Below are 72,089 nucleotides of genomic sequence, written 5' to 3'. Positions count from 1 at the left end.
AGGTAAGCACTTTAGTACCTTGAAGGCATGGATTACAAGACAAATTCATTGAAGTGCACGGCGGTGTGAACTGACCCCAATCTTCAAATTAGTAGAAAAAGGCATACCCGCGAAGTTTAAATGGGAAAGTCAACTTTTTGCTTTCACTTTTTGCACTGTAATATTCACACAGCGAGTTGTTAGAAATATTATATCTATGTATACTATAAAAATATATTAGAAATTACTTGACCATAGATTTCAATAGAAAAAGCAAAAAACAAAAACAAAACTCACTAGTGCTCATCAATTTGGCTTGTCAACGGCTTAGTTCTATTTTTAGCTACGATGCTGTGCTACAAAACAGAGAACACACATCTGGCAGCACTCCGCATGTGATATTGGCATTTTTAATTCAATTTATTCGCTTGCCAATCGCTTGCAGCTGTGAGCCAACTCAACACTCAGTGCTCGGTGTTCGGCGCCTGGCGCAGCTTGACGCTAAGCACTCCTGTGAATGTTGGTATATTAGGCATTTTAGTTTACACCTGCTTATTTAAGCATGATTGTATGCACGTGTGTGTGTGTGTGTGAGTGAATATCAATCTATGTATGTACGTGCTAGTGAGCAATTACAGGCCATCCTTGCGCTTTGTGAACAGCCTCGAGGACATGTGAGTAGATTAACATTGGACGTTAGCAGTTGCTGACCCAATTCACAAAACGTATGGACATTAGGGTGCATCTCTTTATATAAAAAAACATTCGTACTGGTTTTCTATCAGAATTATAAAACTGATTAAATTTTAAAACTAGCGTTAAAATATTTCGGAGAAATATTAAGATTTGCGTGAGCTGAGCTGATTTGAAAAAGCAACTCCAAAATATTATACCGGTACCGTTGAGAACATTTTTATGCGCACCTTTTAAGTTTAAACTCTTTTGACATACGAGGCTATTTAAAAACAAACAAAAAATGAATTTAAACTAATTTTATTTATAAAAAACTAAATGTTTCATCAAAATTTCCATCTTTGTAAACGGAAATTGTATTTTGGTACAATAAAGTGAAAATCTTAAAAAGCTCAGAAACCACGTTAATTTTTACAATTTTTCTTTTGCTGGCGGTTTTGGTGTAATAAAGTGCCAGTTTGTAAGAGCTGGAAAGCCAGATTGATTTTTCAATTTTTTTTTTTGTTCATTTTCTTCATTTGGAAAAATGTCTGTAATCCTTTAAAGAGAAAAAAAAACATAACACAGTTAACAAACAAATTTATCCAAATTCTACGCGAATGAGATAAGCTCAAGACCTGCATAGTTGGAATTTTTCAAATAAATGTTTACTTAAAATTTTTGATCAAAATTAAATTAAAACTTTTCAACAAAATTTTTAGCATTTTTAAAAGTTAGCACTTTGAATTCTTTCTTTTGCTGACAGTTTTGCTATAAATAAAGTGCAAGTTTGAAAAGGCTGAAAAATCATTCTGATTTTTGAATTTTTGTTTTTGTTTTTGCTGGCTGTCTTGTGCATTTGGGCTTTGAGCACAAACCAAAAAATGCATGACGCCATTAAAAAAATATATAAAAAATCTACGCGAATTTTGAGAGACTCAGAACGCACACAATATTGGATCAAAATTGAATGAGCTCAAAAGCTGCATACTCGAAATTTTTCTTTTCAACAATATTCTTTGTTAAAAATTTTGAAATTTCGAGGAAAATTTTAGCATTTTATTAATTTTTTCTAAGTTTTAAGCCTTGAGTTATGTAATATTTGTGGTAGAGTGAATTAAGTTTAAAAAAATTAAATTAGCAAAAAAAATTTGCATGAAAAATATTGCGAAGAAGTGGCTAAATATGCGATCGCAAGTGGCGCAAAAATAATCGTCCAATTTGGTTTTTTGAAAAATTTCTGAAAATTCTTACTTAAAAATTTTGGAAAAAAATCTTCGCATTTTTTTAATTTTATTCAAAGTTTTAAGCTTTGCTTAATGTACAATAGTATTTGTTGTAGAGTGAATTATACATATTTTAATAAAAACAAATTGGAAAAATTTTTGCATGGAAAATATTGCGAAAAAGTGACTTAAATATGCGATCGGAAGTGGCACAAAATTAATCAGCCAATTTCGTTTTTGAATAATTTTTTTATTATTTTATTTATTTTTTAATTTTTAATTTATGTTTTTTTTTCTTTTTTGAAGTGTTAAAAATTTTTTTGTTTTACTTTTACGCGCTCCTTTTCCTGTCGTACGGTGCCATTTGCAAGAATTATAAATCTTCCCATAGGGTGATTAATTTTGCGCCACCTTGTACACAAGTATGGAGCCAGTTGTGAGGCCAAGCAGCGAGGTGCCGCGCTGGTTTGTGCAGAGCAGCTAATCAATTTTAGTTTCGCTTAATTAAATTTATTTACATTTTTTATTACATTTACTTTTATTCTATTTTTGTGTATTAGGCCAGTGGAGTTGCTGTGCCGCCTAATGCTGTTTGTATTCTGTGCCAACTATAAATTAAAATATTTCCATAGGTTTCCTCAGTTTGGGTGACAGGTCAAGCCAGGCAGTGATGTGAAATTTACACCCCAGAAACAAATGTAATAGGAGTAGGAAAAATAAAAACAATAACAAAAACAACAACCAAAATCAAAACCACTAACTAACACAGCACACAGCGCACCCATTGTTGGCCAAATTGAATTACAAATTCATGCTTCAGCTGAGCTGTCGAACGAATTTTATCTGCATTTGATGGCTGGAAATATTTCAATTTAGATACTTTCACCAACCGTTGTCGCTGTGTTCGACCTATTTGTACGCGCAAGCGACGGCATTGTTTGCTGTCACAAATGCGCACAATTTGCAACATAAACTGCCATTGATTTGCCCACACACACGTGAGATGCTGTAGTCACTGCATGACGACAGGCGCGTCCCGCTATGCGGCGCGATAACCGAACGCACACATTAAAAACGCATAAATCAAATGAGTATCAGAGAGAGAGAGAGAGGGGCAGGGAGAGAGAGAGAGAGAGAGAGAGAGAGGGGGGAAGGGAGAGGGCGACAACATCAGCGATGAGGCGCAGCGTCATTCGCCTATCGCCAGGATCTAGCCTCGGTTTGGTGTAGGAAATGTGGACGCACATGTGAGCCTCGTTCCGTTGCTGCGAATGACGCATTTCGCTTACTGCTAATTTTTTTTTGCACATTACTCGATTTGTGGCAAAAGTTGTGTGCCACGGATAACCACATGTGTCACGTACGCGCCTAAGTGGCGCGCCAAAGAAGTAAAAGGGACGCAACACGAAAAAGAAAAAACACAAAAAGGCGAAAGAAACGAAGAAAAAATCAAAGCAAACACAACACAAGGAATGCAAGGCGCTCTATTGAGAAGACCCCATTGCAAGGAGTTGACTACAAAAACCAAGACTTTCACGACGCATTGTTTGCCACAAATACAAACACACAGCTGTTAACAAACACCTACCCGTCTCGTCCTCGTCAACGCCCTACGTTAGTGGCAATCACTGCTCAGCCACAAAAGTAAACAACAGCGCGACAGCAAATAAGCATAAAAATGGAGAAAAATAACAAATCAAACACACACACCCGCACGCATGTAGGCACATATAGCAGTAGCAACAAAGTGTATGCACCTGAGGCAGCTGGCAAAGACGAAGCAGCTAAAAAAAAGCGAAAACTGAAGAAATAAAGAAAGTGGTAAGCGTCTCAGCAATCTTGGGCAAAGGGCGATACATTATTTGCCGCAGTGTTATCCCTTGCAACTTATCGGCGCGTATTTATCAATGTCAATGCGTGGCAGGCGCCAAGCAAAGCCATCAAGCAACAATGTGTAACTCACTCCACCACAATGCCGAGGCAACAGCCAACAGCAATAAGGCACCCACCAAAAGAGTTTACAGGCAAGCAAAGAAAGACTCACACTACCTATGGCCGATGCGCGCCGCCTCGCTCGACACAGTCTAAGCCGATAAGGCATGCAACCAAGCAGCGAAAGAGTCAAGTAAGTAACGAACGTGGCAAACGGATAGCCAGCCGCCCGCCATAAGACCAGATTGTCTTTGATGGATTGAAAATGAATGGCGCAAATGTCACAAAATCGACGCGTCTCACAATGGCATAAGCGACAGCCACAGCAACAACAGCTGCTGGCAGGCAGCAGGCAACACTGATTGACTTTTGGTGAAACAGACTTTGAAAGCTTTAAGAAAACCAAAGTTAACGACTAAAAATCAACGCAAGCGAGTGTGTGTAGCAACCAAAGCTTGAAGAAGACACAATAGCAGACACCACCCACTACTTTAAGACGCGCATACATACGCATATTGATGAATGGTTCGGCAGCGAAAAATACTATTTGGGAACTAGTACACTACCAGTTCACTTTTCAGCTCAAGAAGTTCGAGTTCTATCATCGAGTTCTATCTATCGAGCAAACGGTACTTTGTCTACCGTTTTGCGTTCCCACTCTCGACGCACCGCTTGCTTCAGGGACTCCAAAGTTTTGTGGCATTTTGCACAGGCCCTGGCTTCCAAAATCGACCATACACTGTAATCTAGCGGATTCAGATCCGGTGAGTAGGGTGGCCATTCTTGGGAAGTAATGAAAGAAATGAAGGAAATTGGCTTTGCAACACTCTTGGGTTGTTTTTACTCTGTGGGCTGGTGTCGAGTCCTGTTGAAACATCCACTCATCGTCACCAAAGTGCTGCTGGGACCAGGGAAGAACAGCTGCTTCTAATATGTCTTGATGGTTGATTTTGACTCCTTAGTCTCTGAAAATCAGAGGAGTCTTCCCACTGGCCCAAATTCCACCCCTTACCACGACAGATCGCGGATTTTACGATGTTCAATAATGGACAAAGGTCCAAGGGCTTCTGTAGACCAATTTCTGTCATTTTGATGATTGTGAGCTTGTTCAACGGTAAAGAGCTTCTCATCCGTAAAGACGGAGCGAATGACGTTGGAGCGAATGACATCTTTCGAGTCTTACTTTCTTGTTTTCATCCGTTAGCAGCTGGCATTTTTGTAGTTTATAAGGCTTAAGTCCAAGTTATTTTTTTGCTATAAGGCGAACTGATTCACGATTGATGCCTGTCTCACGAGCGATTTTCCTCATCGAGACACTAGGATTTCGTTGAACTCTTTTTTTGATGATTTTTCGGTTATTAGAAGTGTTAACAGTTCGTTTTTCTCCTCTTCCAGGACGGTCACCTTCATTACCAAGCTCCTTAAATCGTTTGATTGCACGAGAAACCAATGAACGTGCAATTCCAAGCATCCGTGCTATCTCGCAGTTGCGTGCTCCTAGCTGATGCAGGGGTATAATAATAGCTGAGCGACTACTTGACATCGTTACACAAAGTATTTAAAAATAGCTGGAACAGAAACGATTACTTTTTTTTGTACTTCAGAACACACACAACAATCACACAATAAGAATATTCGCTAAACATATTTTACATTCATCTAATTGCACCGAGAAGTTTGTATACAGTTATTTTTTGTCACCATGTAAGCTTTGTTGCTCGATACACTGCAGTTTTCTCTTTACGCCTCTGCGTTCTCGCTATTTGGGTAGCTTCCATTGCGAGTACACCAAAAGGGTGCATTCTAGTCATTATAAGAGCTGCTTCGTTGGGCATAAAAGGAACAGTAACATCCACAAAGGAAAAGAGGTCGTGCTCGCCCAAAGATGACGTGGGCGAGGACAGTACGCGAGCATTTCGGTTCCTGGAGTCAAATTAGAAAACATGGGTGTGATGGAAGACGTTGGAAGAGTCTAAGAAACAATTAAGAGCGGCGCATTCTCTAAATGTATGCATACATTTTTCAATTCCTACCGTTTGTATAATTTTAGATGTTCCAAGGATCAAACTATATACGAGGGGTGCCTTTTATATGTCGGGATTTGGCAACCCTGGTGTTGCAGTCTGGCAACTGACAGCTGTATCGCAAAGTTTGCCATTTTTTGACTTTTACGTACTCAGAACGTTTTGAAATACCAGCGCTATTTGTGTTGTTTACAGTAACTTAAAAGATTCATCTCGGTCCAAAAATGGAATTAAATCGTGAACATTTTCGTGCGACTATTTTTTACAACTTTCGACGTGGATTAACTCAGCAACATTGCATGGATGAACTAAATTCATTTTTTTGGCGATGAAGCTCCATTAAGGACCAGTGTTTATCGATGGTATAGTGCATTCAATCGTGGTCGTAGTTCACTCCTAGACGAATTTCCTGAAGGTCGTCCAGGTCGTTGTTGTTCCGAAAACCATTGATGCTGTGCGCGAACTGATATTGCAAGATCGTCATGTGACCTATCGTGAGATTGAGGCAATCTTAGGAATAAGTGGGACCAGCATACATTCAATATTGCATAAACATTTGACTGTCAAAAAAATTTGTTCGCGTTGAATCCCACACAATTTGTCAATCGCTCAAAAAAAGGCTCGTGTCGATTGGTCGAAGGAAATGCTCAAAAAATACGATCGCGGGGCTTCGAAACACGTCTATGACATCGAGGCAGGTGATGAATCATGGATTTACGCGTATGAGCCCGAAAGTAAACAGCAGTCGACTGTATGGGTGTTTCAAGATGAGCCAAATCCAACAAAAGTTGTTCGCGCACGAAGAACTTCCAAGCAAATGGTCGCCTGTTTCTTCGGAAAAACTGGACATGTCGCAACCGTACTACTAGAACAACGCAGAACAGTAAATTCTGAGTGGTACACAACCATTTGTTTGCCAGTTGTCTTCCAAGAAATTAGGAAAACCAATCGCCAAAGTCGGATCACTCTTCACCAGGACAATGCGAGCTCTCACACATCGGATCAAACAACTGCATTTTTGAGCACTCAAAACATCGAATTAATGGGTCATCCGCGTTTTGCTCGCTGAAATAAGGGCTCATAAACTAAATATGGCTTTTCACGACATTAACCAGGAGCTGACGGCGATTTCATTTTAGTCCTTGTATGTTTAGCATCAGCCTCGACAGCGCTGTCACAGTGATGAATGCCTTCTTCTTGGCGTGCTTGCGGTGTGCTTTGAAATACAGTTTTCTGTCTTCCTTCATTACTTCCATTTGATTGTTGGACCGATCGTGATATTTATTAGGTACCCAATTCCAAAAGTTCGGCTGAACGGCTTTTCCATTTTGCTTGCGTCAAGTATAAATAATGATTCGCTAGCCAATATTGCACGCCTACACTGCATTGGGCAGCGGCTACTACACTGATTTACACGGTTTCGGAAGTAAAATTAAATTTTGCCGTTTCCAAATTGCTGGAAAAGTGCCAGACAGGTATTATACAAGTTACTAAGAAACTTTGCGTCTGCTAAGCTGTTTGGATCCCTTAACACTCTAAAGATTGCATGAACATTTTGAGACTTATAACAGGATTTTTCATTATACCTGAAAAAATTGGGAAATCTACAGATTCCGTAGAGTAGAGGACGAAATTGTAAGGCACATACTTGAGCAATGCGCAAATGTAAAAAAAACCTAGGTGACTCTGTAATAACGGACAACACGATGAACTCCAAGGACTTGGACTCCGTACTACAGTTCCACTCAAAGATAGGATTAAAGAACATTCTCCAAATTTTTCAAGGGGCGCAATAGATCTTAAGGGTGTAATTCTTTATCCTAATCTACGTCACATAGCTGAAATCGAGTGATGTGCAAACTTTAAGATCCCTTCGTTCAATGATAGCGGCCGACTAAAACCGGTCGTTATTTTTAAATTTACATTCATTCATAGGTTAGTTAGGTGAGGTGCAGGTGGATGTTGGCAATACTTGTGACACTCTTTGTCCAACCTCATGGATCTAAGCCTCATCATCCTTACTCTCATCTGAATAGTCTGTGATATCAACGAACCTTGACGTATTTTAATTACAGTAGTTCCTCTATAGGTTATTTTCTGTCTATAAAATGACGATACATGCACCCGCTTTAATGATGGTCGAAAAGTTGCCCATCGGCAAATATATATTTGCTCTGGGACCAAAGATCCCGGAAGCTTTGCCTTTCGGTGTCGTCGACCCAGCTCTGTTCCAGTGGAGAGTAGTATTTTGGAATCCAGCAGGACAAAACTGCACTTTGCTCTTGGAATGCATGCATCTGTGTTTCAAGCGGAGGTGTATGCGGTTCAAGAAGAGATGAACTTTGTTGTGGAAAACCGATGGAGAGGCAGATCTATATGTGTCTGCAGCGACAGCCAAGCTGCGCTCATGGCCTTAGATAGCCCCCCAACCACATCAGGGATAGTCGAGTCCTGCAAATGTCGGTAGACATAACAGCCTGATGCTAACATGGGTCCCGGGACACGTGGGTATCGTGGGAAACGAAACCTCTGACTCCTTAGCTAAGATTGGCTCTGAGGCCAACTTCTTTGGCCCAGAGCCCGTTTTGGCAATCGCTTCTGCAGCCATCAAAGCCACGGTTAGCAAATGGGTTACTACAACCCACAAGCGAGCTTGGCAGGCTGAGAAAGGCTGCAGATGGACGAAACTGATGTTACCTGTCATGTCCGATCGACTGTCACAAACCCTCTAGTCATTAAACAGAAGGGAGTGTAGACAGCTGGTTGAACTGATGACGGGCCACTTTCTGTGGGCAAAGAACATGGAAAGGTTGGGACAGTGTACTCTGCCCAGCTTGTGAAGAGGAGGATGAGACGGCGGACCACTTCCTGTGTGTATGCCCCGCCTTCGCCCGAATCAGGTTTGAGGTCTTTGGCACTGATGTGTTAAGAAGCGACCATCTTGGCTCCTTGGCACCACAAGATCTACTCAGATTTCTTCGGAGATCGGGTAGGTTTAAAGAAAATTTAAAGGGAATAGTACAATGGACTTAATTAATGTCTGAGTGCTGCACTTGCTAGTTGTCGCGACAAAAAAAAACAAAAGTTGTTTGGAGATGCTAGTCGGCGTCTTCGAGCCGTTTGGTTACGAATGGACGACTTACTCGTCGATATGCTTCTTAGGGGCATAGCTGCACCAGTTACCTTGCTGTTCAGCTCGAGATTCCTTACTCCACACTGCTGCGGAAGCTGGACACTTATTTCCTAATTCGTGGTGATATTACCTTATCTTTTTTCAAAGCTTTTTGAATAGAGTTACCCAATGGGCCAGAACAATCTTCCTCCCCCATTCGACTCTATTAGTATCAATCTTCTTCAGCTCGTTCCAGCTTCTGCAGCTGTTTTAACTCCGTTTCTAAAATCATCCTCCAGGTTAGCAAGGGTCTACCTCTTCGTCGATTGCAGTGCGTGTGATGTCATTTGATTCTCTTTTAATATGTTCGAATGTTGATGTTCGAATAGAAAACTTTTATCTTGGTGTTTCGTGGGATTATAGACGAGCAACAGATGTTTTAATGGGTCCGAAAACCTGCGTGGCCTTTTTTATGTGATTCGTAATAACTTTTTTTGAGCCACCATTTGAGGATATAAAGATAACAAAGATAGCAAAAGGAATTAACTGCTTCAAGCTCAGTGCCGTCAATCTCTAATCTTTCAATTAGGCTCTAGATAATTCATCAAGTAGGCTGCTAAACCTGGATAGTGAGGAGAGAGAGCTCGTCTTTCTGGATACTATACAGGATACTGTGGACTTGGCCATCATTTCAGAAAACTTTCGAAAAACGGAGTAGAAGAAATAAGCGTCAGCCGGACTTGCGAGCGATTAAACGCCTTTGCGAATGTGCAGTCCTCGCAAGACGCAGACTTAATCCCCTATGTGAGATGACTATAAATCCATTGATGATATGGAACAAAAGCTTTGCCCAAATTCATTTGAAACCTCCAGTTATAGACTCGCACTAAGCCCAACAGACCACATGAGGGGACACAGTGCACTGTGTCCTAATAAAAGTTAAACTGAACTAGGCACTTCATCTCACTTAAAAATGATGAAGAAAGATTTAATTTGGTGCCTCAGACATTACTGATTTTGTGTGTGCGCAGAAAATTGTAAATATCTCTCGCATTCTTTAAAGCTTGGCAATTTCCTGGCTTCCAAGGACCACTTGCCACATATCTTGTCTACAATACAGAAATATTAATTTGCACCAAACTAAATTGCACTCACATATATGTACATATGTATGTGTGTGTATGTATGTATGTAGAAGGCAAACAGTGCAAGCACATGCACCAGAATACCCACGACTTGTTATGCTTCAGCTAAGAATTTGTCCTGACAGGCGCACATTCACTTGCTCACGTCGTTTCAATTACCAATGGCCGTCAGCAGAATGCGTCCAAGCGGCGAGTACCGCAAGAGTATAACAACCGGACGAACAATGGTGCAGCATACAGCAGTGGACATTAGATGACTATTTGTCGCACGAAGACACTTCTTGCTTGCTAACAGCCTGTATGTCAGTGCACTTGGACATGTGGAGGGTGGCCTATGTGTCACATATTCGCAAGCGTGTGCGCACATATGTACATATAATTACACACACACACATGTGCACCTACTCATACATTCAAGCACTCCTTGCAACTTACAATCGTGCTGGGAATCAACGTGCGCCCCAAAGTCAATGCTACTGGTCCAGCAGTCGTGCAACGCCTTGCATTACTAATTTCCCTGATGCCGCTCACACTCTTGAAGCGCCGCCAAATAACGCGATGAGTAAGCGCTACCAGACAGGAGCTCATGGACAGCAGTGGGCGCTGGGCGGCCGCGCCGTTTCATTGATGATGGTCATTAGCGCCAAAGTCAGTGGCAGAAAGAAGATTGCATGAGAGAAGAGCAAGCAAGCAAGAAAAAATAAAACGGGAGAAAAAGATTGTGCCAAGCAAGGAAGCAGCTTCACAGCATGCGGCAGTCGACGAAAAAAGGCTACGCTTGGCAAAAAGTAAAAAAAAGAGGGAAGCTGCTGCGGTCCAGCCGCGCTCATTAACAGCAATTGGTGGCGCTGCAATGCACTGGCACACAAATGAACGAGCGTGCACATGCTTGCAAACATTTTCGGCATATGAACACTGCCCGAGTGCGCTGCTTCTCATATCGTGGCAGCAGTCCAATTAGGTAGCGCCGCGCGCCAACAGCAACTTTTTGATTAACGTCATTAGGAGCAATTGTTCCCGATAAACGCACCATTTCCTTTTTTCGCGCAAGCTGCACAAATGCAAGTTGCAATTGCTGCTGCTGCTGCTGCTACAATTACTCTTGTGCTGCTAAACGCCGTGCGGCGCTATACGCTGGTTCACCTTTTCAATTGGAAAACTTTTGCACGTTCATTCCACAACGGTGTGCTGAGGTGTGCACGCGCGCCACACTTGGCAATGATGCGATTACAGATTCGTAATCGTAGGTACGCGGTAGATAGGTGCACGCTAACGGCCCGGTAACTTTTCGAGTGCAAAGCACTTAATTTGCACAATAAACTTCCACACTGCTAGTGAGGCGGTGGCGATGGCCAGCGACGTTTGCAAAATCAATTTGTGACCACAAGCGTGCGCCCACATGCGTACCCATACGCTGCAACGACACTTGATATTCAAATAAAAACTTTTTATTACATACACGCGCGGTGAGTAACTAAAGTGCGCGCAAGCAGGAAGGAAGTACCGCGGTACAGCAGGAAATGTGAAAATTGCTACAAACTGTCTTGCCGTGCGCCCGCGCTGTACTGTCATTCACTCAGCAAAAAGGCATCCGCCGCCACACAGCCACAATACTTTATAGTTATTTTGACAGTTGTTGTCCGCTCGCCGCCGGTCGCATGAATGTTGAAGTTGACATTGATGATGACGAAGGCAACAATGGCGACAATAGCCGCAACATTGGCGACTATGACGCCAAGCAATTGCAACAGCCGCAATGATGCGCTGCTGCTGCTGCTACTGATGCTCTGTTGCGCTAATGTCGCTGCCACATATGTCAAATGACAAATGAGCGTGGCGTGCGCGCACACATCTGTTCATACTTTATATGAGTGGAAGGCGTTGTCGACACACACACACACGCACATAAGCGGCCATCAGCATAGTTGACAGTAAAGCTACTGATGCTACTTTTGCCGCGCGCTCACTTGCCACTGCCATATCTTGTGCTGCCACTTATGGCTCTGAAATGCGCATTTTACTAGTTACCACTTAACACGCCAACAGCATATCAATGCGCCGCCACTTACTAGCTGGTCGCCGCGCACTCCGCGCCATCTTTCACTTGTGAGAGTTTGTCAGTAGAAGTCTTCGTAGTAGTAGTAGTGATAGTTGGCGCTCACGCTCACCCGCTACTTGAGTTATCAGCTAAAACGGCGCTACGTCCATCCGTCTATTAACTGAAAATGAAGAAAGTGCATACGTGTATCTTCTGAATGTGCGTGTGTGTGTGTGGTGTTCGCATGCCAGCTCTGCTGCTCTACACTGTTAAGTAGTTCCCTTGTGCACTCCTGACCGCGCCTAAGCTGTTTCTGATTTCTTCTCCCAGACGTGCAGACAATTTAGTCATTTGCGCTGACATTCCGCCCGTTTGCGTGTCAACAACCCCGTTGCCGCTTTCAAGTCACTGATTCTTTCTGATGTCTTTCGTTGATTTCTTTCTTGTTTTCGTTTTCTGTGTGTGTGTGTATTTCCTTACTATTTGCTATCTGTCTTTGGTATTCTACTTTTCATTTTTTTCTTCTCCTGTGCTGGCTTGCTGTCATTGCTGTGCAACACATTCCTGGCAATTGTTTGCCATTCCTTGCAACACTACAAATACTTGCGCCGCATACCCCGCATATCCAACTACTACTACCACTAGCACTACGTGTACAGTTATGTGCACACTCTCAGACCCACTGCGCTCATACCTTACAGATTCCTTTGTCCGTCCACACACACACACACACACACACACGCTTACAAAGCTAACAGAGATATTTGTTCACGTTGCCCTGTGCATACGAACATTACCCGACTTGCCCCACCCGCTGCCCGCCATCGGCATGTCACCGTCACACCATGGCCTCTACACCCTTCGTTTGCAATACTACAACCAACCAACCAACCAACCAACCTCTCCTCCCCCAAGTCATTTGCTTACCCCTCCCACTCTGCACTCGCCGCCATGACAGCAGTTCGCTGCAGTTCATCTCAGCTTTCTGTGCTGCCAAATGCGCTCTTAATAATGTAATTTCTCGAAAACGTGTTGAGTTATTTTTGGCCTTCTGTGCTTCATCTTCTTCTTATCTCTCTATAACACTCCCCCTTTCCCTCGCACCCTTTTGCCATACTCACTACTTGCACTGCATATACGAAAAATGTGAATGCATATGTTTCCGACAGCTCAAGAAAAAGACATTGAATATCTTTTCCGTTCTTATGCAAATTATATTTTCCATGAAATTTTCTTTATTCTCATATACCGTATTTTTATCGTGTGCACAAACACGAGCAGTCGAAGGGAAAGAGTGATGCTAGGGCAGCGAAAATATGCATCCATATATACTTTGTAGCCAGGCGTGACATGAAAAAATGCTTCGTAAAACTTTAGAGTATTTAAAGGAGGAACGCAGAGAACTAAAAACAATTGCCAGCATTCATTCTAAAATTATCCGAGTTCCCCAGAAAAAACTGAAAGCAATTTATCAAATCCGAAAAAATGTTTAAAGCTGAAAGAGAACAGAGACTATTTAAAAACCACTTTCCGGGAACTCAACACAAATTCACACATACGTACGTACGTGCGTGGCGTAAGGAGACAGTGTCATGGCGTCGAAAACATTAAAGACTTCACCGGGGTCAATAGTTACAGAGTAAGTAAAATAAATTGTTAGTGGAGGGACCTGTGGACATTTCAGGCAAAGCCGCGACAACACGTGTCGCCATCACACTGAGAGGCTCAGGCTATACGCTTGACCTCAATCACGGACACTCAAGTATCCTTAGCAACATTGGGTTCATCTCTTTGGCGACTGATCAATGCGCACCCCTGCTTAGTCCGAGTGGAACATTCTCGACTTACATTCTTTGAAGAGAAGAATGGGCGGGGTGCAACATTTGGAGGCAGGACCAGGTGAAGCTGTTCACGCATGGTTCACAATTAGATGGAAGGGTCACGTTACCGAACCACTGTCCGTCAAGGGAAGAGTGGACGGAGGGCTACACTTGGGGGCAGGGCCTGGTGAACTTGTTCACGGATGGATCGAAGTTGGAAGGAATGGTTGGCGGAGGAGTATTTTGCGAGGAGCTCCCCATCAGACTCAAATTCAGGTTACAGGACCACTGCAGTGTGTTCCAGGCAGAGGTAGCCGCAATCAAGGAGGCAGCTGATTGGCTGCTCAAATTCGTACTAACGGTCAAGAAAGTAAATATTTACTCCGACAGCCAAGCGGTAATAAGGGCCCTCGGGTCTATGACGGAATTGGTCAGGGAAAGCTTGACCTCGCTTTTGACTGCGTCCGAATTCTTTGACATCAGCCTCATCTGGGTTCCTGGTCACAGCGACATTGCTGGAAACTGTGTGGCGGATGAGCTGGCCAGACAAGGGGCATGTGAGGTGATTTCCCCACGAAGAGAGAGAATTGGGATCCCCCTGACTACCTGCGGTCTGCTCCTGGAAAGATGAGCATCGCACCAACTCAGCGAGCGCTGGGCAAGTACACAAACGTGTAAGGTCACGAAATCCTTTTGGCCAAATATCAGCTCTCTAATCTCGTGGGTTCTCTCACAGGACACAGTGCGCGAGGAATGCATGCTGTGAGACTTGGAATCACCTCGAGTCCTTTTTGCGCTGGATGTATGGAGGATAAAGTGGAATCATCTCAGCACCTTCTCTTTAGCTGCCCTGCTTTGGCGGGGCTAAGATCTAGGCATCTTGGCTCCTACTTCTTTGCCACGCCTGCTGATATAGCTGGCGCTGACATTAAAAATCTGATGTATTTCATCAGCAGCATAAAGCGGTCGACGCAAACATAGTCATCGTTCGTAATCCGCACGCTCCTAACCATCCCAGCACCACCTCTCCCCGCCCTCTCCCTGCATCCCATCGGTCTTTCTCTCCCACCTCACCCCTTCATAATGCTATCACAAAGGACGAATCTTTCTGCGTCCAAGTGTGCCCATTCCCTGGGCAACCATACCAACCTAACCTATCCTACCGAACCACTACAGTGTATGCCAAACAGAGGTAGCAGCAATTAAAGAAGCAGCCGATTGGCTGGTCATTTGGGTAACAACTGTCACGGAGGTTAATATGTACTGCGAAAGCCAGGCGGCAATTAAGGCTCTGAGCCCGATGATGGTGCAATCGAAACTGATTCGGGAATGTCGGACTTTACTTTTGATTGCAGCCGAGTTCTTCAATATAACTCATTTCGGTACCTGGACATAGTGACATCGCAGGAAACTGTGAGGCAGATGCGCTTTCTTAACAAGGCACCTACCTGGTCCTTTGACTACCTGTGGTCTGCTCCTAGAGGAGTGTGCTTCGCGTCAACTCAGCAAACGCTAGGCAAGTGCACAAACTCGTAAGGTTGCGAAATCTTTCTGGGCAGGAGTGAATCGGAGCTCCTCGAGGGATCTCCTGCGGTTATTAAAATCTCAGCTCTCGAATTTCGTGGATGCTGTTACAGGGCATTGACCGCGTGGTATACATGCTGTGAGACTCGGCATTACTGCGAGTCCTTTTTTCGTAAGTTTTTGCTACGATTTAATCATCTTGGCTCTCATCTCTTTCCCGCGCCTATTGGCATAGCAGGCATTGATATGGAAAACCTATTGAATTTCATCAGTAGTACGAAGAGGCTAACATCACCGTAAATCAATCATCGTTGGGTTGTCTTCAATAAATACACATTCCCTCCTGCTTTTTTCTTGCTTCCCAGCCTTCTTATCTCCTTTACAATGGTATCACAAAGCACGAATTTTTGATTTGTGTGTCCTCTCTATGCGCAACCATTTCAACTTAACCTAACCTAGTGGAGGGTTCTCCAGTTTTACGCTGACTTCGAATGACTGGTTTTACAAGAAGTTTTTACATAGTAGAAATCCACTCTGCTATCTGCTGAGGGGTGACTACTAAATCTCTTATCGGAATACCCTAATTTCTTCATTGATTCTTCTAGTTCATAGTAAGCACGAAACCCTTCAAAAATCCAGTAGTTTTCTATTACAAATACTCTTGACCGCGGTGGTAAAAGCTGTTAGCGAAGTTATTTTATTGTTTGGCGCGCTAAAATTTAATTATCATTTTTTAATCGACTAGTGAAAGTGTTATGGGATGGTAAGCAGATAACCAAATTTCACAGAAACCTTGAACTCATTTCTGTCCGATTCAGCAATCTGAGTAGCTCAATATGCAGCTCCTGGTGTGTTTTTCCTCGCTCCCATGTAATAAAGGACGGACAAATTTGAAACCAAGGCATGATTCGAGCAGGGGGGAAAGATTACAGCGCAAGGAACTCCATATAATTTAATCCAAAAATCAATTTTAAGCAGTCAAAACCGGACAAGTAAGAGAAGTCTGTATATTACAATATATTTCTTGAAGAAAAAAAAACAAATTGCAGTGCAATGAAAAATAAATAGAAAATAAAAAAATTCAAAGTTGAAAAATTCATTATGACATTTTTCGTACAAAATAAACCGCTGTTGTGGTCAAAATGGCACAAGGTACGGATGCGCTTTAGGTCATCCACCTTTCAATACTCGGGCAAACATTTCCATTGATAGCTAAGCCGCTATTAAAGCAACTATGGCTTTCTGGGGCTAACTCGGAATGTATTCAAAAATGCAGTTTCAAATTGGATGAACTTTGCGGAAATAAGCAGGTCACTATTTACTGCAAACCAGGACACAAAGGAATAGAAGAAAATGAGAGAGTTGCTGAGCTCGCTAAGGCAGGTATGCGTTTGACGAGATTGAACTCATCAGAAATATACCTATAACTCTCCTTTCTGAAAACGTTACTGAATGAGGAACTAGCTTTGGAAACACAGTCGATATGAAGACTGACTAAGACTCATTCATCTTCGCTCTTTGTTTCAGGGCACACCCGAGGAGTCTTAGATATTTTACGCCTATGGAGCTTTATTATCAGCTTGCAATGGTCTATCATCCATAATTTCTTTTTGAATATACTATTTGACCCTTTTCTTTTTCTATCACAATGGACTCCACTGTTCAAGCATCGGCAGCTATTTATCCTAACCTTATGAATATATTGGGAAAGTATCAACAAGAATCGAATAGAACGAAAGTCATGGAACTTTCAACGGACCGAGATAATGCACAGACGTAGAGTATTTAATCAGCACGCGACAAACTATTCCTCGCTAGCAAATTGGTATATGCACTGTAGTAGAGCAGTTCGGGTTATAGTCACACACTAAAACGGTAAACGTTTTCGCCAAAAACTTCTCATAAAAAAATAAATGGCTGGTTTGGAGAAGTTATCTAATAGTTAGAAAAAGTTATGATTAAGGTAGTTTACTTGCTTAAAAGTCTTAGCATGAAGACGTGGGAAATAAAAACCTTTTCTTCAAAAGCTTGAGTCTGATGCTTTCGCGATCAAGATAGTGAAGGAAGCCCCTCGAGGTTATTCGCTATTTGGTAGATAGGTAGGTAGGTGAAGTGGTTCAAGTACCACCATTCTGGTACTCGCCAAGCAGCACTAAGGCGCCGTTTTGATATCATTGTGAGGCCTCCAACAGGCAGATGTCTACAGCCAACCAAAGCCTTACAGTGAAGACAGAGGTGCAAGCGCCGATGCAGTTTTCCCCCTCCAGATTTTGATCTTCAGTTTGTGGATAGAGAGATCCATGTCCCTTGAGAGATTACCTCCAGAGGCCTGATTGCACTTTGAGCATCCGCTATAGTAAACTAGGTTTTTTTTAGCTCAGAAGTGGAAGGCAGCACGGTTTGGGAGGTATAAGAAAGCTCATGAATAATGAATACAGGATCGCTTAGGGCTCTCTGTAAAGGATAATTAGCTTGAACTTTAGTTATTATGTGTCGATAACAGAGACGAACATCCACTCTTTTAAGAATTGATGTTGGACTAAAGCGACGCAGGTCTTCAGTAGTAACTGGGAGGCTTGTTGCGTTTATGCTTAATTAACTTCTTTAAGTAGATGTTTTTGATGAGGTGAGGAAGAAGTTTTTTGTAGCAAACAAGCCCGAACACGCCATTGTGGCAAGGAGGAAGAAACTACTTGCCTCTGAACACTTTTATGTAGACTTTAAGCAATTAGCGCAGATTGTGTATCTTGAATTTTCACCAGTGCAAACTAATTGGCGCACGCCAATCGCTTAATGCACCTTAAACAAGGTAAGCAGAGCAGCATATGAAAGAAAATTCCGATAATGGCAGAGGTAAGACAAGTTTTTCACAATAATGAGATACATACACACATAAATACTTGAATAATAATATGCACATTCCCAAAAAGCGTGACATTTTCCTGTCCGGCCACCATGGTCGGACACCTTTTTACCTGTTTGCGCGAGTTGCTATCTTAAGCATTTCGCGGTATTTTGTGCAATGTATCATGCAACTTCTTCAACGCCTATTCGACGGCGGATAACGACATGCCAAGCAAGCCGAAGAAGGAAAAATAGGAAAAGGCAGAGGAGCTGTAAATACCAACTAACCGGGCATTCAACATTGGACGATTGAAAATATGTCCAATGTGGTACTGTGGTGCGGTAATGCGGCAACAATGTATTGGTCGAAATGTCAGCTCGCCCCATGTATGGCAGTAAGCGCGACGACAACGACAGCGACACGACCATGACGACGTACATCATAACGACTATCGACTTCAAATTATGCGCATTTCCGTTGAACTTAATTAAGACCCAGCGGTTGATAGCGGCAATAAGGAGCGCACCAAATCGCCTACGTTACAAGCCGGCAATGGTAATAGGCCCATAAAGGGCGACAGTGCGTGAGCCGCAGCCTGTGGTTTCCATTTCTGAAAAGCACACAATCGCGCAGATGAACGGACAAACAAAGGCGAGCGACTAAGTGGACGGGCAAATAATGTCATACCTTCGGTTCAAAAAGTAAAATGAATTTGTTTTCTCTGTTAGGTGTTACATCACAGCTATTCAGATAGTCTTACGTCAAGTTGAGAAATTGAAAAAAAAATGTTAGCTTTGTAAATATCTTGAAAACGTTTAGTTCTAATGAAAAGTTAAGCCTAAATGAATGAAAGTAAATTAGTTAGCTTTAAATTGAGAAATCATTCGTTTTGATTGGTTAACGGACTCTTCAGATATTATAAATTTTCATGGTATACCTTTTTTCTTTAAGCTGAAACCATCGCTTAACAATGTCTAGAAAACTTAATGTCAGGGGAAATATTTTGTGAACTTTCGAACGCAACAACCGTTTTTATGTAAAAATTGGTTGGTCTAGTTTTTGGGTAAAGAAATAATAACTTATTTGTAAACCTGTACAATTTTTCTCGGTCCATGGCGATCGGACATGTGACGCATATGGAAACCTCAAAAAAATAAAGAAACTTGTACTCGTTCAAGGTCCGGCACTCGAAGTTTAAATACTTTAAAACGCCATAATTTTTATTGCGAAAATTGTCTTTTATTCACTTCTAAGTAAAAAATATGTGAAAATAATACAAAGTTAAGAATCACTTTACTTTTGCTCGATATGACCACCTTTTGCCCTGACTATGATCTTGAGATGGTCCAGAAACGAATCGCAAGCTGACCGAATGTGACTTGCATTACTCGCGGACAATGGCTTTTTCAGCGCTTCGAGACTGGTGAATCTTTTAGTTCGGACCTCGCTCTCCAAAATGGGCCAAAGAGAATAATCCATCGGACTCACGTCTGGTGAATTTGAGAGCCGTGGTTGTGGACGCTATAAAGTTCGAAACGTTGTTTTTTAGCCACACTTGGTTCACTCGAACTTTGTGAGATGGTGCCGAGTCCTGTTGAAACGTCCACGGTCTGCCACCGAAATGTTTGTCTGCCCACGGCTCAAAGTAATCTCCAGAAAACTTTGCCAATAATATTTCGCATTTACCTTGACGCCAGGCTCGATGAAAATGATTGGAGAGCGTTACCTGTGGTGGGTGCTGCCTCCTAGTGACTCAACTTTCCAATTTTTCTTCGTTCCCACGGTTCAAGCTAATACTTTGTGAAAAGCGTTTTGAGACGATAGAGATTTACCACGCGCCAATAATTGAAGGTTTCAAATAAATTTGAAAACTTCCGCGGTCTTTTTGGTCCACACTGACAATGGATTCATGTTTCCACCACCTAGGGGAGTGAGTCCTTATCTTGTAAGGTGGGTGAGTCTTCTGGTGTCTCTGCACCCTCGCAGCTGATGTGCTCTGCTGCTTCATCGCCCAGCTAGCAAAACCGGCAATCGCTTGATTCTAATAATCTTAATTTTCTGAAATGATAACGAAGAGCAAAATGTCCCGCATAGTATCCCGTGAAAGTTAGTAAGTCCTTTCTATTCAAATTTAAGAGCCTACTTGAAGCTTCTTTGGCTAAATCACGTCGTTCGAATGGAAACAAACGCGCCGGCTCTGAAAGTATTCGATGCGGTGCCAGCTGATGGTAGCAGAAGAAGGGAAAGACCTCCTATGCGTTGGAAAGATCAGGATTTGACTCCACTTGGTGTTGCCAACTGGTACCGGATAGCACGACCGCGTAAGCAGTTATCAAGTCACTGAAGAATTGCACAATTTTTCACGACCTCGTGTTATTAAACCTCCTTTAAAAAGTTGCTTCGGTAAATAGAGATGCTCTTCAGGGAACGATTGACTTCCATTGAAGACAACAAATAATGGCTTGAATAAAACTTCCTAAATTAGCAGAGAGATGGAGATGTGAAAAATATACTCATTGGTGTAAAAACAAAACAAAGAAACCGAAGAACAGAAAAGAAAATATACAAAAAAAAATACCAGTCTAACGGTTAGACGCGATAGAAGTGAAACCTTCCGTAAAACAAACTGAGAGAGAATGAGACGAAAGCAGCATTAGGAGCGGGATAATTATAGGTTCATTATAATATTGCTATAAAGTTCATATTTTATTTTCTTCATTTTATTTCAACAAATGATACGAGTGGCTTATTATTGCTAAAATATGATTTTTACGTTAAAATCGCTACTTAAAATCATTGAACTTTATCGTAATCTTCCGCGATACTTCTGGTGTATACTTTATTAAATTTTCGTGAATGAATTCCGTGATGCTATTTATTGATTGATTCGGTGAAATATAAATTGCCACAATTAAAACTGTTTTTCCATTGCTCAATCTGGTTTCGCATGCACATATTTCTCCCACTTTAGAGAGCTGAACAGACAGTGATTCTAGTTGCTGTGCATTCAGATCTATCTGTGGAGTTACAATACGAGCAACGTCATTTTGATTGTGGTTTATTGTAACACCGCCTGCAATTGTGGTAAATATTTAAAAATGAAAATATTTACGAATATAAAAATACGGACGCAATACAGCACACGCGGTTGCTATTATGAGCGTCGTAACGCGTATAATACACAGACGTACTAACATACACGCAAACATTCGTAGGACGCTTGGTTTGAATTTTTTATACATATGTATGTATGCTATACTATGGCCTAGCCTATGTACGTACATACATATTTGTGTTCTGAACTTCCAGCAAAACAATGCTTATTAATATACACATATGCATCTACATACAACCACACACACAGGCCACTCACTTTATTCCTGTAAATGCGTATGTCGTCCAAAGCTAAAATTCTATGCCTAGCGACTACAAGAACAAAATGCATTAATAGGCGCAGGCGTAGCGGACATCATCCTAGTTGCCATAGCGCTGAACAGTCGCGGCGGCGCCGAACAGTTTCAACTATTGTACTGTGCAATAAAAACTCATCATCAAAAAATTGATTTATAAATTCGAGCTCATAGTTCTAAGAGCAAGTACTTTCATTCATAAAACGAGCCGCCCATATGCTAATTTTCTCGACAATTCGAAAATAGTCAATATTGGAATATTTCGCGTAGAATTATTTGCCAATATTCAATTTTTGTCAAGTCGAGTGCCCGCGGCTCCGTAAATATGTTTGCACCCATATATATATGTAAATATATGTTCCTAAATGCTCGACAACCGCAGCTGCCTGTTCAAGGTTACTGTACATTAGGCCGGGTCGATTTGTGGGAAGGCAAAAAAATCGCCCATTGCTCTGTGAAAATCATATTCTAGGGATCAGAATAAGAAATTTTGCCGAAGGAACCATACCTCTAAAACGATTTCTGATGTCCCCCAATATGGGTCGAACTTTTTAGTTTCTTTTCTATAACTCACATTCATTCATTTACATATGTTCTGACTAAATAAATTTCTTAAGAGAAAAAATAGATAATATTATAAATAAATAAAAATAAAGAAAAAACATAGCCATTTAGCTGATTTTTTCATGTAAAGGCCAAAAATGGTGATATTTTGAAATTGGGGGGCATCAGAATTCGTTTTAGAGGTATGGTTCCTTCGGCAAAGTTTCTTATTTTGATCCCTAGAATACGATTTTCATAGAGCAATGAGCGATTTTTAAATCGACCCGCCCTTCTGTACAAGCAATGCTGTGCCTATGAATGTGCGCTGTGCCTATGAATGCGCGCTGGATTTCTTGAGAAATTTTACCGTATGTTTTGCTGTGGCGAGGCACATATGTACATACACACAACATATATACATATATCCGCATATATACATACATATATAAATTCACAAATTTAAATTTGCTTATGCCATCCTTCTGTGTGCCTGGTAATGAAGCATTTTCTATACATACATATATATACGTATATCTTTTTTCTTCTTCTTTTTGGTGTCGCTTTTTCGTTTCATCGAGTCTCAAATCACTCCCAACGATTCTAAAGAAGTTTTCACTTCAAAAAATTCCCGGTATCAAATTACATTCACTTTTCCTTACAAAATTCGCAATAAGTTTCTTGCTACTTTTATTGCGTTAATTTTTTATAAATATTCAGTTCATTGTATAATAAACACCCTATAAAAGAAAGTACCAAATTTTGTGCGAAATTCAGGAAAGTTTAACAAATTTAAGCATGTTATCAGTAAAATTTTCTTCTATATAAAGAGTGGTTAAATTTCAAGGGCCGATGTTGAATGTGAACCACACCTAAACGTCAACGACACCGTTGGACTTCTTTCTTTGGGGTTATTTGAAAGAAAAGGTATACGTTGACAAGCCAGCAACAATGCAAGAGCTAAAGGATAAGATAATTCGGCACATTAATGGCATAGAATCTCAATTATGCATCAGCGTCATCGAAAATTTGGACCATCGGATGGAGGCCGCGGCGGCTATTTGGCCGATAATTTATTTTATGCGTAATTGAGTCATAGCAATATTATCATAATAAGGAGAAATGGCAATAATTTCCTAAAAAAAATTGTATTAATTATTATATTCAAAATCAACACAGCCCTTAAAACTTAACCACCCTTTATAATACAATTTACTTCATATGGAAGAAAATTGTCAACATCGCATGAAAAAAATTGTAAAAACTCAACGCGGTTTTTGAGCGACTTCAAACTTGCATTGATTACGCTAAAATTGAATGGGCTGCAAAATTACGAACCTAAAAGTTTCACAAAATTTCTGATTAAAAGTTAAAAAAATTGTATGGACATTTTTGGGATTTTTTTTAATATAATTTTCTGGATCTCATACAAAGTTTGAAATTCTGATTTATGTATGAAGTCTTTGTTATAAAATTACCAATATTTTTATAGAAAAATAGTAAAAAAAATTATAGCCTAAAATTATAGCCTTTTCGAATATTGCAAGCACCTATATGTAAATATTTACAAATTTCGGTTACTTTTTGCACAGTAGTTACACGCAACTCTATAAGTATTTACAGTATACCCCGCTATGTTGCATGTAGTAAAAATTGCATTATATTGCATTGAATTGCCAGGCCCGTGTGTACTCGGCAATATTTGAGACCACGCGCGCCATCGCTGGCTAGCTGCCTGTTTGTCTTAACTATTTGCCGGTTCGCCTTGTCTGCCACCGCCGATGGTGTTTGTTGTTATTGGTCTGTGTTCGCGTCGTCGATGACAACGTAGTAAATGTGCATTAACGAATTGTCGTATGTGCGCATGTACGTAGCACGCAATTAAATGCGCGACTGTCGCAGTATTTTCGCTTATTATGGCCTTGCCGCTAAAAATATGCCCGTGATGCGGCAGTGGCAGAGGTGGCGGCAATGCGTTGTTTGCGAATGCGAAATATGACAACGGTGTGCCTTCACTGCTGCATAGCAACATAACCGTAACTGTTTACTGCTTTTTTGTTGTTGCTCATTATGTATTTTATTTACGATTTAATTTTCACATTTCATAAAATAGTGGTAATGCAATCCGCCAGCTACCTCAGCACATCGTGTGGCATGTCATCGGATGTGCCACATACTCGTAGTGGTCGTTGTTGTTGCTGCTGCTGCTAACACATAAACGCGCCGACACACTTGACACGTGCTACATTGCCATTCACGGTTGACGCAAGCGCGGAAATGCCACACTAATTGCCAGCCAACAAAAGGCACACAAAAAAAACATAAAAAAGAGAAGTAAAACAGAAAAATGTAAAAAATTCACGAAAATTGGCAGATGTGTGCAAGTAAGTATTCTTACTATAGGGATTTTCAATAGGGGCATAACATAAATTTTGGAGAGCCAAAGCAAATTGTGGCGCTTCAAATAATGAAGGGGCTTCACACCTTCAGTTAATTCCTTCTACATGTGGGCTAAGAACTTCATCCAAAATTCAGCACGCAGTGTACTGACAGATTGCCAATTGTGATTAAATACGTGAAATCGGATGACGAGGAATTCATTGTTTTGGCTCATTTTGAGCAGCAGAATTTATGGCTAAAACATTTTCAATACTTCAAACGTTGCCTGAATAGCACAGAAATATTCAATATAATAGTGGATATGTTGACTCAAATTTATCCGCTATAGCACGCACAGCCTGTATGGAAGGACGGTTACACTAGACAACATGCATCGATTATTTGTGAACAAAAGTTGGATCCTTTTTTGGAAAAAGAATTTTAAATTTGGCTAAACTTCTGTTGATGTGAAGAAAAAGGAGCTTCAGGGAATATTTAAAGGCTGTGATGTTGATTGCCACATTACACATCATAATTTTTTAAGCCTTGCTTAAGATGTGCTTATATAAAGAGTGGTTAGGATTTAAGGGCCGGTGTTGATTTTGAATAAAATAAATTTTTTAGGAAATTATTGTCATTTCTCTTTATTGTGATAATATTGGTATGGCTCAATTACGTATGGAACAAAATATCGGCCAAAATTTTCGATGACGCTGAGGCATAATTGAGGTTCTATGCCGTCAATGAGCCGAATTATCTCATCCTTTAGCTCTTGAATTGTTGCTGGCTTATCGACGTACACCTTTTCTTTCAAATAATCCCAAAGAAAGAAGTCCAACGGTGTCGTTGACGTTTAGGTGTGGTTCACATTCAACATCGGCCCTTGAAATTTAACCACCCTTTATAATATTTATTGGGCTGCCTCCGTAAAAAATAAAAAATCAAAAAAAATGTAAGCAAACATGTCTAGAGAAAAAATTTCACCATTCAAATACTTTGTCAATATTTCAGTTAAGCGTGGCTTAAGCTATAAATAAGCATATAAATGGGGCTGGCGTCGTAAAATAATTTTGTTTTTTTTTTATCTGGAAAAAAAATGTCAATCAAAAAGGTTGGTTTTTGAGGGCTACCGTCGTAAAACAATCAAACAATTTTTTTTTTTAATTCTGGAGAATATATTTTTTCATTGAAAAAGGTTAGTATTTGTGGGTTGCCGCCGGAAAAAACTCAAAAAAAAAATTGTATTTTTAATTCTGGAAGAAATTTATTATAATTCAAATTCAAAATAATTTTAAAAATTTTATTTAAAATTTTTTTTAATCTACAGAAAAATTATAACATTGAAAAAGGTTGGTTTTTGTGGGATGGCGCCGTAAAAAAATCAATTTTTTTTTTAATTCTAAGGAAAGTATGTTATACTTTAAAAAAATTGATTTTTGAGGGCTGCCACCCGCCGTAAGTTAGTTTTTGTGGAATGCCGCCGGAAAAAATTTAAAAAAAGATTTCTTTTTAATGCTGAAAGAAATTTATTATAATTCCAAAAAATTTATTTTAAAAATGTATATACAAAAAAAATTTTTCAATCTACAGAAAATAGAATAACATTAAAAAGATTGATTTTTGTAGGATGGCACCATAAATTATTAAAAAAAATTTTAAATCTAGAAATTCCAATGTCTTAGAATACAAAAAATTAGTAGAGGGCTGCTGCCATAAAAAAAATACAAACAATTTTTCTTTTTTATATACTAAAGAAAATATATTAGCATTCAAAAAGTTTGGATTTTGTGGGATGCCGCAGTAAAAATCCCAAAAAATGTTGTCTTTTTAATTTAACAGAAAATGTGCTATAATTCAAAAAAAAATTTTGGCGGCTACCGCTGTAAAAAAAGATACGGAAAACATTTTTTTTAACTACAGAAAATACGTTAACATTGAAAAGGGTTGGTTTTTGGGGGATGGCGCCGTAAAAATTTCAAAAAAAAATGTATTTTTAATTGCAGGGAAAATATATTGTAATACAAATTGGTTTTTGAGGGAATAAAAAATTCAAAAAAATTTCTAATTTTGAGTTTTAGAAATTCTATTGTCTTATAATTCAATAAACTAGTTTTTGAGGGCTGGTGAAATAAAAAAATATGAACATTTTTTTTACTTAAGAAAATATATTAGCATTCAAAAAGTTGGGATTTTGACTGATGCCGCTGTAAAAAATTATTTTTCTTCCTTAATTCTAGGAAAAAGATTCGATTTTATGAGAAGCAGCCATAAACAGCTCAATTTTTTTTTTTTTTTTTATTATTCCAGAAAAAATTTGTTATTCAAAAATGCTAAGTTTTGTGGACTGCCTCCGTAAAACACACAAAAATTGTTTTTTAGTTCTAGAGAAATGGGTTGGTTTTTGTGAAATGCCGCCATAAAAAACTGAAAGAAATGTTTTTAGTGCTGGAGAATATTTGTTACTCAAATATACTAGGTTTTGTGGACTGCCGCCGTAAAAAACTCAAAAAAAGTCTAAAGAAAAAGATGGATGTTTGTGATAGGCCTCCGCATAGAAAAAAAAAAATAATTATACAATAGGTAGAGAAAATATGTTAACACTCAAAAATTTTAGTTCTGGTGAGCAGCCGCCGTAAAAAAGAGGATGATTTTCGTTATTCGCGTGTCCGAATATATAAGACAAATAAAATGGCAGTTTGCCTTCTTAAAGCTGCGACCACTGACTAAAAATATTCCTAATAATTTTTAACAATTTCTAAAACCTGGCTCGTTCGCTCACTTTATCACTAAACACAAAGTTACACTTCAATGACGTTTTGATGAGAAAAAATTGCGTCTTCTTTTGCATTAAAATACAAAATTGCTACGCCCCTATTGAAACCCCCGCTACCTACCTACCTATCTACGTTGTGCTTAAGTTGCGTCAAACAAATATGGAGAGAAACATGTGTAAGTAAGAATGCTACGTGCGCTTCTTTGGCACTGCGGGCATAGTGCCGTCCCCTTCCGCTGCCACTTCATTTTTCGCTACATATACAAGTATGTTACGTATGTATGCATGTATATGTATGCGAATTTGTTGGTATTTCTACCTTTTTAATTCGACTTACCTAATTCCACATAAAGTTTCGGCCGCACATTCTCCTGCCAGGCACTTAGATTCCCAATCACGAACAGCGTCAGTACGAGGAAGACTTGCGTCGCTGCGACGGCCGTGAAGCTGTTGGCATTGTGGCAGCTCCAACTCGACATTTTTCGTTTGATTTGTGGTTCGTGAAGCATTTTTGTTTTTTTATTTTTGTTTTTTTTTATTTACTTACTTTTTATATAACAATTGGTTACTTTTCGTTTGTTCGTTAAAATTTTTGTTTTCTCCTTTTGCCTTTTATTTGCTTTACGCGTTTAGTTATTATTTATCAAATCACAATGAAAGTTTTGTTGCTTATTCAACTCGTTTCGCTTCTTCGTCGACTTCTTTTCATTTATTTTTACATGCTAAAACTTTCGTTCAATTTTATTGCTTCACTTACTATGACGAACACAAACTTGACTTCAAACGTTTCAACGCGTTTTCATTGAAAAAAAGTCTTATAAGTTTAAATTAAATTTCTTTGTGTTGATGGAAAGTATTGCGGGGAAGAATGTAGAATTACAAATTACGTAGACTTCATAATCGACAGGCAGACAATATTCTGAAAAGAGAAAAGAAAAGAAGGCAGATTACTAACAAAATTCAGTTATTTACGAATATTTGATAGTAAGTTAGGTTATGTCAGCTGACTATGGCTGAAAAACATTCACATTTCAGGCTTTATATGGGGCAGAGGCAGAACACTTCAAGGGTACACGAATAAAAACTGATTTTTATGAAATTTGGTCAAGATGCTCTACTATACCGTTACATAAATTATGAGAGAGGAAGTACTGAATGTTTGCCGAGATATGCTGTTGAAAATTTTGATTGCCTGTGGAAGTTTTTTTTTCTCTACATTATAAGTCAAAAGATTGCCAGTATGAGAGAAAATAAAATGATTATTTTCTATAGGATTTTTCCCCATTTTTCAAATAAAAAATTAAAATTAAAACAACAAAATTTTTTCCAAGCTTTTTTTTTTTTTAATTTTTCAAAGACCCTTTTAGTTTTATTTATTTATGGATAAGTCTTCTAAGTATTTTCTTTAAGATTATTCTGACAGAAAACCAAATAAATAGTTTATATTAGGTTTTTCTACATTTTTTCACTAAAACATGTAAATTTTTTTTAAATTATTTTTCCATTTTTTCAGAGTTTTTCCAATTAACTTTTGGATTTTTCTTAATGATGGATTTCTATGATTAACCCAAATAAAAAGCCAAATAGTTGTCGGTCTAAGAGGAAACAAAATAAATATTTTCTTTAGGATTTATCCGCACCTTACCACTAAAAAATGTAAATTAAAAAAAAAACAAATTCATTCCAATTTTTGTTCTTTTTTTAATGACCGTTTTGAAATTAGTGAAATATTTACTATAGGATTTTTCTGCATTTTTCATTAAAAAATAAAAACGAAAAAAACTTTTATTTTTTTAATTAAAATAAAATTAAATAAAACATAAAATTTTTTTTTTGGTTGGTTGGTTGGTTTAAGGGTGACCCCGCATCGGAATGCCACATAGACCGCAAGTTGGGTCCGTTGTGTTGCCCTAGAACTCATTATGTTATATGATTTCCCCACCTAACCGATATTTTTATTGTAGATTTTGGTCAAAGATATTAATTCGTTTCGAGAATTTGATGAGAGAAATTTTTTTTTTTAGTTTTTATTTTTTAAATTAAAATAAAATTAAATAAAAAATAAAATTTTTTTTTTCTCTTTTATTTTTTAATGAGCGCAAATAAATATTGGACTGCGAGGAAGCCAATTAAATATTTTCTATAGGTGTATAATAACTTTTGTCAATAAGTGTAAATCATTACAAAATTATTTTTCCTTTTTTTCAACTGAAGTTTTTGGCTTTTTGATGATGGAATTCTATGAGGAGCTTAAATTATAAGTCAAATAATTTCCAGTCTAAGAGGAAACAAAGTAGGTGCATATTTTGTGTACGATTTTTCTAATTGTTCCACTAAAAATTTGAATTCTTTAAAAAATTATTATATTATTATTAATATTTTTTTTGGAATTCTATGAAAAGGTTAAATTATAAGTGAAACAATTGACGGTTAAAAGGAAAAAAAGTAGGTGCATAGTTTCTAAAGGGGTTTTCCAAATTGTTTTACTAAAAACGGGAATTCTTTAAAAAAATATTTTTAAATTTTTTTTTTTTAATTTTTTTCAAATGCACATTGGATTTTTTTTAATGATGGGGGCTCAAATTATAAGTCAAATACGCATCGGTCTAATAGGAAACCAAATCAATATTTTACAGATTTTCCCATCCACTGAAAATGCTAATATTAAAAAAATAAATTTTTTTTTATTTTTCAATTTTTTTTTTCTTCGACTTTTTTTAAAAGAACTTTTTGTTATTGTTTTTTATAAGGGGCTTAAATTATAAGTCAAATAACTTTTGGTCTAAAAAGAAACCAAACTAATATTTTTATTAGAATTTTTCTGCATTTTACCACTAAAAATTTCAATTAAAAAAAAAATAAGTCTTCAAACTTTTTTCAATTTTTTTTTTCAAGGTCTTTTTAGTTTTTTTTTTATTGATGAATTTTTTTGAGAAGCTTAAGCTAAAAGTCGAACGATTGTCGATCTAAGAAGATAAAACTTGGGTGTTTCCTTTAGGATTATTCCACATTTTTTCACTAAAAATCTAAATTTTTTAAAAAGGGATTTTTCCATTTTTTTCGAATGAACTTTTTGATTTTTTTTTTAATATTGGATGGAGGAGCACAAAGAATTGTCGGTCTACGAAGAAACAAAATTAATATGTTCATTACGTTTTTCTGAAAAATTTCCGTCAAAAGATTAACCTTTTTTTTTTTTTAATTTGTGGCAAAAAAATTTTTTTGTAAATTTTTTTTTTGTAAAATATTTTTTTGTAAAATTTTTTTTGTAAATTTTTTTTTTTATTTTTTAAATTTCAGTTTAGAATGTACCTTTTAAAATTTCTTTTAGTTATGCTTAACTGAAAGTTGGAAATTTTTCTTAATCCTAACTTTTATTGATAGCCAAAATTTCATAGTTGAATTTTGATCTTGAGCGCACACTTCCGACACGACGCGCAGCAACGTAAATTTACAACACCCAACTCGATTTTTTCTAAGAACTGTGCATTTATCCATTGCACCATGAAGTGTTGGATGAAGTGTGTCGAGCTAAAGACATTGAAAACTAAAAGACTCACTTTTGTCAAAAAACTCTTTTCTTATTTAAATGTCCATTGACTTTTTGCCTCCCCGGACATGGCAGCAAACTTTCGATTGCATTGGGTAAATGGCTCGCTGAATTGCTAGCAGCCTACACCAGCGTAAACGTCGATAAAGATTTGACAAGCGCATTTAAAATTGTTTTCGCAGATTACAAAGCGGCCATTCAAGACTAATCCAATCGACTGTTTACGTAAAAGCTTGGTAAGGAGTGTAAAAATATAGCGATGATGCACTGGTTACTACTTGCCGACCAGGAGATCTAAGACAAGCATCTTTATGGAAGCGAACGCATTATGTGGCCTAAAGAAGTCATAAGTGGGTTGGTAAACTTAGAGCGGACTAAGTACTGGGAAGCAATATGGTGTCTCAAAGTAATTTAGTTATCGATGCCGTAGAAAGAGTATCGAATGGTTACATAGTTACTCGTGGGATACTTTAGCATTTATTAGGGAAGCTAAAGATGTCTTTGGGAACCTATAGGATACAAAAGTTCTTTTGAGTCGCCATATTCTTTGCATCAGCTACACACATTTCTATTTATGCTATTTTAGGAAAGCTTTAACAGTTTTTGATCCCCTCGACTGAATTCTAATAGGTGTTCAATCAACGTCACGGGCCGGTACTAACAATCAATTAGATTTTAGGTTCTAATGCAACTTAAGTCTTTTGAATTACATTTGTTTTGCTTGAAGCCTCATCTTCATTGATCGTATCTAAGCGAGGATTGTAGTAATTTAGGAATCTCCTCACCTCATGATTTATTTTTAGTTTATGGTGCAGATATAAACTAAACATCAAGCCGGCAATAGGCCTCTTCTATCACTTAGTCACTTCTCTATATCTGTAGTCACTTCTCTATTTGTTATCTCTCTCTGCTCTGCTCCTTTGACGAAAAATTTGATTTTGATAGCAACAACAAAGTTATCATGCAAGATTCTTCACTAGTGAATCTGCGATATCTGGTGAATTGTGTGAAGAAAAATTTGTAACTGATTGGTGCAATAGAATTTGATTTCTAAAATAATAAAATTCAGAAAAACGCTTTAAAGTGTCGAAGGTGTCTAGAAACCGAACTGGAGCAGTAGACGCTTAAATACTCATAACTTCATTCAATTTTGCTTCGATTGACTTAAAATTTTGGCGCAAAATGCATCAAAAAATAGTTTAAATATCTTACGCTGCTTTACTCTACCGTGGCTGTGACACATTAGTGGCGAAGGGAACGGTCAGGCATCTCTTATGAGTTTGAAGCAGTACAGGAATGAGGTTCATTACTTTAAGCGTTAATGTAACAAGTATTAGTAGATTATACTATAATATTTCTAATGATGAAAAATTATTTTATTTTATAGAGAAACTAACCACTTCATTCGTTGATTAGAAGGCGGTAATTTCGGTTATTTAGAACGTAATTCGCGGAAACCAACTTGAAGTTTATGGTCATTTTTTTTTTAGCTGATGACTTCAAAATTTAAACGAAGCGTAACGGAAAATTGTGTGGAAATTTTATACCCGGGCAAAGAAAACCGCCGTTAAAAGACTTCTAAAAAATGCTATTTATACGAGTTAGTGACGATAAGTTGTTGGTCACAGTTGCTTAGTTGCTTGATAACGCGCTGCCGCTGGCTTTGCGGTAGGAGACGCAAGATGTTGCTGGTGCAACGCAAGCAAGCTGCAGCACCGAAGGCCAAATGAGTCGGTAGCAGCTGCAATTTCAACGCAAATGCTTCTGGAACGTATACTATCATATATATGTATGTATGTATATCTACATTTATTAAGGTATGTATGGGTGTGTGTACAGACATTTGTGCGAACATAAGCACCGAAAAAAACATTGAGCAAGTTTTAAAATTACGACTATTTACATAACCATGACAGTCGGCCGCAACAAGGACAAGAATGACAATAGTAAGAACAACAATAGAAACAAACAACAGACTCAACAACAACAGCAACAACAACAGTACCAAGTTTTATAACCACTGCAACGCAAGTAATCTACACAACATGGGCACACATAAAATTCTCAAACCAAAAAAAAAGGGGAAAGAACAAAAAGCAACGAATAAGATAAATTTACTTGAATAAATATGCAAGTGAGCAGAAATAAAATATGAAAAATAAAAACCTTAAATGGAGAACAATAAAAGCCAAATGACATTATGCTAATACAGGAAGTTAACGACGACCGACCAACCAACCAACCAGCCAACCAACCAGCCAACCAACGAAGCGACCAAGGAGCGCCAGTTGAAAAGCAAAAGCAGGGGAAAAGCCATAGTGAAAACGAGCGAGCACGCATGCAAAGGATAAAAAGGATAAAGTTACGGCGATTATGCTGGGGAAGCCAAAAAGAAAGTTGAATAAGGCAGAGCTTTATATGTAAAATCGAAAACTCAGTGGCAGATCGGACTAGTAGACAAGCGGAAGAGGATGACAGAATAAATTGAAATGTAAGAGAAAGAAAAACAAACAAACAAAAAAAACCCTAACATAGAAAAGACAAAGCGAAATAAACTGCCAAAGCTAAAGAGTTAAGTCAAAGCGAGGTAAGAAAAATAGTAACTTCAGCCAAGAAGTTACTAAATAGGAAAAGAACTTTGCGGCGAAATAAATAAGAGTACAGAGCAAGTTAAGGGCGATGCGATAATGCAAAGACACATGGACAGCTACTGCTTTGCTGCTGCTAAGCCTTTATTGGGGAAAGATAAATAAGAAGAAGTGAATTTACGAATTGTGCGCGTCGCAAAAAAAAAAAGTGCAGATGAAAGTTCTAGCAGGCCCCGGTTCAGGTTAGTTAAGTTAGCTCTAACGCCGAAGCGGCGAATAGTTATGAAGCGTAAATTACTGCAAGCTAAGGTGGAGTTAAGTAAGGTGAAGACCGTTTTTTTTTTCTTCAAAATAAGCTCAAAGAGTTTATGTGCCCCTTAAAATTTGTAATTAGAGTTCAGCTAAAATGAAGGAGGTGAAGTTAGTTAAGGAGGTGTAGCAGAAATTGGCCGCGCTGATTCGCAATAAACTTAATATACCTACCCAAGTATTCACTGATTGATTAACCTTTTCATATTTTCTGCTACGTCCAAAAATGAAAGTATTGAGTTGAGGAATAAGTTCATAGCATTTTTATCGAAGGCATTTATTTAAACAAAAAATAATAATTATATCAATAAGCTAATCAATTTTATGTTCGCCGTTGCTGTTTACAACCTCGTGCCACCTCTCGACCAATTTATTGATGCCGTTACGCCAAAAATCGTCTGGTCTGCTGTCAAAGAAGAAGAAAAGAAGTTTTTAAGGACCTCTTTGTTTTCGAAGGTAACGACGCCTTTCATATGGTTTGGCAGAGAGCGCAAAAGATGGGAATCGCTCGGCGCAAGGTCCGGAAAATATGCCGTATGCTGTGGGACTCCCCAATCGATCTCTTGGAGTGCAGCTTTAACGACTTGTGCAACATGAGGCTTGGCGTTGTCATGAAGGAGTGTGGTTTGACCATGTCGATCAGGTCTTTTCAGAAGAATAGCCTCATTTACGCGGTGTAGCTGCGCAATATAGAACTCCTGGTTGACCGCGGCATTCTTTTCGAGCATTTTCCAGTGCACCATGCCCTCAGAATAACACCGAACACATATCACGATCTTCTTTAGATGAAGCGCCGGCTTAGCTCTCGGCTTTGGCGTATTTCCTGGTGCCACCCGCTCCCTTGGTTGCTTTATATTTATTTATAGGTAGCATTTCTTCTCTCCCGTGACGATTCGGTACTAAAAGCGCCGTTTATGACCATGTGTTGCTCGATGGCGGGCGAGATGCTGAGAAGCAATTTGAAGGCGACTTTTTTCTTTTTTTTTCGTTAAGTTCGTGAGGCACCCAGGCTCCTAATTTGTTAGTAAGTCCAAACTTTTTCATCGCAGAAATACACTCGGAGGTTAGCCGCTAACTATTGAAGGTAACACTGGATGCTCTTGCGTCGACCACATTAACGCCTTAAGAGTGATCGTAGAGTAGTATGTTTGTGTGTTTCCTCGACTCTAAAGAGGCGTTTGATACTCTCAACTGCGATGCGATCTTGAGATCCCTCGTCTGTAAAGAAGTACCTGAAAGAATCGTCAACCTCATAGAAGAATTGTACACCAATGTCTCTTACAGAGTGAGATTTGAGAGCATTCTGTGCGATGGAATAGGAATAAGACAGGGATGCGTGCTTTCCTCGCTTCTATTCAACCTGGAACTGGTCATAGCAATGCGTAAAGCATCCAGGACTAACAGGGGTGTATCCTGGACTCTGCGGTAAGCGAATGTGCATCGAAAGTTGGCTTGAAAACCCTGCGAGCTCAACAAAAATAGTAACTCAGCAGCCGACATTAGCAGTCGCGCTGTATTTGTTCTTTTGGACAAAGTGTGGAGATCATCACGGCGCATTTCCAGGCGCGCGAAATTGAGGATCTAATGTTAAGTCTGTTGCTCGGTACAGGAGTGAGATATAGAACACAACAATCCGTGCTCTAGAAGCACTCCAGTCATTTATCAATCGCAGTCTTCGCAAAATTGTGGGCGTTTTCTGGCTTGGTGATGATCACGAACACCGACCTCAAGACATTAATGAAATCTGAAATCTTAAAATCTGAGGACGAAAGTGGAAATAGATCGGTCACACACTGCGAAAAGCACATAGAGATTTCACAAAAAGCAGCCCTAGACTGGAACTCGCATAGCAGTCGGAGGTATGGTAGACCCTCTAACACGTGGAGGTGTCTAATGGAAGCAGAAGCGCTACAAGCAGATCGCACTTGGTGACAATTCAAGTTCGTGTGATTAAATAAATCTAATTTTAAATTGTTTATTAAGGCTAATGGAGGATTGCTGGCACCAAACTATGGCACTACGCCAACCAAAATCCTTATTGGGAGGATACAACGCAACAAAAAAAAGAGGTTTAAAAGACTCATAATCCTCCCCAAGGGTAAACTGCGAATACTCACGGACATTCTCACTGGCCACTGCAGACTGTGAAGTCATCTGTACATGATGGAGATATCGTCCACTGACTCTTTTCGTTTCTGCAAACTCGGGAAACTCCAATGCACCTTTCCCTTGAATGTAGCGCTATAGCGCGGAGAAGGTTGAGATGTCTCGGTCAACTGCAGCCAGACAAAAGGGCACATCCAGCCCAACTCTATCCTGAGTTTAATACGGGAACTGTGTCTGGTTGAGTTATTGTGATGAGCAGAGCCCATGAGGTTGAAGTACAAACCTCGAATAAAATGTATCCATCTAACTCGTTTATTGAGGCCCTTTGTTCTCCTCATAAAAATATCTGCCGTTGGGAATCGGCTTGAAACTGTAGGTCCCTCCTATTGTGGAACAAACACCCAAAAAGGGTGTACGCGCTAATTATATATATATATATATAATCCCCCCTCGGGGGAGACTGTAACCCCTAGAGGGCGCGTCCACAGGTGGCGGAGAGGGGAATACTTCCCAGATATGGGTGGTAAGAGGGAAATGAAATACCTCTCGCGGACCAACAGTCAACAGCGTCTGACCCTATTGGGAAGCTGTAAACAACGTTTGATCTCCAGGAGGAACGGTTAAATAAATAAGAAGGAGAACTTTAAACGCTTCAGAAGGCAATGGAAAACCACTGAAGTATCCTTTCCTTGAAAATCATGCATGAAAGTCCTAATGTTATAAGGCCCTCAGTCTCCGGCACAAAGAGGGTTCTAAGAATCCCCGAAGGTAAAACAAACGGCGAACATAAATTAAAAGTAGGTGCGTGGAATGTGCGTAGCCTATATGAAGCAGGAAAGCTGGCGAACACTATACAAGACATGAAGAGATTAAAAATTGACATTTTGGACATATCCGAGACGTGGTGGGCAAACTATGGTGAATTTATTTTATGGTGAATTTATTTTATTTAGTTAATTACTCAGGAAATCAAAACAAAAACCATCGAAATGGAGCAGGAATAATAGTTAACAAAGATATTGCTAATTGCGTAATTGGATGGATTCCAAAATCTGATAGAACGCTCCTACTAAAAATCAGTGCCAAACCGCTTAATATTAACATAATTCATGCTTATGCTCCTACAGCCGATAAGAGTGAAGAAGAAATTGAAAAATTTTATGAGGGAATTGAAGAAATTTTGAAATATACAAAACCTCAAGAAATTAATATCATACAAGGAGATTTTAATGCTGAAGTAGGACAAGAAAAAGTAGATGGAATTGTGGGAAAATTTGGATTGAGAGAACGCAATGACAGAGGTGACAGGCAGATAGAGTTCTGCCAAAAACATCAGATGAATATTACAAACACATGCTTCTGTCTCCCACCCCGAAGACTTTATACTTGGAAATCTCCCATGAATAATAGCCAAAACATTATAAGAAATCAAATAGATTATCTTATTATAAACAAACGATTTGCTTCAACTTTAAGTAGAGTGTCTACTTTTCCAGGAGCAGACATCTTATCCGACCGTACCCTTTTGTTAGCTCAGCTGCGTTTAAAATTGACTTCAGTAAAAAAGAAAATAATAAGAAATCCAAAGCCAGATATCGAAAAACTCAAAGTTGCAGTTAATAAAAATAAATTAACATCAATTATTAATACGAAACTACACGCTTTACTCGCCACACCGGCTCAAAATGTTTGGGACCCACTTAAAGAAAATTTGAACTCACTGACGAGAAGGATACTAGGCACATTTAAAAAGCAAACAAAAAACGGCTGGATGACAGAAGAAATTCTACATCTCATAGACGAGCGACGTAAATTAAAAAAACCGGAATAATGATGCTTATCGGATTCTGCCAAATGAAATCCGTTCAAAAATTCGATCTGCCAAAGTTGAATGGCTTAAGGGTCAATACCAAGAAATTGAAATGCTGCAAAATCTACACGATTAATTTAATCTCCACAAAAAATTAAAAGAAACCTCAGGGATTTACAAAAAACCAGATCATTCCTTTCTTGTTAACCAGAACATGTGAAAAAGAGGATTTGGGCAAGATACATATTTATCCGATGCCTTTAGTGACAGCAGCAGACCAAACGAGATACCACTGCCACAAACAGTATCCGGGACACCGAGAAGTAGTGTCTGCGCTCAACAGCATGAAAGAAAGAAAAGCGGCAGGACCAGATGAAATGCCGGTTGAAATCTTAAAACTAATCGATGGTGATAATATTCAACTTCTGGTGCAACTCTTCAATCATGTCTATGATACCTGCACCGTTTTAAGCTGGCAGACAGCCCTTTCTGTCCAAACTGCCCGAATACAGACGAAAATGCAGAACACGTCATGTTTTATTGCGACCGCTTTAGAGAGGAACGAGCTATACTGGAGCAAGCCCTGGGTCATCAACCGTCCTCAAGCACCCTCATACGAGACATGTGCGCAACTAGCGGTAAGTGGGAGGCAACGCAAACGTTTGCAGGTAAGATTATGACGCGACTTCCCCATATTGATTGGGAACGCAAAGCGTTTCAGCAACAGAGAAGGCGGACAGTCTCTGACGAACCGACAACAAGCACAGACGTTTGAATGAAACACTCAATACAGTATCATACAGAAGACAAGACGGTAGTGAATTAAGATAACACTACTGCAAGCTTTCCGATGCCTCCTTTACTTTGGACCACCTATAAACATAGTGGAAGTAATTGGGACTATCGACGGTGCATAGCTTTCATACGCCTACAGGAGAGGAACCTGGACGCGGGTACCTGTTGTGTCTTCGGACATAAACGCGGCTCTACCCAGAAGTTATACTTTTGTGGTCCCAGGATAGAACTAGCTGAGGTGGAGTATTGTTATAGTATTAGTGGGAGCGTGCCCCACATACCATTGGTGTGATGGCACCTATGAGATGTTTCTGACATTTTGATTTCAACCTCCTTACAAAAAAAAAAAATGTCTATGATAGTGGTAACTACCCGCAAGACTGGCTTAAATCAACATTTATTACTATTCCAAAAAAGAATCACGCAAAACACTGCAGCGAATATAGACTTATAGTTCTTATGAGTCATTCGCTAAAAATATTTCTGAAAGTGATTTATAATAGAATATATCAAACTTGTGAGGAAGTAATGGGACAATCACAATTTGGCTTCAGAAATGGCATGGGTCCAAGAGAAGGATTATTTTGTGTTTATTTTGTTTCGGTAACGAATTGCAAATAAAGAAGAAGATAAGAGTCGTACCATGTCCCAGTACCCTTAAAGGTATTTTAATATCATTTAATACAGTTGGTTGCAGTGTACGATTTGCGCACTTCAGCTGGAGTCTTCTGTATTGCGAAGCTAAAAGCTACAGATGAGGTCAACTTATTTTCTTTTATATGCAGATTGCCAGAAATATATCAAAGTTGTTCTCTTCGTGGCCCACATTTGCACAGCCCGAGCATATTTCCTTTTAGGCAAATCAACTTTTTTATTTGGTGAAAATCCTTGTTGCTCGCTGCTAACTAAACAAGGCAAATTGCCAAGAATGCTATCGCTTTGATTAGACTCTAAACTCTTCAAGCGCTGATGCAATGCAATTTCAGTGATGCAACTGTCAAGGATATATAATATTTATGAGCTATGCAACATCTACGTAGGTACGTGTGTATGTGCTTGCATGCATGAGTATTTGCTTATCACGCTGATGGCGAGAACTTGAATGCGGTAAAAAATATTACAGCAAGCATAGGACGCACAATCGCACCGCAAATGTACTGCCGCTCGTAAATCATATGCCCAGCACTGCGTGCGCTTGGGTACACAAGTTTTTATTTCTTAACCCTGACCTGGTACACGTACTTGGAAAAAGAGGTGGCCGGCCCTCCGTGGGCGCTACACTAAAAAGTGCAGAGCAGCTTTTGCGGTGATGGAATGATGGGGTAGGGAGGGACAACTGCAACTGTTGAAGCATAAATGCTTTCCAAATATGAAAAATTACAAGGATAACAACTAGAACAACAATAATAATAATAATAAAGCTAACAGCAAAAGCAGCAGCAGCAGCAGCGACAATAAACGACTTGTGCAAATTTGCATTCATACTAAAATGCCGCAAAACAAAAACAAAAATAAAACAAAACAGAAAATCGAAAAATGGAAAACGAAGAACTCACAGAAGAACAACAGCAACAGCAATAACAACAACAACACAAATACACTATGTAAACGACTATGAATAAAACAAAGTAAAGTAAAGCAAACGCGACCAAGCCAAGTAACAGCGCAGGCCAAGCAAAGTGAAGGCATAAAGCAACCAGCCAGCGGAACGTCGAATGCAACCAATTCAAATGAAAAACGTTCCAACGCCAGCAACAACAGTAGCACCAGCAAAAACAACAACAACAAAAACAATCACATCAATGCACATTGAAACAAAAAGCATTTTAAATGCCAGCGAGAAGAAATCCTTTGCCACAAATGCGGCTGCAGGACAACAAGGACATGCACACACACACATGTATACACAGATATACATTCATATATTCGTACACAGTGAGTAAGGCGCAGAGTGTAATGAAATGGAGCGGCAAGCAGTTTGTGGCAGCAACAGCAACGGCTACGACAGCATTCGAAAGGCATAAAAGCTTTTACAAAGAGCCTGAAATGAAAATCCTTCACAGAGTCAACGAGAACAACAACAACAACAAGAATGACAATAACAACAAAAACAACACGAGCAGCATATCGCAATCAGCAGCGACACCCAAAAAAGACCCGCAGGCGTGCATTACACTCACCCACAACGCGCCCTTGGTCACAGCAACACCAACAGCAACAGCAACAGCAGCCAGCACTGCAGTGGTTGTTATTGTTTAATTGTTAGTTTCTTCTTGCTATTACTGCTTGCTGTTTGCTGTTGTTTCTGCTACAGCGCTGGCACGAAGCTATAGCTTGAATCTGTCAAATGCTGCCACCTACTACGCTACCATTTATTTTACTGTTATATTTATTGAGTAGGTGAGTTTTGTGTTGCTGTGCCACATTCTTTACACTGTATCTTCCACCTTCCTTTCTGCCTACCCTACGTGCTTCTTCAACTTTTGTTGAAGGCTGCATACCTACACATCGCCACTGTTTATTAAATGCGGCCGCAAAAACTTATTGTAGACAACTACATGAAAAAAAAAAAACCGGAAAAATAAAATAAATAAAAAAGGCAATAAAAACAGTAGGAAGACAAAAGCTAGTGCAAGTGAGAAAAGCGCGAAGCAGGCCCCAAGTGGCATGGTGGAGAACTATGTGCGTTATGTGAAGATAGTCAACTCACCTCGTTTATGCCACAAATGGTTTTGCTTTCGCCAGCGCCAAGCACTCAGGATTGCTGAACTCTCTCATGTAGCTGGCCTTGGCGCACTGTGTGGTCAGGCGGCAAAATTAGCTTCACTTTATAAAAGTGTTCTTCAGACGCAAGAAACGAGAACGGGAGAAGCGTGAGCGTAGCTGCTAGAGGAGTACAGGGGCAGGAATGATGCTCGAAAATTCTATCAACAAGTCAAGCGTGTGACACAAGGTTTCAAGACCGGAGCATCAGCCAGCAGAGATAAAAACGGAAATCTTGTTATGGATACACAGTCCACACTGAGCATATGCAGGGAACACTTCTGGAATTTACTTGCTGGCGATGACGCACACAATTCCGCCCCAGTAGAAGATGACCCGATACCTCCAATCGACGATAATTTGGACGTTTCACCACCTAGTCATGACGAAGTCAGAGTTGCCATTCAGCGGCTCAAGAATAACAAAGCGGCTGGCGCTGACGGCTTGCCCGCTAAATTGTTCAAGACTGGCGGTGATGTGCTGATAATGAGCATGCAACAGCTCATCTGCAAAATATGGCTAGCAGAAAGCATGCCAGACAATAGGAATCTCAGTGTTCTTTGTCCTGCACCGAAGAAGGATGACCAGACGATCTGCACCAACTACCGGGGCATCAGTCTTCTAACCAACGCTTACAAGGTCATGTCTAGCGTCCTATGTGGAAGACTTAAGCCGTTTGCCAACACACTGATCGGGGCTTAACAGTTTCAATTCAGAAGTGGTAAGTCCACCATCGACCAGATCTTCACATAACGCCAAATCCTGGAAAAAATCCATCAAAAGCGAGTCGACACCCATCATCTCTTTGCCGACTATAAAGCTGCGTTCGATAGCCCGATAAGGAATTGCCTGTACGCCACCATGTCTGAGTTCGGTATACCAGCGAAGCTCATACGGCTTTGCAGAATGACGTTGAGCAACACAACCAGCTCCGTCAAGGTAGGAAATAACCTCTCCGCGCCATTCAATACCGTTCGAGGTTTCAGACAAGGCGATCCACTGTAATGCAACTTCTTCAACTTCGTGATGGAAGAAGTGCTCCGAAAAGCAGGTGTTCATCGTAATGGCACTATTTTCTACAAATGCGTCCAGCTCCTTGCGTACGCCGATGACATTGACATTATCGGCCGCTGTAAGCGAGATGTCACAGCTGCGTTTTCTGCTATCGAAAAGGAATCATCACGAGTGGGTCTGGCGGTGAACGAGGGTAAACGAAGTATATGCTGTCTACAACGTGGAACACATGGCGTGTAGGAACGCACGCCATTGCGGACAACTATACCTTCGAGGTTGTGCCAGAATTTATCTATCTTGGCACCGCCGTTAACAGCAACAACGATATCAGCCTGGAGATCAAACGGAGAATCACTCTTGCTAATAGGTGTTACTATGAGCTAAGTAAGCAATTGAGTAGTCGAGCCCTCTCTCGCATGACCAAATTGACACTTTACAAGACGCTCATCATACCCGTGTTGCTTTATGGCGCAGAGCCATGAGTAGTGTCACAAAGCGATGCAGCCGCTCTTGGGGTGTTCGAGAGAAAAGTTCTTCGTAAGATCTTCGGTCCTGTGCGCGCTGGCGAAGACTACCATTCAAGAATGAACCACGAGCTGCATGAGCTCTACGCCAACATTGACGTAGTTCAACGCATCGCCATCCAACGCCTGCGTTGGCTAGGGCATGTCGTGCGTATGGATGAAGAAGCTCCAGCAAAGAAGGTGTTCGAGGGTGAAGTCCAAGGGAGCCGACGCAGAGGAAGACCATTGCTCCGATGGAAAGACCAGGTGGAGGAAACCCTATGCTCGTTTGGTGTACAGAATTGGAGAAGGCTCCGCGGAGCAGAGGCACCTGGAGAGAGCTAGTGAGGTCGGCCGTAACTCGGTAACGGGTTGTTATGGCCACCTAAGAGAAAAAAATTCTCAAAAATCAACGGTATTTGGTAGTCACTAGAAACTTGCATTTTGCTTTACTAAAATTCAATATGCTAAATAACTGCATACCCAAAAAAATTCTGGTTAAAAAGTTGAAAGTTTTTTGGCCGCCAAGATCATGTGATTTGACACCGTTGGACTTCTTTCTTTGGGTAATTATGCCTCGGCATATTAACGCCATAGAACCTCAATTATGCCTCAGCGTCATCGAAAATTTAGACCATCGGATGGAGGTGTCGGTCGAGGCCGCGGCTCCCATTTGGCCAATATTTTGTTCCATGCGTAATTGAACCATACCAATATTATCATAATAAAGAAAAATGACAATAATTTCCTAAAAAAATTGTATTTTATTCAAAATCAACACCGGCCCTTGAAACTTAACCATCCTTTATTATAGATCGTCAACCGTGACGACTCTATTCTTTGCGTTCTAGCGCTGGGAGAGGAATTTGTTTTCGAATTGGCATACACGATAACTCGAACAGTTATTGACCGATTTTTATGATATTACTTTTAAAATTATTTTCCGAAGCAAAAATAGTAGGAAAATTCGCGCCAAAATTCATTTCTTTTTTACGCATTTTATTCTCCGTTTTTTTTTTTCATTTTGTTTAATTCATATAGAAATGATGACATTAATAAATAAAAAAAATTTTGGTTTTTTGTATTCAGGTCACTGACGCCGATGCTACAATGCCCGCAATGTATGGCATTGTATGGCAATTTTGAAAAAAATATATATCGACTTCTTCACTTTAAATAATTTTAATGAAAATCAGGGAAAATATGGCCGTTTAAAGGTATATTTCCCCTTAATACTGTCCAGCTGGAGCATCAGAGTCGCTTTAGTCGGTCATTGTGAGTGAGGAGTTGATTGATTTATCCAGACATCTTATAAATACACTCCTTATGTATACAACCTTTCGATGGTTCCGTACCTACTTTTTCATCTAGAAGGTGGCGCAAAATTAAACACCGTTCTTGTTTTTGAGGAACCTTTTCGATCAAATCAAATAAAAAGCACTCGTTTTTTAATTAAACATTTCCCTTTTTAACTTATTTCTGGTGTTTAAGTTGAATTTTGAGCTTTTCTCTATTAAGAGACTTATAGTAGAATTTTATGACAAATATTTTCGTGGAACATTTTAACCCACTATCTTCCGCTGTCATGAGTGTTTTTGGCACTTTCACGCAAAAGTGGCAAAAAATACTCGTATATTGAGGAGTTAGAGGATTAAAATGTGCCACAAAAATATTCCCCGTTGTTTTTTCCATAGAACTGCTGAACACATCAAATGTCTAAAATGTAAGGGTCGCACAGTATATCGATGTACCATAAGAATTTGCGAATGCGTGAAAACTTTGAACCTCACCTAAAAAAATGCAGACGCAAATTTTCAAATCGGCGATGCACATGTATTTTTTTGTTGTTGTTTTTTGGTACCTTCTATCAGAATTTATTGAACCTTGTTATTTTGTTTTTTATACCAACCTTGGGCTTCTCCAAGACGTGGCCAGCCTAACTTTCCACTTTTTCGTTGAAATATTCACTGGATCATTTTGCTGGAATATAACAATATGAACTTTCAATAGGAGTTAAATGCAAAAAATAAATAATAATGTTATGCTCAATGTTACTCATATAACAAAAGACCCATGCACAACAAAAACATGTCCACTTCTACCCACTGTACAGCGAAGTGGTCAACAATGGTGGCAATTTATTTTCTTGCCAGCTCGTCCGACAGACTTTGTGATTTAAGTTTTGTTATCATTATAGTACTTTTTGTATATTTATTTACACCAGCCACTTGTACTGCCACATCCATGCCTCAACGTCTTTGCCGATATTTTTGTAATTGTGTTCCCTCCTAAAAGTTGGCAACAAAAGTGGCCAAGCAATTCTTGAACTGTTTTGTATATATGTGTGTATGTGTGTGTGTGTAGAAAGGAAAATATTTGCTTGCTTTGCTATTGGCTCAGCACTACTTGGGTATTAAAGTTGCAGAACAATAAAATGTTCGCTTACGAATTATTAACGAGTTTTCGGTTTCTTACAGTCGCACTGCAAGGAGTACAGAAAAGCCTGCTCTAAGGCGAATATTTGTACAGCTGTGTTTGAAAGTTGTAATTAATGTAAATAAAGTGTAAAAATTTTACTAATTAACAAACCCGCTAGCACACTTGCCACCTCAGCTCATTTCTTAGCAGCTGACGAGCGAAAGGGGCAGCAGGTAAAGGAGAGTTCGAGAGAGCGAAAGTGAAAGTGAAAGAGCGAGCGAGAGGGGGTGCGAACGAGCACAGCAGCAAAGAATTGCACACACTTGATTCAAGTGCTCACACTTTTTTCTAAATTAAAAACTTATACAAGTGCATTTGTATGCTCACATACAAGCGCGTACTTCCGTTAGCATACTCGTAGGTGTTTTTGGAGCGGATGTATATGTATGAGTGTGACCTTACAAAGCGGCATAGGTGGGAAAATCGTGTAAATACCGAACAGAGTGGTAGTGGCAAAAAATTATACTAAGTATCTGTAATTAGTTTTTCAACGATGGCAATCACTTCGAGGTGCACAAACACGCACCCACACACACACATGATCGCAAATGACTTTTCCTCACATCAAACGCTTTTATTTTGCGACACAAAAAAGCACACACACATCCAAGAGTAAATACAAGTGCAATGTACACAAATGCCCTGTAGGGAGATAAAGCAGTAGTGAAGTGGTGCGCCTCTTTTGAATTTAGAACGATGGCTAGCTTGTGTTGCTTCTCTCTTTTTTAAGTCAGCAACTGGTGAATTTTACTCGATAACTTTCTGGCAAAAGCCAATTTCCGCTTCTAGTGAAGCGAAACCAGTACTAAAAGCGGCAGTTGAAATCTACGTATGCCTTTTTAATAGTTCCTTGCCACTGTAAATGTCAGAAAATTATACATTTGCGATGAAACTAATAGCAGCGCCATATATTAACCAGTTTTAATAATCTATTTTTCTTTTAAATTCTGTTTGTATCTCTTTATAAAAATATTATTCATACTAAAATAAGGAATCACAAGAAAAATTCAACGAATTTGCTTCAAAATTACAAATTTTTTAATCAGAATTTTTTGAAATATTACGAGTATGCAGTTAATAAGAAAGTTTTAAATTTAAAAAAATACTTCGGCCATGCGTTATATGGAGAAAAATACACCGTGAGCAAAATAAAACAAAAATCATCAAAAATCAAAAAGAATTTAAAACACGTCTAGCTAATAGCAAAATTGAGCGCGCTAGAAAATTGCATATGCAAAGATTGAAATTTTATTTTTTTCATTTTTTTACTTGCATTTTATTTTTAAATTTTTATAATTGCATTTTTTTTAATTTTTTTTTTAATTTTTTTTTTTAATTTTTTATATTTTTATTTTATTTTTAATTCTTTTTAGTGGCATTTTTTTATTTTCTTTTTATTTTATATATTTTTATTTTATTATTTTTTCTTATTTTATATATTTGTTATTTGTTGTACTATGAATTATATGTTTGTAAAAATAAATAAATAAAAACTCGTTCTATGGAACTGAATCGAAAAGCATTAATTTGAAATTTATACAACACAAGGGTGCATTTGCCCGAGTAGACAAGACTTTTAAGTATGAGTGCGCTAATGCCTTACTGTGACAGCCCATTTCGGAGACATCATTGAGACGAATTTTGCGTAAAGACCTTGGTTTGACGCCGTACAAAGCCATATGAATGAAGTTGTGTTCCATCATTAACCGGAAGGATTGTACTTCAAAAAAACAGTTTGGAAAAATATTGAGTAGTTTCTTTCGTAAAGTTATATGGCGCACCCTATATATATACATGATCGATCTAGGTCAAGTGATCCAAGTATTTTGGTACTGTCGTAAATTTTTCTGAAAATTGGTTAATTTGTACGCTTCAGTATAACCCTTTGCGGTGGATGCCTCCACAGTGGCATTCTCAAGCCGTCGTAAAAGTAGGTACCGCCACTCTGGCGACAAGGTATCGTAAAGAGGAATTGAATTTTCAATTTAAAAAATACTCCCATTCAGAGAAATTTGCCGTCTTAAAAGTAAACTGAAAAAATTATTAGTAATAATTTTGTACTTCTAAGATTTATTCAGTGCTGAAAATTCCGGTTAGAGTTTTTTAAAGTGAAATATCTTCGATTCCTTTTAACATTTCTATAATTTGTATTAATTTTGTTTTTGTTTTTTTTTTTTGATAAAATATTATTTCAAAAATATATGAATATTGCTAACTTTTTAAACAGAATTTTTAGAAAAATTTCGAAAATTGAGTTTTATATCCCATGGAATTTTTTTTTTTTCTTTTAAATTTAAATTATTTTTTATAATTTTATATAATGTTTTATAACCAATCCCATATTAATGCAAGTTTCCAACTTTGACTTATAAAAATTTGACAAAATTAATTTTCAATCAAAATTTAAGAAAAAATCTTGGTATGCAGTTTTATAGCTCATTAAATTTTAGTACCACAAAGTGCAAGTTTCAGGTAGCTAAAAATTCTTGTTGATTTTTAATCATTTTTCCCCCCAACGGTGTTGCGCATTTTCTTCGTATAAGCAAAAGAAAATTTCGTGCATTCTTTATATGCAGATAATATATTTTATTAAAATTCCAAAATAACGCAGTATATTATAAATATTTAAAAATTCGCACCATCACTCCCGCACGATGCGCACCAGCAACTCGCTGAACCAGCAGCCGAAGTCAGCACATGCAGCCGAAGTCATTATGCGCGAAGAAGGCGTTTCGCACGCATTTACCTTTCGGCTTTAAGCTGTTACACTCTGAAGTCAAATGCAGCTATCATACATATTTACTTACATATACCTAATCATATCTCATATCATGTCGTATGCTGATTTGCTAATCATTGCTTCGGCATTGGCAAAATAATACACCGAAGCTGTTCTGAACTAGAATTTCTTTCACTCGGGCAATTTTACCGTACAGGGTGCCTTGGCAAATAATTACACAAACTCGTACACCTGTGTTGGCCCAATAATGGTGTATATTTGCTGAGACTGTAGTAAATGCACTTCATAAAAATTGCAGACGCCTGTGTATGTTGAGAGAAATTGCAAAAATTTTCTATTTGAGTTTTCGTGTTAATTACAACGATGAAAATTTTCACAAAACTTTTAGATGCATTTCACTTTACATTGCGCTGTAGTAGTTTATTTAGATATTGTTGTTGTATTTGTTATTGTTCATATTGGTTTTGTATTTGTAAATGACTACAATGTTTCAGCCGAGATTATAAGTTTGCGCGAAGGTCTTTCGGTTGGTGTAAATGACTGCGCAGATACATACATACATACATATGTATATTTATTGCGCAATATTATTGAAGGAATGCATAGAAGGAATGTAGAAGAATTGTTACTAGTGTTGCCACTTATATTTTTAGAAATTAATAAGTTTATTACAAAAATTAATAAATTGGTTAAAAATAGATTATTTAAAATATTTAACTGTAATAATAATTTTAAGGCAATCATATTTTTAAAGAGCGTTGCCACCTAATTTTAAGTAAAAATTTGAATTAATACCACATTCATTTAAGGTTTGGGTGAAATGTGTTCAAAATGATGAGCAGGGCTCTAATTTATTTTTTTGGATATGGTGTTGCCACCTAATTTTTAAGACACAAATTTTCAGTATTAAGTATTAGGAAGCGGGTAACATGCAAATTATGATTAAGAACATTAAATTTAAAAAGTATTTTTAAATGGCGTTGCCACTTATTTTTTAATTCTAAGTCTTATGAAACAAATGATAATTAATAGTACAGATAAATTAAGTATTAGGATGTGGGCTGATGATTGAGAACATTAAAACATTAGAGCATTGAAATTTAAAATTATTTTTTAAACGGTGTTGCCACTTAGTTTTTAATTCTAACTCTTAGGACACAAATGATAAACAATAGCGCAGATGAATTTAGATGGTGTTGACACTTATTTTTTATTTGCTAAATAATAGCGCAGATGAATTAAGTATTAGGGTGAGGGCTGATGATTTAGATCATTTTAATTAAAAAGTATTTTTAATGGTGTTGCCACTTATTTTTTAATTCTAGCTCTTAGGACACAAATGGTAAATAATAGCGCAATGAATTAAGTATTATAATGCAGGGTGATGATTGAGAGCATTAAAATTAAAGAAATATTTTTTAAATGGTGTTGCCACTTATTTCAAGACAAAATAAGCAAACTTCAGATACCCTGAAAATTTGCGATTTTTCATTTGAAGTCGTGGAATCCTTTACCTACTTAGGCTTCAAACTGAGTACAGACAATTCATCTAGCCTCAGCATCGATGCGAGAATCCAAGCAACTAACAAATGGTACGCAACACTAACGAAACTCTTCAAATCGAAACTCCTAAACAGGCAATGCAAATTGATTATTTACAAAACCGTCATTAGGCCAGTCTTTTGGTACCGAGCTGAATCGTAGACGCAAATTGATGTAGATAAAGCAAAACTGTAAGCCTTCGAACGAAAAATACTCGGGAAAAATTGTTAGAGCAATCAAAGATCACGGCGAGTGGAAGGCCAGCTTATAAATAGCGAAAATGTTATACGTTTCATCAAAGTTCACTGGTTAAGATGGCTGAGTCATATAACAACAATGGAAGATGCGAGGGCGCAGAAGAAAATTGTCAAAGCCACAGCGTTTAACACTAGAGCAAGAGGAAGACCGAGAACAAGAGAGACCGATGAACTAGAGGAGGGCATCAATAAACTGGGGATAAGGAATTGGAAAAAAGTCGCAAGCGAGCGAGATGTATGGAGGTCCCACTTGCAGCAGTCCAAAAGTCACAAGGAGCTGTAGTGCCAAAAGATGATGATAATGGGAAATATTTTATTAAAAAATTTCAGTTGAAAAAGAAATAGTTGGGCTGTTCTCGAAATTTTTATAAGAAGTTTTATGAAGTTTTAGAAAATAAGCTCGTTTCCAAATAAAAATATTCAAAATTATTGGATCTTAAAATTCCACAAAATATTTTATTTCTACAATGCGATTTTTAAGCTCAAATTTTAAAGCCAATAAAAACTGATATTTTTAAAAATTCCCATAAATGAAAAAAACTACTGCGGTGTTACTCTTTAAGGCGCTCGCCTCATTTAAAATTGTGTTTTTGGGGCTTGGATGTTCCTTTAAAGCGGGTAAAATAGAAACGAAAAAAGATTTTGTATTTTTGTTTTGAGTATTTTGTTTTCTGATCGATTGTTAAAAAATAAAAAAAAAAATTTCGTCATACAGGGTTCCAAACGAGGATGTGGCAACAAAATGGTGCGGAAGCGCTAGTTGGATTCTGTAAGAATCACCACAAAAACCAACCAAAACCAACCAGAGTTCCATCATAAAGTTTTCAGCTTTCAAAAGATAATCTTCCCACAAAAGGTACGGATTCCAGGACTCACAGGTGTCTGAACTCTAAAAGACAAAAAGGTTCTTGTTCAGTATGAGTGCCGTTATCGATTGAGCTACGATTTTAAAAGAAGAAAACAACTTACAAAATGACGTACGTTCAAAGATGAAAAACAGTTTTTTGACCTTTTTCTTGATTTTAAAAGTGCGAAAAAATTACTCAAACTTTTTTTCCAAATAAACGTAGTTCACACGATAACAGCATCAATTCTACGTCATTTGAATTTTACTTCATCAAAATCGGGTCAGTAGAACCGCCTATATCTGTGTCCATTGGCCATGTGAACACCATTTTTTTGAAGGCTGACAACTTTTTGCACTAACCTAGTATGGCCAAAAAGAAATTTTTAATTTTTAACAAGAGATAATGAAATAAAATACTGAAACCAAAAAAATTAAAAACGGTTTTTCCGTTTCCGTTCTACACGCTTTTAAAGAAACACCATTTGAAATAAGGCGAGGGCTTTAAGAAGTTCACTCAAACGGGTACGAGGGGTGCCTTTTATATGTCGGGATTAGAGAACAAAAACAAATTTTAATCATCGAAAATCACTTTATTCTTTTTCAAAATATTCTCCATGAAGATCTATACACTTTTGCATGCGTTTGAACCAATTGTCGAAGCACTTTTGCCACTCTGAATGAGGTACCTCCAAAACATTCATTCTGAATGCCGCAACCGCTTCTTCAGGTGTCGAAAAGCGTTGACCTCCCAGTTTGTTTGTTGCCAAGTCCTGACTATACGGCGGATGACCCATTAATTCGATGTTTTGGGTGCTCAAAAATGCAGTTGTTTGAGCCGATGTGTGAGAGCTCGCATTGTCCTGGTGAAGAGTGATCCGTCTTTGGCGATTGGTTTTCCTAATTTCTTGGAAGACAACTGGCAAACAAATGTTGTGTACCACTCAGAATTTACTGTTCTGCGTTGTTCTAGTAGTACGGTTGCGACATGTCCAGTTTGTGCTTCGTGCGCGAACAACTTTGGTTGGATTTGGCTCATCTTGAAACACCCATACAGTCGACTGTTGTTTACTTTCGGGCTCATACGCGTAAATCCATGATTCATCACCTGTCACGATGTCATAGACGTATTTCGAAGCCCCGCGATCGTATTTTTTGAGCATTTCCTTCGACCAATCGACACGAGCCTTTTTTTGAGCGATTGACAAATTTGTGGGATCCAACGCGAACAAATTTTTTTGACAGTCAAATGTTTATGCAATATTGAATGTATGCTGGTCCCACTAATGCCTAAGATTGTCTCAATCTCACGATAGGTCACATGACGATCTTGCAATATCAGTTCGCGCACAACATCAAAGGTTTTCGGAACAACAGATGATTTTGGACGACCTTCACGAAATTCGTCTTGGAGTGAACTACGACCACGATTGAATTCACCATACCATCGATAAACACTGGTCCTTGATGGAGCTTCATCGCCAAAAAATGAATTAAGTTCATCCATACAATGTTGCTGAGTTAATCCACGTCGAAAGTTGTACAAAATAATCGCACGAAAATGTTCACTATTTAATTCCATTTTTGGACCGAGATGAATCTTTTAAGTTACTGTAAACAACACAAATAGCGCTGGTATTTCAAAACGTTCTGGGTACGTAAAAGCCAAAAAATGTCAAACTTTGCGATACAGCTGTCAGTTGCCAGATTGCAACACCAGGGTTGCCAAATCCCGAAATATAAAAGGCACCCCTCATATAAATTCAAATTTTCCTAAGAACGCCCAATAGCGACTGTTACTTTTAACTTTGAAGTAAACGTCACCAACTTGAAAGACTTTTTTAACCCATGACTTGCGAGTGCTAATCTAAAAGTAGAGTTCAGTTCCGCTTGAACGCAAGCACTTCTTCATTTTTGTCTTGTTTCTTATTTTTGTTTTTTTTTTTTTGCAAAACACACAACTCTTCACTTTTTGCGATGGGTGTGTAGTGGTGCAGTTGTTGAGTCAGCTTTCAATAAAATCGAATATTTATGACGAAAGAGCCTCATTATTCGTGGTTGCTCTATACTTTGCACTTCGTCTTAAAAGGAAGCAGAATACGATTTTTTTTTTGTATGTAGGCAGTTGTACTCGTATTGATAAACAGATTTTTACACAATTCTTTGCCATTGACTGGCCGAATGATTTTCGTAATGAAAGAGCAGAGAAGGCAAAAAACAAACCAAAAAAAAAAACAGTCCGATGAAGCGGAAATGCAGCTGTGGGATATAATGAGAATTTACTTTGTTACAATACACAGTAAACAGCGCAGCAGAGGCGAATCTGGGTGTGGCCGTTGACAGAGTCCGAATCGAATGCATTTTCGGCTGTGACTGCTTGCTTGCCTAGCTATCAAATGTGTTTCTTGTCATGCTTTCATTGCTATCAATTACGTTTCAGTTATCATTCGTTGTTGTTATTATTACTACTTTTTTTTTTTTTTAATATTCTTCACGTTGTGGGCTTTTTGACAATAAATTGTGGACATATAACGCCGACGCGGTCGCTACCTACTTTACGAGTGCTTACCAGCGTAAGTTCTCGTCCACCAACGACGTCCACTATTCAATGCAATATTTTACATTTCCTTTCAGTTGCAGCACTTGGCTGTAAGATATGTGTGTATGTATGTATGTACATGTGTATGTATGCATGCATTTCAAGAGGTTTTAAGCAGCGACATAAAATGCTTTGCGGGTGATTTTCGACGAATGCTCCGCTGTGATACAAAGTTCATTTTTAGTCATTCATGATGGTAGTTTCAGCCAGCGGTCGCGGTCTGCGGTTGGTACTGGGTTGGAAGTAGCGGAAGTGACAAGTACTTGCGTGCAATTCGACAGTGCCGCTTTTGTTCATTTGTGGTCAGGGGATGTGTGTCTGATGATAAGATTGAAAATGTACACTAAAGCGACTATTTATTCGGCGACCCTTCGCCCTCCTCCCCGCCTAATCCATCATCAGAGCGCGAGGCTCAGCTGTAGCCTAAGCTAATCATTATTGTTGATTTTTAACTTTTGTGGTCGCTTCCTCTTTGCTCTGCATTCGTTTGCTGTTTGCTGCTGATAAGGTGTGTTAATAGCGGTGAATGATGTTTGTATAGCACGACGCGTTTATTTGTTTGCAGGCAATGTTATTGCGCTCGAGTTGGGTGTGTTGGTCGTATGGTCCGTCGTAATTAGTCACATACATACATATTTATGTGTAATATTTACATTTTATGTTAGACAAACGCTTATCCCTGCCACCCATTTGTTATGGCATTTAAGTTCGTGTCACGCACTCATCCGTTAAGTAGTATGCATATGCATACATACATATGTACGAGTATGTATGTATGTGTGCGCCACAGTAGAGCGCATAGTAAACTAAATAAAAAGATTTGTGAAATGACAGCGTTTGAGTGTCGCCCTGATGATTTATGCGCGTGCGTGCCGCTCACCAAGGCGCAGCGATTTGTTTATCTGCCGTCAGCGTTGAAGTGTCGGGCGGCTATGAATTTCCCACGGTGGGCAATATTGATGCTCGAAATGGGAGTTTACATGCGCATATGTTTAAGTACTTACATAGACATGACATTAAAGGTTATTTGTATCATAGTACCAGCAGTCAATCGAGCTCACTACCTTGCATGCGAGCGAATGCACCTTCCACCACTTGAATGGTTAGAGAATCGGAATGGTATTTTATTTCAAACTGAAATCAAAACTTTTCTATACTTGACCGTTTAAGCTAAAACTCTATGCCAAGCATTTCAGGCGCATTATTTATATTATTATTGTAGTTTGGGGAAAAAGAAATCCATTATTTCCTCGGTAGGTGGCTGTAGTGATCGATATCTCGTAAAGTATCGATCAAAGAATTTCAAGTTTATGTTCGTTGTCAAGGGGACATTTCACACTGCAATAATGTGGGTGACACACCAATTAACACAAAAACAAATGATGGATCGAAATTCCATCTGCGAAGTCTTGCCCAAAGGGAAAGAAATCGGCTCATTTTTTAAACGGATGTTGGCTGGAGTTTAGAAATGATTCACATACGAAAATATTGTGAGAAAACGGTCGTGACCAAAGCATGATGGAGCAGCTTAAAAGGTAGTAAAACCAGGACTTAAAGCCAAGAAGGTTCTACAGTATATACAGTAGGACTTGAAATCATCATCATTTATGCGGTTAGAGGTAGTCAGAATTTTTAAAAAATTTAATTTTTTTGTTTTGCATTTTCTTAAAGTATACTATCTTAAAAATATTGTGTGGAAATTTGAAGTGAATTCGACAAATATTTTTCGAGTTATTCAACAATTAACAAAGGCCGCTCGGGAGCTCCGGATTCGGTAGCAAAACTTTCAATGCGATTTTCTCAAAACATTTGATTTTGAACTGGTGCTCACTGTAACTTAAAAACCGCTTGGTAAAAAATTTATACTGCTTTTGAAAACCATAAAAAACTCGTGCCTGAGCCTGATCGGAGGATTTTTTTTTCAGAAATTTCGATTTTTTTTAACAATTAATTGTTGGTTTTTTCTCGAAAATCTGAAATATATTTCTTGAGGCCGCCATATTGTAAATTTTGAAAAAAAAGTGAATGTAGCGTAGTACACATAACAGAAGTGAAACTTTCAAGGCAGACAAAGAAAGAGGGATAGGCCCGAGAGAGAATTAGAGAGAGAGAGAGAGAGCGAGAGAGAATATCTAAATAAATTCACAACATTTGCAGAGAATACAAATAGACAAAATTTATAAAAAAAAGGAGAAGGGTCGACCGGTGTAGGTAAACGCCGGACACAAACCGTGGCGACAACGCGCACTACTCCAAGCGTTTATCACCCGCACAAACGCAGCGATTCCAGGACCGCAGCAACGGCACAAATTACCGCAAAGCAATACCAATAAATCCGACGCCGGAATAAATAGCACTTTATAGTACGCACAAGCACTAGCCGGAAATAAGCGCCAAAAAGTAGGCACCAAAACAAAAAACGCCAAAAAAATTGGGAGCAAAAACCGCGCCAAACAGTAGGCACCAAGGAAATATAACGCGAAAAAGTAGGCACCAAAAATATATTTCCTACAAGTTTGCACCAACAACGCCAAAAAGTAGGCAGTGTTATTTCTCACTACAAATTAGCAACCACAAGGAAAAACTCGGAAAAAATAGCCTAAAGTGCATCTAAGGTATAGCTCTCTCTATCCTTTTCCTCTACATTATATCTTTTTTCTCTCTCGCGGAACGAAAATACCCAAAACGTTGCATGGCCTTGAAATTTTACTCTCTATTCTCGCTCGTCCATCGAGGCCTGAGAAGTTTCACATTAATAAAACTAATGTCTCTTCTCCGATTGATTTTAGATGAATCTCCAAGGGATTGAGATGATCACAAGGGACTTCTGGAGAAACGGGCGCCACACAAACAGCGATAACTTTTACAATTATAAATTTTTTGTTTTGAAATTTTGCAAAAGTCAAGTCAAAGCATGATGTATTAATGCTATGCTTTTATTTTTGTAAAATAAAGCAATGGACTAGCAAAAAAATTTATTAAAAATCATAATTTGTTCGAGCCTCAGACTACCCTAACCCCTTATTATTAGTTACTTTTGTATGACCAAAAACTAAATTCAGATCTGAACTGTCAACAACTGGACCGTTTGAACATAGCGGCGATTGACTAGAAATGGGCACAGAAGATGTGTTGTGCTCCATCAACACAAAGCCACACACGTCAGTAGTGACTCGCCAAAAACTCCGCGAGCTCGGTTGGGAAGTTGTGACGCTTTCACCAGCGACAACCACCTTTACCTTTAACTGCACAACTTCCTGAGTCATATGAAACTGATATCAAGAATTCGGTGAAAATCGTCAAATAAATACAAAGCTAAACATAAAGTGTTGCAAGTAAAAATAAATGAAAAATTGAAATAAATAAAAATAGCGGGAAAGGGGCAATGAATAAGAGTGAAATGATAAACCTAAAGTAGGTAGAAAAAGCTTAAAAAATTACAAAAAAGTAAACGAAACAAATCGGAAATGAAAAATGAATGCAAAAGGAATGAGAGCAAAAATCAGAGAGCAGATATAAAAAAGAAGGACAAATAACAGAAGATGGGGAACAAGAAAATGAACGCTGAAAAAAGAAAGATAAGAGAGTTGAATATAGCAAAAACGCAATCAAGAGGAAAAACTGGAAGCAGAAGCCGGAACTATATGGCGCTAAATATTTAAATCCTTCATCACACAAAAACTCTAAATTTGTAAATGGGAAAAAGGAACTGCAAAGCAGCATGAAACGATTCTTATGCCTCGCTTTGTGCTCATTTTTTATATATGAAATTTTCAATAGTATTTTATGCTATTTTCCTATTATTTCATTCGTGTAGCGCACTTGACTGTTCTTCTCAAAGGGTTCATAAAGTAACATAACGAGGGTTGTAAAAAAATAAAAACTGCTAAATGTTTGGAGTAAACCTTTTTATTTTTCGATTCGAGGCTTACACATTTCGTCCAACTTTATTCTCATTTGTTGATCCTTTCCGAATAAAACGAAATGTTCAAGTATGAAAAACCACCATTCGTTTTTGCCAAAACCTGCTCGTTTGAATAAAATATTTTTGCCGCCATTCAAATTGCGAAACAAATAGTAGTCCGAGCGAGACAAGTCAAGGAAATAGGAGGAATGTGAATGAGTTAGAACCCTATTTCCATTGATTTTTTGACCCCAACTGCTGAGTCCTGAGCTGGTGCGTCGGCGAGATGGAAGAGCAAAATCACTCGATCTCCGAAGAAATCTGAGTAGATCTTGTGGTGCCAAGGAGCCAAGGTGGTCGCTTTTTAACACATCTAAGGCCATGAGCGCAGCTTGTCCCGCTGAATTCCACGTAGACCCCAGAGCCGGAACCGTGCTCGTTCCTAGAGCCATCCGTGCAAATGCGAAACAGTGTTTGCCGGGCTCATTTTCTGAGTTTGACCACAGTTGAGTGGATGGCATGGAGTCAAGGGGCCATGGCAAGGATCGTTGGATCGAAGTCCATGCCTACTCTGTTGTCCATTGCGTTGTTTCTATCAGTTTCAGTCAAACTTTCATGTCCACAGTTTACTCTACTCGAAACCGACTTTATTGTAATCACTCAAAAGGCTGCTCGGCTACCCTAGTACAAGGGTTTGTCACAGGCTCCACAAAGGATGTCTATCATCCCAGCCTATCAGCAGCCTTCTGATTCGAACACTTACAGAACTGCTTCTTCTTCTTGATTGGCGCGATAACCGTTTACGCGATTTTGGCCGAGTTGAACAAAGGGCGCCAGTCTTTTCTACCACCAGCTGCTACCGCATCGAATACTTTCAGAGCCGGAACGTTTGTTTTCATTCGGGCGACAGGACCCAGCCAAGGAGACGCTAGATATTTATTCTTTATAGACATACAGAAGTGATCTAGGGATAAAAGACTTGAATCCTGAAGGATGTGAAGCCATATATAGCAGATAATAATAGCAAGAAACTAGAAAAGCTTATTCGATTCAGCCGATTCATGTAAGTCAAACAACGAAATGAAATCTACTTTGTTGCCCGCCTAATTAGCCCCCCTCCACAAGTGTTTCTTCTTTGAACTCCTTTCCAAAACACCGAAATATTCAATTACTTTGTTTGCACCTACTCAAATAAGTTTTTAGTTGCCACTAAATTTGTGCATTCAAACAAAGCAAGCAAGCAAACTGGCATTTATGGCCGCTTCAGTTGTCTGCTGATGAACAGACCAGACCATCGTGTGGCTGTGTGCAGTACTCAGCAGGCGCTGGCCATATAATAATGGTTTGTGGTATTTGTAGCCGACTGTGCGGAAAGGCACAAACACATACAAACATGCATACGTTGGCAAGTAAATGATGTGCGCGCACTTAGCACTCACTGGCATCGTAAACTTGAAATGCTAAATAAAATGTTTACTTTTACGACGCATTTTGCACTACAATCACAAGCAAATGACAAACAACTATGCTAAAAAGGATGAGTAAATGGTAAAAAAAACAGAAAAAACTCTTTAAAGCTCGTCGTATGTGAATGGATACGCGAAAAGAGCGCGCGCGCTGCAGCGCAACGAGGAAGCTAATAGAATGGCTAGGACGAGCGCTGAAGTATTCGTGCGCGCACGCACACACACACACAGCCAAAATTTTAAATAATGAAACACAGATAACTTGCACACTTTCGTTCATCACTAAATGCCACAGTTGTAAAAATCATTGAAGCTTTGCACTGAAATGGCTGCCGTTAAAGCGCGCCGCTAGCGCATAAATATAAATCACTTAATCGCATAATTAGAATTACTGAAATTGGCTTATATACTGCATACATACATACATACATACATACACACATATATGTGCAAATGTTTTTAGTTTGTACGTGTGTGCGTGTGTGTGTTTTCATTTCTTTTTTTTTTATTTGCTTGCTTACACTATTGGCTTCAATGTGCGCGCTGCTCTCTTTCGCTCGCTCGCCAGTAATCTTACTTGTCACCCTAGAAGTATGCTACAAATGAAATACGCGACTTCTAGCGAAGCGCTGATTATGTAAGCTTTACATTTTGACTGCTAGAAGTCGAATGGCATGCGCCGCCGGCCTTATACAGTTGCCGCGTATGTCCACTGAGGATTTATAGCCGCAAGAGCGTGTGCGCGCTTCACATTCTGTTTTCAAATTCAATTTTTGTCCAGTGTTGACCTCCTTTTTGCACCAAAACTCAATTGCATGCAGCAATTGAGCTTCACGCACTTACTCGGCCTTAGTAGTGCCTTTTGCCACCTTAACTTTGTGCACGCTTTGTGCTAATTTTGTTTGTGTGTGTGGATATGAGAGTTATACTTGTATAAACCTTTTTATATGTGAGTTTGTGTGTGTGTGCGTGGATATGTAACTTTTCTTTGATGCTATTCAATTTAAATCGTTGCTGCCGAAAATACATCGCTTCGGCACGCGATGCGCATCATGCCGAAATACTGCTTGGCGCGCCCTCTCTCTCACCATGCATTACCAAGCAAACACAATCAACGCCAACTTATCAAAAATTAATGCTTTAATATTTTTTCCTTCTCATTTTCATTAAGCACTTCTTTTTTTTTTCGTCACTCATTTCGCAGACTTCACCGCCGCATTTACCGCTTCAGTGCCCTCTTTTTGCTATTATATGTATGCCCATTGCCGCAAGGGGTGGCGGTGCACAGCAAAACCAAAAACAAAAACAAAAAACAAAAAAAAAATATATAGATATTTCGTATTGTTTACATAACGGCACATTTTATTACCCCTCTCGCATGCACGTTAAGCAAACAGTGAGATATTCACATTCATATAAGTATATGTGTTGAAGTGTGTGTGGTGTATGCCGTAGAAAGAAAGGGCGTTCAATGAATCCCACCACCACCACCATTAAAGCCATCAATCCCAGGCTCAGCTCACTTCGGTAGGTGTGTGTGTGTGCGTGGGGAATTCTATGTGGTGTGGTTACACGAACATGTAATATTTCGTATTGCTTGATGCGCTAGCTGGGTTGAGTTCAATGACAGAGCGAAGGGGAAGGAAGATGAGTGGATTGCCGCTGCCGTTAAGTGTCTCTGCTTGTTTGATGTGTGGTGTGGGTTTGTAATGATGCTTGTGTTTGCCTGACTGTGCCTGATGGCTTTATGCGAACTCTCCCATACGTACATACATACATGTGTAGGCGCATACACGCAGCTTTTACCAACTCATACGAGTATATACACACACATACATGCATATGTATGTAAAAAAAAATTATATGCTTCAAGTTTTTTTATATGTACATAAATCCTTGTGCACGCTTGCCTTGGGTGTTATGGGTATTTGGATGGATTTTTACGCTGCTTTAAAGGGATTTGGTGTATTTCTACTTTTCAAACATGCATATCAACATACAAACATATGTATGTGTGTGACAAGGAAAGTTAAACCCCTGCAGGACCAGCAAAAGCTGGCTGACGTTATTATTAAATTTTCAATCAAAGAATGGCATATGCAAAAAACAGTGAGACTATAAATGTTTGCAGAAAGTTTTTTGCAATTTGTAAAATAATCTAGGCTACATGCGTACATATTTAAAGGGGTCACATACTCACTCGAGAGCTCGAAAAAAATGTCAAAATTCAAGAATAGCCGTTGAACAGATTGCTCCTACATTCTTTTACTTGAGAAATGAAAAGTTGCTACGCACCTTGGCTGGTGATGCGGCAATGCGAATATAGCGGGTGATCTTTTAGCTATTATCTTTTTAAACAGTTGGTTTAAAGGGGGAGGCCGTTTTAGAGGCTTCAAAAAATTGATTTTTTTTGGATAAATGTCTTCCCAAACTATCCAAGAATGTGTCCCCATCAAATTTCAGAAGCAAATTCAAAATAGTTTCAGAGTTACAGAAGAAATTGTGGGCAAACGTCGAGCAGGTACATATACGAGCGGCCGGATCGCTCGAAGTGCGATTTCTCGGTTTTTTTATTTTTACGATTTTTCCTAATTGGCGAGACAGATAGGGAAAAAGTTAAACGTCCTATCGAAATGAGACAACATTGATTGTATCCGGAATTAAATTCTCTTCTAGTTGAACCTAAAATCCTTAAGAAAATTATGACTAACCTACTTTTTAAACAATCTAAAGTGGATTTGTTTTTCCAAAAAAATTATTATTTTTTTTTATTAGCGAAAAATTGTTGAATTTCTCACTTTTTGTTTAATTTTCTTGGTTTAACTGGAAGCTTTACCATACTAAAATAAAATTTTCTTTGGGTTTTTGGTTTGAGATGAACATTGCGACCTGCATCTTTCCCGCCGCACGACACATGCATACTCGAGGCGCCTCGGCAAAGTGCTTGTACCAGGCATAATATGACATATATTTTAATGAAAAAATTTGAGAACACTGTTGAAATATATAACAATAAAACCTGAAAGTTTCGTTTCAATCGAATATTTCTTTCCTTCCCAAAAAAATCCACGAAAAAATCGATTTTTTGAAGCCTCTAAAGCAGGCCCCCCTTAAACAGCTGGCGCATGTTTCATGTTTTGTTTCACTGTCAAACATCTTCAGTTTGGTCTATAATTTAACCCTGAATCGTCTTAAAAACGAACAACGCTTGCAAATCATTGAATTTTATTATAAAAATGCGCGTTCTGTTAAAAAAGTTTAAAGTCGAAAAATTGATTCAGCGACGAAGCTCAATTTTGGATCAATGGGTACGTAAATAAGCAGAATTATCGATTTTGGAGTCAAGATCAGCCAGAAGAATTGCAAGAGCTACCAATGCATCCAGAAAATGTCACAGTTTGATGAAGTTTATGGGCTGGAGGTATCATTGGACCGTACTTCTTCAAAGATGCTGCGAATCGTAACGTAACTGTGAATGGTGAGCGCTACTGTGAACTGATATCCAACTTTTTTTGCCAAAAATGCAAGAGCTTGACTTGCATGACATGTGGTTTCAGCAAGACCGTGCTACATGCCACACATCACGCGTAACAATGGACTTGTTGAGAGGCGAGTTCAGTGAACTTTTTATTTAACGTTCGGGACCTGTCAATTGGCCACCTAGATCGTGCGATATAAAGCCTTTAAATTACTTTTTGTGGGGCTATGTTAAAGCTCATGTCTATTCAGACAAACCTGCTTCAATTAACGCATTGGAAGACACCATTAAAGCATTTATATGTGAGATACCGGCCGAAACATTGGAAAGTGTATGCCAAAATTGGACTAAGGGGATGGACCATTTGAAGCGCAATCGCAGTCAACATTTGCATGAAGTAATCTTCAAACATTAAATTATACGGACTGTGCTATCGATTTAAATAAAAATTTCATGAATTTTTCCGAATTTTACGTGTGTTTTTTTGAAAAACTTTTCTATAGCTCTTAAAAAATTACCCTTTACATACTACCATAACTTCGAGTCAAGGATACTATGAGGTACCACCGGCCAAGCATCCACATCGTTGGCAAAAAAGATTACCCAGGCCTACGAAGGTTAGTTAGAAGACTAGTCGGTGGTGATTCTTGTGTGTTCTCACCTAAAACCTAAATAACTCAAACTCTCTGAAAATCAGATCAGAACTTGAAGCAATTCGATGCCGGATGCCACAAAAACAGCAATTTTTGTAACTTTTTTCCTTTGTGACCAAAATTTTAGTGCTATCGAGGCAAGCTTAGTTTTAAGCTGTTTCGACAGGTTGGCTCCAGAGGGACCCAGGAACTGCTTGCTGAGCCGTTTGTTATGCTCCTTCACAGGTAGCATATGGGCCGCGTCGCGAAGATGTTGTATTGGGGGCATCATTAGACATCCTGTCACGGTCCTTATGGCAGTGTTTTGGCTGGGCTGAAGCTTCGTCCACTGCGAGTCACTGGTTCCAGGTGCCCAGACAGACGCAGCATAATTTAGAACCGGCCGGCCAATTGCCTTGAAAGTCGACAGCAACATTTCTTGGTCTTTGCCCCAAGTGCTGCCGGCAAGCGACTTGAGGACCTTGTTGCGATTCTGTACTTTAGTGACAATAGCGGTTGTGTGCGCTGAGAAGGAGAGCAAGCTGTCGAAGGTAACTCTCAATATTCTGGACTTGTTTACAGTCGGAATTGGTGTATCATCATAAGAAAGTCATATCATGACTTTCACCTTAAGTTGCAGCTTGACCTCCTTTGTCCAGGTGGTGAAAAGGGTCGCCGTGGATTTAGTGGGGGAAAGTTGAACGTTCCTCACAGTGAAGAAGCGAGAAAGGCAGGCGAGATAGTCGTTTACCTTGGAGCACAGGCCATCAATGTCATTGTCCGACGCCATTATCGTGCAGTCGTCAGCGTAGGAGACCAGGGAGACTCCCTCTGGTGGCTGGGGGAGTTTCGAGATGTAAAAATTAAAAAGAGATGTAGAAGTCGCGAAATATCACCGACGAATGACGACCACTCAGGTAGTTCGCCGTCCACCTCTTCAGCCCTGGCGGGAGTGTTTAGTAGCGTGGCGTGGCTGTCTGTGTCGAAAGCTTTTTTTAGATCCAATGCTTCTAGGACAGTCCTCTCGCAGGGGCGTTTTTGGTTGAGCCCGTGGTTTACCTGGGTGTTAATGACGGTGAGTGGCGTGGTGGTGATATGCACTCTTCGGAAGCCATGCTAGTATGAGGCTGGGAACAGAAGTTTCGTAAAGAGTTGGAGTAGAAGGGCTTCAAGAGTCTTCACTACTGGGGAAAGGAGAGTTATCGGGCGATAAGACTCAGCCCGGTTAGTTGGCGGGTTTCCCAAGCTTCAATAGTGAGACCACTCTCCCTGATTTCCCCTTGTCAGGAATAATGAAAGTGCCCATAGACATATTGAAGACCCTAGTGAGGTATTATACTGCCATTGGACCCAGCTTTTTCAACATCGGCATGTTTAGTCCGTCAGGGCCAATGGCTTTGGATGGTTTCATATGGTTGATGGTCCCCTGAACCTCATCGCTGGAGAAAGCAAGTGGCGCACTGTTGTATGTCAATTTGTACAGCCGTCTGGTGGCACTAAGTTTGGATCTGTCCGCCGGAGGATGCAGAATGAATTGCCGGCTAAAATAGTTCGCGCATCTCTTCGGATCCGACGAAGTACAACGGTTGAAGGTGATATCCACCTTGCCCTTGTGCTTTGTCGGGTTCGACAGGGACCTTACGGTGGACCAGAGCTTGCTCACATCAGAGGTGAAGTTGCAGGACTTCAAGTGCTCTTCCTATTTGGCCCGCTGGTGTTGGGTTACCAGTTGCCGGATCTCCAAATTGAGATCCCTTATGCGAGGATCCCCGGGATCGGGCTGGCGTAGGTAATCACGCTCGTTTGCCAGAACAGCTACTTCAGCTGAAATTAGTACGTATGTCCCGGGCGTACTTTCCAATAGCAGCCGGTTCTATGTTACCGGAATGACTCGGGTTTTTCTCGACCAAGGGCTGCCGCCCCAGAAAACTAGCCATGTCTAGTGTACCGTATCCCTTTCTTTGTGTTCGCCTGGTCTGCTCAATCGTTAATATTGTCCCTGCTGTGGATGTCCATGAAGCCGAGAGCAGAAACTCCCCACAGATCTCAGCAACTTTTATTCACCGCATGAGTCCCATTAACAAGAAGTATATTCTGTAAAAATACTATCAACTTGCTTGCTTATAGCTGTGAGGCTCCAATAATTCATAAGTTGAATGCAAAGAACCATTCGCTTTGATATCGCTTAGCTGCGTAGACTTTGGAGCTGCTGGAAAAATACGAATTTTGCCCTACAAAATAATTTTGTCTAAACGCATTTATTTTTGTTTTTGGTTGTTTTGTCTCGCTCTCGAGGTAAGCGAAAAGGACGGTGGCTGAAAGCGGGACACCTCCCTGCCCTGCAGCTGCCGCCAATGGCCGAGCTACGACCCCCCAAGGTACGAGCGCGGTCTTGGCGCCAGTCAATGTGGCTGGAAAAGGATCTGCTGAGCCACGTCTGTATCGGCGCCACGACAAAAAGTCCAGCACAGCTGTCCGGGCCCTCAAGACTAACCTTGCTGTGGACTGGGAACGATACCGTGATGTTCAGAAGAACTACAAGAGGCTTATTCGGGTATTGAATCTCTGAGTGACACGGCGAGATTGGTTAGGATCCTGAAAAGGGACCCAACGGCAAAGCTGGGGTCACTTAGGAAATCTGATGGCTCCTTCACGGAGCGGAAAAGTGAGACACTCAGCTTGCTGATGGAGTCTCACTTTCCTGGTAATCAGATAAGCATCAGCCGGCAACAGCCCTTATTGATAGAGGCAGTTGTCAGAGCTGTTACACCTTCTCGGCATGACTGGTTCGTTGCCAGATCTCTGTGGTGAATGAGGCCGCTATTCGATTTGCCATCAAATCTTTTGAGGGCTACAAGTCGCCCATGCCGTATATCATGCCATGCTGAAGGAAGGCGCAGAGTCCGTGACAGCAGCCCTGAAGGAAATCTTCTCCGCATGCCTAGCACTGGCCTACATACCACGCTCTTGGAAGATGGTGAGGGTCGCTTTCATCCCAAAGGTTGGAAGAGACGACTACACCAGTCCCAAAAGCTTTAGACCCATCAGCATGACTTCTTTCATGCTGAAAAGTCTCGATCGACTGGTGGAATTGCGCATCCGTCAGAAGTCGCTGAAGACTCACCCTCTGTCTCCATTTCAGCATGCCTATCAAAGTGGAAAATCCTGCGAGTCGACACTACAAAACCTTGTTGCTAGGGTAGAGCTGGCCATCGACAGGAGGGACTTCGCTATGGTCCTCTTTTTAGACATAGAGGGGGCGTTTGATAATGCCACTTTTGACAGTATGTGTAGCTCTGCTAGTAGGCACGGCGTAGACCGGGTGCTAGTAAATTGGATTCGTCGATGCTGACCCAAAGAATCGTATTGGTGCGAGCATTGGAAAATCTGCTGGTGTCATCCGGGGTTAATAGAGGCTGCCCCCAAGGCGGTGTGCTGTCTCCATTGCTCTGGTGCATGGTAATCGATCCTCTACTCACCACCTTAAACGATTCGGGAGTCTACGCACAAGCATATGCGGACGAAGTTGTTTGTTTGGTAACAGGCCCTTCGCTTATGAACATCTGCAGGAAAGTGCAGAAAACTCTGGATCTGATTGACACTTGGTGCTGTACGAATGGGCTATCGGCAAATCCCGGCAAGACTGGTATTGTCCTCTTCACCAGAAGGAGGAAGCTTGATGGACTCGTTCTGACTAAGCTAAAAGGAGTCACAATCCAGCTATCCAAGGAAATTAAATATCTTGGAGTAATCCGCGATAGTAAGTTCCTATGGAAATCACACGTTGAAACAAAGACATCCAAAGCACTGACAGCTTTCAGGCTTTGTTTTTTGTATTTTTTTTTTTTTTTTTTTTGTTTTTGAAAAATTGAATGGACTACAAAACTGCACACTCGAAAGTTTTGTAAAATTTCTAATTCAAAAATTGATAAAAATTTGAGGAATTTTTCTGATTCTCGTATAAAGAATGAACCATATTTGTACAGATGTCTTAAAATCGGCAATAAAAATATGATAAGTAAGGTTTTTAACTGGTATAGCGAATGTATTATTACAGCCAATCTTATTTAGGTTCCATCTCAAATACATATCTTTGCTTTAGCCGATGTTCAAAAAGTGACCAGGGGCGCAACAAAAGGTAGCTTCGATGGCACTCAAAATAGAAACTTAATAAAAACCGAGAGGGAATAATAATATTAAATATTAATAATAAACATTAATAAAAAACAAATAAATTTTTCATATTAAAATAATAAGAAAATAAGTCATTCCTCATTTTTGATATTAGAATAATAAGGAAAAAGTGATTATAAATTTTTGATATTAGAATAATAAGAAACTAAGTCACTTCAAAAGGATCACTCATTTAAACATCCCTTTTGGGGGAGGCGTGGGGTAACTGCACAGAACTGCAGCTAATCTGAGACATCGCATCAATTTGCATTTCGAACACCTCTAGCTTTATTTTCCCCGCCTACCTGGAGAAAGAAGAGAGTGTTAGTGAACTGTTCGCTCTTCCTTTCCCCTCCACTTCGAGGTTTTGGAAAGAGTTTGATTAATAAATGGAGCTTCAACATAATCCAACTCATGAATGGAACAAATTTAATGGCAAATTAAAAACAATACCAAACTTTATTTCCTACCCTAATGTATATATGTATATATAACTGCGCACATAGCTATGCAAAATGTATCATTTTTTTCTACGCTTGCAAAGCTGTTGGTTTCACTGCGTGTCACAGCGAAACATTCTGAAATAAATATAAAGTGGCTCTGGAAAATTTAACTTTTTATTGATACAACATCAACGTATTCGTATATAGATTTGTATGTATTTATGCACACACCTCAGTGCATGAATTTATATCTGCATTTACTATATGTACATATGTATGTATGCATATGTGTACATGTGTCTGTAGGTGAGTATTGCGCGTAGGCGACTGTTTCGATTATTTTTTAATATTTAAATCAGTAACAGCTTACCGAATTTTTTTCAATTGCTTTCGTGTGAAAATTGGCATGAAAATGGATTGCTAAAATGCGAGAAAGGCTAATGAAATTGCGTAATATCGAGTGGAATGCCAATTGGAGTAAATGCATATGCAGATACCCATTAGGGAAAAGTTTGATAGTTTCAAAATTTTGGTACCTGCAAAAAAAGAAAAAGAAAATGATTTCTAAAATTCCTTGGGGTTGCTGAAAACAAAATTGAAGCACTTTTTTGCAAGAAATCACTTCGACATTTTTTTACAAAATTTTTTTTTTCTCTCAAACTGCTCCTGGAGTGGTATAAACTCTATTGAAAACACTCCAGGAGAAGTTTAAGAAAAAAATAATAATTTATCAAGAAAAGAGTTTTTTATTTCAAGAGACCACTTTGCAAAGTTTTCGAAAAAAGAATTTTTTTTTGAGTATTTTCACAAAACCAAGAGCAGTAATAGTTGCATCCTGTGATGCTTTCCAAACAGTTTCGTCTTGAATATACAAGACCCCAAAACTATACGTAATAACCTGGTTACAGTTGGATGCTCGATCCAAACAAAAAGAATAGCTACAATTTTATCTAAAAGGAGCATTGCTAAGTGCGCTCTAAAATGCAACTGCCTTCGGAAATAGCAAACACTTATTTCCGTAATAGGCAAATAAACGTGGGTTTCTCGAACCTACAAATACCGAAGGCCCCGAATGACGGAATTGACATCTCTAGTGCATACATGCGGAAAAAAATCAATAGTAGATTGTTCTTTTAGTGATGATTTTTACTAATCGCATGACGTTTTTATGAGAGAATACTCATAATGAAATTTTCCTATAAATACAATACATTTATAGAACCAAGAGGTTCTAGAAGTTTAGAGGACTAACTAGTTTTTAAAAGTAAATTTGAGGTACTTGTCAAATAGGGGGCCAAACAGGCACACTACAAGAGGTAGTAATGGGAGAGAAATTAGCTCTTGAAGTTTTACCACAAATGTCCGAAAATATTATTTAACTCCGATGATGTTTATTTTTTAATTTAAAATTAAAAGAAAAAATTTCAATGTTTTAATTTTTTATGATTTTTTCAACTTGAATTTTAGTTTTTAATTTTAAAATTTTGTATGAATTTTTTTTTAATAATTTTTTAGCTTTAACTTTTATTTAATTTTAATTTTTAATCAATTTTAATACTAATTAAGTTTAATTTGTAATTTTCAAGGTTTTTATGATTTTTTTAATATTTTTTTTAAGTTTAATTAATTTCTAATTTTAATTTTAAAATTTCTTATGAATTTTTTTCACATTTTTTCAACTTTAACTTTTAATTATTTTAAATTTTTTATGAAATTTATTTTTTTAACTTTAATTTTTCATTAACATTTTAATGCTTACATTTTGTATGAACTTTCTTTTATTTTTTTAACTTTAATTTTTAATTAATTTTAGTTTTTTATTTCTAAATTTTTTATTAAATGCTTTTTAAAATTTTTTTTTATTTTAATTTTTAATTTTTTCAGTTCCTAATTTTTAAATTTTTTATCAAATTTTTTTATAATTTTTTAACTTAAATTTTTAATTAAGTTCAATTATTAATTTTTAAATGTTTTATGATATTTTTTAATTTTAGTTTTTAATTAATTTTAGTTTTTAATTTTTAAATATTTAATGAAATTTTTTAATAACATTTTTAAATTTTTTATGAAATTTTTGTTTTTTAATTTTTTAACTGTAATTTTAGTTAGTTTTTAAATATTTTATGAATTTTTTTAATAATTTTTTAACTTTAATTAAGCTTTGTTTTTAATTCTTAAATTTTTTTTAATTCTACTTTTTAATAAATTAATTTTTCAATTTTTTTCTGAAAATTTTTTTGTAATTTTTTAACTTAAATTTTTAATTAAGTTTAATTATTAATTTTTAAATGTTTTATGAATTTTTTAAATTAATTTTAGATTTTAATTTTTAAATTTTTTAGAAATTTTATTTATATTTTTTTAACTTTAATTTTTAATTTTTAAATTTTTTATAAATTTTTTTAACTTCAATATTTAATTAAGTTTAATTATTAATTTTTTAATTTTTATGAATTTTTTTAATTTCACTTTTTAATTAATTTTAGTTCGTAATTTTAAATTGATTTAAATTTTTTTATAATTTTTTAGCTTTAATTTTTAATTAAGGTTCATTATTAATTTTAAAATTTTTTATGAATTTTTTTAATTTTACTTTTTAAATAATTTTAGTTTTTAATTTTAAATTATTTATGAATTTTTTTAATTTTACTTTTTAAATAATTTTAGTTTTTAATTTTAAATTTTTTATGAATTTTATTTTATAATTTTTACTTTTTAATTAACTTTAGTTTTTAATTTTTAAATTTTTTATGAAATTTTTGTTTTTAATTTTTTTAACTTTAATTTTTAATTAGTACTCGTTTTGAAATTTTTTAAGAAATTTTTTAAGAAATTTTTTTTATAATTTTTTAACTTTAATTAAGCTTAGCTTTTAAAGCTTTAATTTTTTATAAATTTTTTTTTAATTTTAATTTTTAATAAATTGAATTTTAAATATTTTATGACATTTTTTTAATTTTTTTACTTTTACTTTTTAATTAATTTTTAAATTTTTATAATCTTTTTTATAATGTTTTAATTTTACTTTTTAATCAAGTTAAATTTTTGATTTTATTATGAAATTTTTTATAATTTCATTAACTTTAATTGGTTTTTCTTTTTAATTTTTAAATTTTTTATGAATTTTTTTATAATTTTTTTTACTTTACTTTTTACTTAACTTTAGTTTTCGATTTTTAAATTTATTATGAGTTTTTGTTTTTAACCTTAATTTTTAATCAGTCTTAGGTTTTAAATATTTTATGAAATTTTTTTTATAATTTTTTAACTTTAATTAAGCTTAGTTTTTAATGCTTAAATTTGTTATAAATTTTTTTTTAGTTTTTAATAAGTTGAATTTTAAACTTTTTATGACTTTCTTTTAATTTTTTTACCTTTACTTTTTAATTCATTTTAATTTTTAAATTTTTACACAATTTACACATTTTTTTATTGTATAATTTTATTAACATCAATTGGTTTTACTTTTTAATTTTTAGATTTTTCATGAAATTTTTCTAACTTAAATTTTTTATGGAATTTTTCTTATATTATATCCTAATTTTTTTAACTTTAATTTTAATTTTTTTAATTTTTCAGGCTATTTTGGCCTCAAATATGAAAACTTACTTTGGCAACCAAACAAGAATGTTAATCTCCATGAGTCAAAGCCTTTGGAAGATATGCTCCCTCAATCAATGTCATTGTTAGTGCAAAGGAATTTCCCATCATCAACAACTTAGCTTTCAATTTTTCGCACAGTGCAATTTACATCTACACTGCACGTATTTGAGTGTAACACGCAGATTACCTGGAGACCTGAAAAATACCTAAACAAATGTGGCCCAATTTCAACAAATCCAGGACTGAGGAGTTGTTAAGAAAGCCACGGGAAGACGTATTCAGAATGAAGTCAACGATAACCGGCCACTTGCCTTTGGGAAACCATGCCAGACAAATTGGGTGGCCGTACAACGATAGATGCAGAAGCTGCAATCAAGAATAATCTAAGGAGAGTGTCTTTCACTATCTGTGTGCGTGCCCAAGTCTAGGTGCTGCACGACATAGAATGCAGAGGGAATACTCGATGGTTAACCTGAAAGAAATTGTAGTAAAGAAAATAGGGGGCATAGACACATACATAGTCGAATCAAGCTGGTTCGACTAATAAAAGGAAGTGGTTCTACAAGAGGTGTATCAAAATTGTGGTGCATCTTTTGCGCTAATTGCGTGTGGGGAGTCTTGTCACTCAGGCAATACCTGCAACACCTAAATCGAAAGGTTGGGGGAATACTACTAGGAATATAAGGGATTATGGAACTTAGACTGACAATTAATAAAAAACTACCATTCACATTTGGGAGAGATTGTTTTTCAAAAATGACAAAAAAAGTTTTTTTCCCAAAAATTTTAGACAAAAACTATTTTTTTTTTTTTGAAAAAATTTATTTAATTCAAAAAAATAAATTTTATTCAAAAAATTCATTTTTTTTTCAAAACATAATTGTTTCAAAAAATTTAATTTTCTTCAAACAAAAATTTTAAACAAAAAAAATGTGTTTCACAAAATTTATTCAAAAAATTAATTTATTCAAATTAATTTTATTAAATTTATACAAAATATTAATTATTTTTTTAGCACAATAATTTTTTTTTTTATTTTATGAGTTGAAATATATTAAAAGAATTTTTTTTGT

Source organism: Anastrepha ludens, chromosome 5 (genome assembly GCF_028408465.1).
Source record: "Anastrepha ludens isolate Willacy chromosome 5, idAnaLude1.1, whole genome shotgun sequence".
In the NCBI taxonomy this organism is placed as follows: Eukaryota; Metazoa; Arthropoda; class Insecta; order Diptera; family Tephritidae; genus Anastrepha; species Anastrepha ludens.
Note: the sequence above shows the minus strand (reverse complement) of the source record.